We start from the raw sequence: 72,089 nt of genomic DNA on the forward strand, positions 1-72,089 counted from the left end.
TTAGGAATTATATATCAGAGAGTTTAGGAATTCTTTTACTTCCCAGTCTCCTCATCACTCTGTTAAGGCATCCTGACGTAGAGTTTTGACTCTTCTCTTCTCAAATTTCACTAAAAAAAATTTAGGATCAGGCGGGTATCTTGGAATCGTTCCGATGGTTTTATGATGAGAACATTGTCTTGGTGCCTCCTGTCAGGGGTTTTGTGGAAGTGTCCCGGGGAGTTGAGCTCTGAGGTGTTGTCATTATAATTTTATCGTTGCAGTTTTCGAATACCTGAGTTTAGTACGCCGACATCGAAAATCTCTTTTATGCAGTTCGTTGGTGAGATAACCTCGACATCACCCAGTACTGGGGCGGGAGTTCGGGAGTATCGCCATAACTTGTATAACGGATGCTTTTCAAAGGTTGAGGTAGATGGTTTCCGAAGTTTTTCTCGGTTATGTGTTGAAGGATGGATACAGCTGGATGTAGGATTTGCTAGATTTGGGTGAGATATTATTCTTCCCCTATATCCCCAACACCTGATTGCATAAACGGAAAGGTTCGGGAGTTTCATAGGTGGGAATTCTAGTAGCTCTAGTTTTTCTTCCACGGATATTGGTTTGAGATTGGGATTTCTTACCGATTATTCGTTCTTGATCCGTACCTTGTTGATTTATTTCTCTACCTGAATTCTACGTGGCTTCTCAATTTATGGATATATGACCATTTCAAGAGAAATGCATTCGTTCATTTTGTTCGGATGCGAAGACTATATGTTGCAATTTTCATTCCGTTGGATTCAGCTTCAATATTTGTCTATCGATGTGCTAATGGATGTCAACCTCTTCAGGATGGCTCCTCCAACGCGCATGAATCCGAATCCTGATCCGCCACCACCTCCACCTCCTCCGGAGGCATGGCAAGCTGTGATGGCCGCAACCAATGCAAACACACAGTTGATCATGCAAATTCTCCAAGAGCGCAATCAAGGCAACCAAGGGAATCAAGGCAACAATCAGAATCACTTTGCTACACTCAACCAGTTCCTTGCTAATGGGCCAAATACTTTCAGCAATTATGTTGAGGAAACCGATGCTGACGATTGGCTTGTGGATCTGTGCAAGCATTTCGAGTGCAGTAACGTCAGGCCTGAGGATTTCGTCAAGTTCGCTTCCTTCCAACTCAAAGATCAAGCTGCAGAATGGTTCCAGCAGTACAAGGATTCCAGAGGTGGACGTGTGATCACTTGGGATGAATTCCGTCAAGATTTTCGAGCTCATCATATTCCTCAGAGTGTGGTTGAAAGTAAGCGTGAGGAATTCCGCAACCTGAAGCAAGGCTCTTTGTCTGTCTATGACTACAAAAAGTTGTTCCAGAAGCTCGCCCGCTTTGCCAAGCAGGACGTCCCTGATGAGAAGAGCATGATATACCAGTTCAGGGGTGGTCTCAGAGAAGAAATCCAGCTAGCTCTTGTTCTCTTTGAGCCCTTGAGGTACGATGAGTTCTACAACATGGTATTGAAGCAAGAGGCCGCTCAGTTGAGGTGTGATGCTTCCAAGAAGCGAGTCAGATTTATTACTCCTTCTTCCTCTACTCAAGTGGCCAAGCAGCAGAAGTATTGGCTTCCTCCTCCTCCGTTCCGTCAGCCGTATCAGCAGAAGGTGGCAGTGGTTCTTTCCACCCACCCAACCCTGGCTTTCAGAACAAGACTTCGTCTCAAGCTCCAAGATCGAGTGCTCCGTACCACCGTCCTCTTTCAGAGGTCACATGCAACAAGTGCCAACAGAAGGGTCACTATGCCAACAAGTGTTTCAACCAGAGGCGCCTCCCTCCTCCTCCTCCTGTCAGATCGGCAAGTACAGCTATGGTCAAGCATAACCCCAAGCACGCCAAGGTCAACTTGCTGAATGCAGCTCAGGCAGATGACTCGCCAGATGTGATTATGGGTAACCTTCCTGTTAACGATGTTCCTGCAAAAGTTCTTTTTGACACTGGTGCATCGCTTTCTTTTATTTCAACACCATTTGTGGACAAGCATGATTTTGTGACTGAAAGGATTCCTGTTCCGTTGAAGATTGTGTCTCCGGGCAAGCAAATGACTTCTAACAATTGTGTCCCGGATGTCTCTATCACGTTGGGCGATTACAAGTTTCTCTCTTCTTCGGTGGTTCTTGGTAACTCGGATATTGATCTTATTCTCGGGATGGATTGGCTTTCTAAGCACAAGGCTCAGCTTGATTGTGCAGCCAGGCAGATTCAATTGACTCATTCGTCTGAGGATGTAATTGTCTTTGCCGCTCGTGATGATACCATCCGTCTGTTTTCTCTCAATGAGAAGGGTGAACTCGATGCCATCTCGCAAATTCCAGTCGTTTGCGAATATCAAGACGTCTTTCCAGAAGAGCTTCCAGGAATGCCTCCGCACCAGCCAGTTGAATTCGTCATTGATCTTGAGCCCGGTACGGAACCTGTGTGCAAGCGTCCTTACAAGCTCGGACCTGAAGAGTTGAAGGAGCTGAAGAAGCAACTCGATATTCAAGAAAGAATGGGTCTCATCCGGCCTAGTTCTTCTCCGTGGGGTTGTGGTGTTCTTTTTGTGAAGAAGAAGGATGGAACGGACCGACTTTGTGTTGACTACCGTCCATTGAACAAGAAGACCATCAAGAACAAATACCCACTTCCCAATATCAACGAGCTGTTCGAACAACTCAAAGGTGCCCAAGTATTCTCCAAGCTTGATCTCCGTATGGGTTATCATCAGATTCGAATCCGTGAGCAAGATATTCCCAAGACGGCCTTCAGGACAAGCTATGGTTCATATGAGTACACTGTCATGTCTTTTGGCCTCGTCAACGCTTCTCCGACGTTCTCTCGCATGATGAACTTCATCTTCAACGCCTACACCAATGACTTCGTTTTGGTCTATCTCGACGACATTTTGGTTTTCTCGAAGAACAAAGAAGATCATGCCAAGCACTTGCGTTTGGTGCTTGATAAGCTCAAAGAACATCAGTTCTACGCCAAGTTCTCCAAGTGCGAATTTTGGCTCGATGAGGTTCTTTATCTTGGTCATATCATCTCCGCCAAGGGCGTTGCCGTGAATCCTGAGAAGGTGTCTGCAATTGTGAATTGGAAACCTCCTCAGAACGTGAAGCAACTCCGTAGCTTCCTCGGTCTCGCAAGCTACTGCCGAAGATTCGTTGATAACTTTTCTAAGATCGCGAAGCCTCTCTCAAATCTTCTCCAGAAGCACGTCAAGTACGTTTGGTCTCCGGAGTGTGACATTGCTTTCAACACTTTGAAAGAGAAATTGATCACTGCTCCAGTTCTGACTCCGTCTGATGAATCCAAACCATACGAGGTCTTTTGTGATGCCTCTCTCCAAGGTCTTGGCGCAGTGTTGATGCAATAGAATAAAGTTGTTGCTTATACATCTTGCCAGTTGAAGCCCAATGAGAAGAACTACCCCACTCATGATCTCGAGTTGGCGGCAGTTGTGCATGCTCTTTTGACTTGGAGACATCTCTTATTGGGAAGAAAAGTGGAGATTTTCACTGATCACAAGAGTCTCAAGTACATCTTCACTCAGCCTAATCTCAACCTCAGGCAAACTCGATGGGTCGAAATGATTCAAGAGTATAATCCGAGTATCGAGTATACTCCAGGCAAGGCCAATGTGATTGCTGACGCATTGAGCAGGAAGGCTTATTGCAACAGTCTAATTCTCAAGACTTATCAACCCGAGCTTTGTGAAGCTTTCCGCAAACTTAATCTGCAAGTTGTTCCTCAAGGTTTCCTCGCCAACCTTCAAGTCTCTCCTACCTTGGAAGACCAGATTCGCCAAGCCCAGCTTCTTGATGCTATGGTGAAAAAGGTGAAGATTGGGATTGCCAAGAGCCAACCCAAGTACAAGTGCTACCGCCTTGATGACAAGGACATTCTCTTCTTCGAGGATCGTATTGTTGTGCCCAAAGGTGAACTTCGTAAAGTGATCATGAACGAGGCTCACAATTCTCTCCTCTCCATCCATCCTGGGAGCACGAAGATGTATCAGGACCTTAAGCAGGCTTATTGGTGGACTCGAATGAAACGCGAGATTGCTCAATTCGTGAATGAATGTGATGTCTGCAGAAGAGTGAAGGCAGAACACCAAAGGCCAGCTGGTCTCCTCCAACCTCTTGCCATTCCAGAATGGAAGTTTGACCACATTGAGATGGACTTCGTGAGTGGGTTTCCAAAGTCCAAGCGTGGCAATGATGTTATATTCGTTGTCATCGACAAACTCACCAAAGTGGCTCATTTTTCTGCCTATCAAAGAGTCGATCACTGCAGCTCAATTGGCGGAACTCTACACCTCTTGAATTGTCTCTCTGCACGGTATTCCACAAGTGATCTCTTCAGACCGTGGCAGCATCTTTACCTCCAAGTTTTGGGATTCTTTTCAGAAGGCCATGGGCACCAACATCCGTTTCAGCACAGCTTTCCATCCTCAAACTAGCGGTCAAGTCGAGCGTGTCAACCAGATTCTTGACGATATGCTTAGGGCTTGTGTGATCTCCTTCGGCATGAAGTGGGAGGATTGTCTTCCTTATGCTGAATTCTCCTACAACAATAGTTTTCAAGCAAGTTCGGGCAAGGCCCCATTTGAAATTCTGTATGGCAGGAAGTGCCGTACCCCTCTCAACTGGACTGAAACCGGTGAACGTTAGCTTTTGGGTAATGACTTAATCACAGAGGCAGAAGAAATGTGCAAAGTCATTCGAGATAACCTCAAAGCAGCCCAATCCCGTCAGAAGAGCTACTATGATAGTAAGCACCGTGATTTGGCTTTCGAGATCAGAGATCATGTTTACCTCCGCGTCTCTCCTATGAAAGGTACTCGTCGCTTCGGTATCAAAGGGAAGCTTGCCCCCAGATACGTGGGACCTTTCAAGATTGTCAGCAAGAGAGGCGATCTCGCCTATCAACTCGAGCTTCCTTCAAAATTTGCAAATGTCCATGATGTGTTCCATGTCTCTCAGCTCCGAAAGTGCTTCAAGACTCCTGACCGCACCGTCAACTTCGAGGACATTGAGCTCCAAGAAGATCTCTCCTATCGTGAGCACCCCGTTGCTATTCTTGAAGAGACAGAACGCAAGACTCACAACAAGTCAATCAAATTTCTCAAAGTCAAGTGGTCACACCATTCCGACCGTGAAGCTACCTGGGAACGCGAGGATCACCTCCGTTCTGAGTACCCGGCGTTCTTTCAGTCCTAGATCTCGGGACGAGATCCTTTCGTAGTGGTGGAGTGTTGTAACACCCCGGATGTAACTTTCTCAATTTGTACTCCAACTCTTGCCGTTTTCGGCGTTAAGTTATTTTATTTTCTTGGGTTCGGGTCTTTGTCTCCGTGTGTTGTTATCGTTGTCATGCATCTCATATCATGTCATCATGTGCATTGCATTTGCATACTGTTCTTCTCATGCATTCGAGCCTTTTCCCCGTTGTCCGTTTTGCATTCCGGCGCTTCGTTCTTCTTCGGTGGTCATTTCTACCTTTCTTTCATGTGTGGGGATTAAAAATTTCCGGATTGGACCGAGACTTGCCAAGCGGCCTTGGTTTACTACCGGTAGACCGCCTGTCAAGTTTCGTGCCATTTGGACTTCGTTTGATACTCCAACGGTTAACCGAGGGACCGAAAAGGCCTCGTGTGTGTTGCAGCCCAACGCCCCTCCAAGTTGGCCCAAAACCCACCTAAGCCTTCTCTATCATCTAGATCGTTTGATCACGATCGCGTGGCCGAAAACCGCACCTCATTTGGACTCTCCTAACTCCTCCTATGCCTATTCAAAGACCCCTCCGAATCCGGATCTTCTTCTTCCCCCGAAACCCTAAAATTCTACCCGCGCTGGCCGGACACGTCCGCCCCGACCGGACGCATCGCCGCCGCCGCCCGCAGCCAGTGGCGTGGCGCCACGTGGCGCGCCGCCGCCCGCACCCGCACCGGCCCGCTCGGCCCGGGGAGAGCCCCCGCGGGCCCGACGCCGGCCGACGCCTCCTCCGCAACCCCGCCGCCGTCCTCCTCCTGCCCGAGCCGCCGCCCGCCGCCTCGCGCGCCGCCCGCCGCCGCACCGCCTCCCGCGCCCCTCTCCGGCCACCGCGGCCCGCAGCTCCGGCGAGAGCCCCGGCGGTCCTCGATCTGCGTGCCCCGATCCAGATTCGGTGAACAGTAAACCCTAGATCCGGAGGTTGTTTTTCTTCTAAGTCCTAGAAATTCCAGATCCAAGTGCTCTTGTTCATAGCCTCGTAACTTTGCATCCGTAGCTCCGATTCATGCATATAACATATCAAAATGTTCATCTCAGAGAGTACATCATTTCATACCATTGCATCATTTTCATTTGAGGTCATCTTGATGCCCGAAATGCTGTTAGAAGAGGGCTACTTGAGATAATTGTCAGATCTGCTACTCCATTTAGACTTTTGTCATTTTTGCCATGATTATTGTGTGCATGATATGCCCTGATGCTCTACATATGTTTTGTTAAGGGTTTTGCCATCTCTCCAGAGGTGCAACCCATGTATTTTTGTGATGTGTGTGGTGCCTAGTGCAAGCTTGCAAAGTGGTGCACTTCCTAATTTTGTTTTCAGGGAAGCATTTCCACAAAGTCCTTGAGCTGTTTAGTTCATGATGCCATATGTTCATGTTGTTTCCTAGTGATCCGTGCCTCTTTTGAGGATGATCAGTAAGGATGTTTTATTAATCTTGTAGTGCTCTATCCATCCATGTCTTTATTTGCAATTATGGAGCACCCTAGCTTGAGTCAATCGAGCTCTACTTTTGCTACTTTGTGAATCTGGGCAGATTGTCAATTTGTTTGCAATTTTGCCGATGTTGTTGTAGTTGATCTGTGCATGCTATGTTATCGTTCTAGCCATGTCTAGCTTGCATTTTGTGTGTTCTTGATAGATGTATGCTTATCTTGTCATGACTTGCACCGTAGTGAGTGCATCGAGCTCGTAAACATGCCTACTTGAGTTATGTTTCAGCATGTGCCAATTTTCAGTAAGTCTGAAAACTGATTATACTTTTGCTATGTTCACATGCTTGTTAATATATTTTCTGATCCCTTTTGGCTCAAGGTCACTAAGGGACTTTTGTTAAGCTTTTTGAGTAGCTCCATGCCATATTTTACTTTGCCATTTTCAAGTCATGTAGCATGTAGTTTTGTTGCTCCGAAGAGTGCTATTTGCTCTGAAATTTCAGACAAGTGTTAATTTCACTAAGTCTGAGATCTGTTTACCATATGCATTTTTGCCATGCTTGTTTGAACCTGCTAATGGATGAATTGGCCGTAGCTCAGTGCTAGACTTTTGTTAAGCATCTTGAATGCATCCCTGCCATGTATTTTGTTGTCATGTTTGGGTGCTGTAGCATGTTCATCTCATTGCATTTAGATGGCTACTTGCTATAATTCGCAAACCGGTGTCATATTTGAATCGCTTGCCATTTCCAAACCGTAACTCCGATTCCGGCGTTCTTTATATCGTTTTCAAGCGATTTCATTTCATATTTCCAGTGGCATACTTGGATTTCCAAGTTGAGGCCAGGTTCGTGCATTTCCTGTCACATCTTGCATATGCCTCCCGCATTGCATCCCGCATAGCATACCATGTTTGCATCCTCTTGTTTGATCCTTGCACATGGTTGATTGTGTTCTTGTTGCTTGTTTGTCTTGTTTGGGTAGAGCCGGGAGACGAGTTCGCTAACGAGGAGCCCATTGAGTTTGCTTTCGAGGATCCAGTCAACTCTGACAACTTTACAGGCAAGATGATCATACCCTCGAAATCACTACTATCTTTGCTATGCTAGATTGCTCGCTCTTTTGCTATGCCAATGCTACGATGCCTACCACTTGCTTTCAAGCCTCCCAAATTGCCATGTCAAACCTCTAACCCACCATGTCCTAGCAAACCATTGATTGGCTATGTTACTGCTTTGCTCAGCCCCTCTTATAGCGTTGCTAGTTGCAGGTGAAGATTGGAGGCTGTTCCTTGTTGGAACATTTATTTACTTGTTGGGATATCATTATATTGCCATGTTATCTTAAATGCATCTATATACTTGGTAAAGGGTGGAAGGCTCGGCCTCTCGCCTAGTGTTTTGTTCCACTCTTGCCGCCCTAGTTTCCGTCATATCGGCGTTATGTTCCCGGATTTTGCGTTCCTTACGCGGTTGGGTTATAATGGGAACCCCTTGATAGTTCGTCTTGATTAAAGCTTTTCCAGCAATGCCCAACCTTGGTTTTACCATTTGCCACCTAGCCTCTTTTTTCCCTTGGGTTTCCGGAGCCCGAGGGTCATCTTATTTTAAACCCCCCCCCCCGGGCCAGTGCTCCTCTGAGTGTTGGTCCAAACAGAGCCACTTGCAGCGCCACCTCGGGACAACTCGAGGGTTGGTTTTAGTTGTACGTAGTGTTCATCTGAGTGTGCCCTGAGAACGAGCTATGTGAAGCTCCTATCGGGATTTGTCGGCACATTCGGGCGGTGTTGCTGGTCTAGTTTTAACCTGCCGAAATGTCTTGAAGAACCGAGGTACCGAGTCTGATCGGAACGTCTCGGGAGGAGGTATATTCCTTCGTTGACCGTGAGAGCTTGTCATGGGCTAAGTTGGGACTCCCCTGCAGGGATTTGAACTTTCGAAAGCCGTGCCCGCGGTTATGGGCAGATGGGAATTTGTTAATGTCCGGTTGTAAATAACTTGAACCTTAACTTAATTAAAATGAATCAACGGTGTGAGTTACCGTGATGGCCTCTTCTCGACGGAGTCCGGGAAGTGGACACGGTGTTGGAGTAATGTTTGCCACAGGATTGCCCTCTTTAGTTATGCGTTTGCGCTTTGCCTTCTCTTCTCGCTCTCTTTTGCGAATAGGATAGCCACCATATATGCTAGTCGCTTTCTGCAGCTCCACATATTTACCTTGCCATTCCTATTAAGCTTAAATAGTCTTGATCGCGAGGGTGCAAGGTTGCTGAGTCCCTGTGGCTCACAGATTACTATTACACCAGATGCAGGGCCTGATGATTCCGCTCCAGGTGACGCGCTCGAGCTCAAGTGGGAGTTCGACGAGGACTCTCAGCGTTACTATGTTTCCTTTCCTGATGATCAGTAGTGGTGCCCTGTTGGGGGTGTTCGGGACCGTGTCGCATGCTGGGTTATCTTTTATTTTGGCGCCGTAGTCGGGCCATGAGTGTTTGGATGATGTAATGTTATTTATGTACTTGATTGATGTGGCGAGTGTAAGCCAATTATGTTATCCCTTTTTATTATCTATATTACATGGGATGTTTGTGATGATTGCCTGACTTGCGACATATGCCTTCAATGCGATTATGCCTCTAAGTCGTGCCTCGACACGTGGGAGATATAGTTGCATCAGGGTGTTATAGAAGGCAAGGAGGGCAGATGTCGCTTCAATGCGGAGAGAAGGCGCATGCAGCGGCGACGATGTCGGTCGGCGCGCCGCTTCACTGCCGGCTCCAGAGAGGTTGCGTCCGCTTTGGGCAGGCATGAATGCGGCGCCGTCTGCGACGGGTGAGAAAGCGCGCGGCGAGGGAGAGTGTTTTGGGTGGGCCAATTTGTCAGAGGCGTGGATGGTAGCAGTCCGGACTCCCTCAAACCCCTCTCCCCCTCGGATTTGCGAAAAAAATGACGTCCGCACTGGCCAACGGACGGATATATGACCCCGTTGGACGACAAAACATGATTCGACCGCATGGTTCAGACGTGTGCGGTCTGAGGGTCTGTGTTGGAGATGTCCTAATGTTGCATATTTGCAAGTGTGTTTGTCGTCATTTTTATGATCTCCGTTGCTTTTTACTGTGATTTTTCTTTTCTTTTTTTGCAGGAGATTTTTACTATGATAAGTAGAGCCTACTTCTAGCAGTAGGCAGCAAGGAAGAAAGCTAGAAGGTAAATATGTGATGTTCATTGAGACGTAGCCAGAGAGCTACAAGGATATCATATTTTGACACATGTATTCACAAACACAATGAATCGTTGACAGATGTTGCTATCCATCGGGTTGAGTGGAGCTGAATCACCGTCTAGTTCATTTCACTACAGTAGCAAAATCTCTAATATTTTGATTTCCCTTTTAAGATAAAATGATCTACTCTTGTATCTGAAAATGTTGTTGGCTCACGCGTCCCCTCCCCCTCCCCCTACCTCCCCCGCGCCACCTCTTCTGAGGCGACTCGGGGGCAAACCCTAATCGCCCCGACCCTCTCCTCCCTGCGCGTCCCCCCTCTCCGCTGCCGCCCGAGGTACTCACCGGCGCCGCCGTGTGGTACTGGTGAAGGTGGCGGCGGGATCCAGGTGTCTCCTCCTCGGCGGGGAGCCTCGGATCCATGGCGGCGGCCCTGGCTGGTGGCACACGGCGCAGCTTGGCGATGGGCGGCGCCGGCGTGGACAGGTGGGCCACTTCCCTGGCCATGTGGATGGCGGGGAGGTGGTGGGCTTCTGCTGCTGCGGCGGTTCCTTGCTGGATGTTGGTGGCCATGGTGATATCCGGTGGCTGGAAGGGTTCCGGGGGAATCTCTTGGCCGGCGTGGCGGCCACTCCGATGGCAGTGCCTTTGGGTGTTGCTTCCCTCGTTGGAGGCTTCGGAGAGGACCTCCTTCCTTCCACCCCTCCCAGGAGCTCAGGTGAAAACCTCAGACCCCCTGTTCCAAGCGACGACGACACCACGGTGGCGTGCTCCTTCCTGAAGGCGTTGCTCGGGGGCTGTTCAAGCGACGGTGGAAGTGGTGGCGGTTTGGTGTCGACACATGCATTCTGGTCAGCTTCATCTTGGAGGCTACGGCGACGTAGGCGACGCTCGTCTGGTGGAGCTACTGCCGATGGTCGAGGCATCGTCGGCAGTCTGCGCCATCAGGCTCGGGGTGCTCAGGAGGAAACCCCAGATCTGGGTCTTCCATATCGGATGATGATGGCGTTCTATCGCTTTCCCTTATGGGGGCATCGTTTTGGAGCAAGTGCTGGCTGGAGGGATGGTGGAGCGGTGCTTCATCTCACACATTGATGGCGGCGAAGATCGATGGCATGGCGCTGTGGAGACTCGGCGTCCGATGCGCGGAGATGGGCTCGCGCAGGAGGAGGTTGCTGTCAGGCATCATGGTGACGTCGATGGCAGAGTGGCCAGACAAGGTAGAAGCCTCAATATGATCTGAAGACTTGTGGAAGATGGCGGCGACGACACACGAGTGCGTCTGACCGGATTGTGCCCCAGACCCGGTATGTAGCTCGGCTGGGGCTTCCGAATGAGTTTCGGCTTCCGGCTTTTGATGTTAGGCTTAGGTGAGTGGTTTGGGTAGTGGCCCAGCTAGCACGTCTTCATCATATTGGATAGGAGTAGCGGCATATGTTGCCAAGATGGTGAATTCAGGCATATTGTTGTAATACTTTATACGGTCCTCGAGAATAATCAATAAAGTCGCCGTATGCATTTCCCAGATGCAGAGGCCGGGGGTCATCCTCCTTTTTTAAAAAAAAATCTAAAAATGTTGTCATAATTTGTGTCATGATTTTCAATGTTGGCGCAAAAAACTTAACAGCTAATTAGTGTTAATATATTATTTAAAATATTTTTGACTTTCCTAATTCTTCTCACACCAACAATCTTATGGTGTCTATGTTTTCATCAGGATGTTCTTGAAATTATCACCATTTTCTCTTTGTTCGTTGTTAGCCATAGTCACTGGCAATTAGTGCGTAAGGTGGCAACGTCCTTACACAACAGTGAGCACGGTTAACCACCTAAGGTTAGTACTGTGTCTATGTTCAACATTTTTAAACACGGCAATTAGTTATTGATCTGCTAATTCTGTTTGCTCAACTCATCACGCTAAAACAATCTACAATTTTTTCGCTGGAAGAAATAATGTACTATCTATGCTAAAAAACAATTTATACTTTTGAAACAAATGCACACGTTGTGTTCCTACAATAAAGCAGTTACCATATTGCCGTACTTTTTTTTGGCGGTTTGTTGTACTTTTTTTCCGTGACATACTTGGTGGCAAATAGCATGAAAACTCTCAAGGCCCCTAGATACGGTGGTGTGCATGATCGGTATTGCACCGTTGTTAAATCATTATATATTGGTTTCCTCGTCTACATATAAACATTGATACATCCGTATTTAGACAAATCTAAAACAAAAATTTTGGGATGGAGGGAGTATTCTTTGCCCAGTCACCATGCGAAAAGAAATTAGTTTCTAACAAGAATGGAGGCACTATGCTGAAACGTCGTCAATTCCCTCAAAAACTGATCTGAGTCCTGTATATATACATCTTCTAGAACTCGAAATATATATAAGAAAATGCTTAGGCAATCCTGTATAAATACATCTTCTAGCATTCGAAATATATATTTAAGAAAAAAAAGCTTAGGCACTCCATGACGGAGTGCTATTTAGCAGGTCAAGCAGTTTTGTGCGATCAGGGTTGATGAGGCCCGAGAGCAGCTGGGCTGCCTAAACCTATTCTATCGGGCTCATCATACCCTGAGAACTGCCAGCAAGCTTACAGATACGCCAATTATCCATGATGCTTTTTTAATAGCTTACCAGGCTTGCTGCCTGGTGAACACCAAGTCACGAGCTGTGCATATAAACACCTTCCGTCAGCTCTCGCTAAGCGATGTGGCACTAAACCACGTCTTTCTCACCAGTCGGCTCTTATTAACCAATGATGATGTATCTTCAGGGTAGATTGATTCTTCTTCTGGTGTTAATTTTCTGTTGTGTTTGTTACATATGTGTGTGAGTGCTAAAACACAAAGAGATGGATTTACTTATGTTGTGTCCCTTCTCACTGCAATGAAATTAACATAATGTTTCCTTAAATATTTTTGTACCGGGGATTTCAGTTAGGACATAAAAGGCAGAAAACCTTGAGAGAAAAATTGTGACTACCTGCAACTGAATAAGATGTGCGAGCATGTTTATCATCAGGTGACCAACTTGGATTGGCACTGCTGTTGCACATGTATAATTTTATTCTCTTACTATCTGCTAGCCTGCGATTATTCGATATGCGCATGTGTCACCGTTGGTTCATGTGGTACTTTGTGACCTACTTGCTTTTCCTTTTGTATGCACATATTATTTATCTGCTTGAGTTACACTTTTTGGGATGATCTGGGATTAATCCATGTTCAACTGAGAAAGTACGTCATGTGTCTCTCTATATGATTATTCAATATCAAGAAAAATTAAGAGTATATATGTGTTGGTACTTAGTTTGTGCAAAAGTAGCTAGATAAGGCTATTTGTTGTAATGGCATCAAGATTGACTTCGTGGTAAAAAATGCCTTATTTTATATGGATAAGATTCAGTACTTAGATATATGGACCAAATGTTTATGCTCATGTGTGCAATCTGATAGGGAGACTAAAAACTTAAGTATATGTGAGTCCTGAGGGTCTTTCTTTTTGTTCAGCTAAAATTATTTGGCAGCTATATCTTCCCACATTCTTTGCTTTTATTGTAGATCCATTGGATTTTGCACAAAACCTTTGTTATGCTAGATGCTACTAATAAATAAGCTCTGGCTGATTCGCAGAGAGGTGCACACCATTGAGACTTCTGGGAAACACTGCTCTAACCGTCCGGAGGTGTCGCCATCGATGGAAGGGCGCCGTGGAGAGGAGAGCTGGCACCACTTCCTCATCCACCGCGACATTTGATGGCAGTTGTTGCCTCCCCATAGCTCAGTAGGAGGAACACGAGCAGCGCTGGAAGGAGGACCATGCAGTCTTGGACCAGGTCGCGGCACCAGATGCGGACAATGAAGGCCTCTGCCAGGTGCTCTTGTGATATAAGCATAGTTAAAATTCGTCACATACTAGAATTTTCTGATCTACCAAATCCAAAACTGCACTTCGTACCTCAAGAATGACCGTCACTTTTCACCATACATGTTACACTACCAGTAGAATTTTACTGTTTTGCTCTTATTGTATTGAGGGAAATATATCCTTTAAGTCTTGGGACCGTCGGTTTATTTATTTTGATATGCATTACTGTGAGCTACTCTGCATGAAGGTTCTTGGTGACATATATTGATACAGGTCGTAAAAAAAGTACACGGCCTTAGATGTGTGGTTTGTTAAGGTGATCCCATTTTTTTGAGACTTGAGTTAATATTTGATATCATGTGGGATGTTACTTCGGCAATTGCATGAGCACGACGGATTTATAAGTTTCTCACCTGCTTGCTCATCTTTGTTGTTTACCTAATTACCAGATTTGGTCTGGGGTGATGAAGGCACTGGTTATCGTTGTCCATCCTATAGGCTAATAAGAGGAGAGGCAGATCACTCTCACACTGTCATCTATGCTAGATCCAACTGGTGGCCTACTTGGTTATTGATTTTTTCTCATTCGTTTTGATACCTACTTCCTGTGTACAGGCAAACTCAAAGGTTGTGTGATACTGTCGTTGGCACTAGCTGAGTATCTTGCTTACATTGTTCTCTCTAGCAAAATTGGAAGAGGCTGTTTCTTGTTTCCTTAGTTGTTTTTGTGTTTGATTTGTTATCTCCTGGTGCTCACCTAGGTCCTGTGTTGCTCGTTGCTTTTCTAGGGTTAGGGTTTGTTGTTCAATTGGTGACTACCGCGCGCTGGTGCTCTGTCAGGTTGCCATGATATGCTGTCCCTGTTGATTGAGGTTACTTTGTGTGTTCCATTAGGTTCACTCTCTTGCCCCAAGTTTGACCACACACCCATGTTTTGCTCGCTGAGATTTAGGCATTATCCCGTTTAGTTAAATGTATACTGGATAGTTATATGACCTTTTTGCTGAACTTGCTTTCTTCAAGTAAGGCCTTATATTTTAAATGACAAACCCATAACAGACTGACTCGAGATCTATTATTCTGTTATTCTCTATTTAATCTGCAGCAGATGCTTGATAATTTTGTCTTAAGCCGTACCAAGCCTTATATTTTATTTTTTTATTTGTCTGAGAAACAGGCCTTCTATTTTAGATGACACCAGACGTACGTAATTGATGCACATGGGCTCAGATTCTCTATATTGATATGAAGGCTGGGAACGTATTTCTTTTGTACAATGAAAAGCCCGTTTCTTTGTCCACTACCTTATAAAGGACGACCAGTGCTGACCTAATATTTCTGGTTCCCTTCTACTGTGTGTACAACAGAACCTGGTGGCGCAAGAGAAGATGCCTTCTAGCACGAGGCACCGGTCAGAGATAACCTTGCCAGGAAAGGTACTTGCTTTTCCGTTCTTGTCACCTGCGACCTTTGGAGCTTCACTTTATTTTCAGTTTTCTCACCTCCAATCTTTAAATGTCATCATGTTTCTTCTACAGCAAATTTCCCAGCCGCTATTGGTGAGGACGAGGTCTTCGACCGAGCCTCACTTGGATCTACATCATCGGTAAACAACATAATCCATCCAGATATCCTGGTTAGTCAAACTTCACCACCCTCTTTGCCGATAGCTTTACTCTCTGCAGATGTCGTGTTCATCCAAAATAAATAAATTAAACAGATATATAAGATGGTTCTAAACTGTCTTTGTTAAAAAGACCTACACTGTATCTGCATATGTGTGTCTACGTTTTTATTCTGGGCGTACTACTCTGATTCCAAAGCATGTAGTGAGATAGATCCTGAGGTGAGTAGTACCACTCACCGGCTCTTCAACTTATGATCCTGAGGTGAGTTCTCATGGTCAAGTGTTGTAATCTTCGTATCGATGAACTCACGACAGGTTCATTCTAAGATATACCATTTTTCCTTTGTCACTAGATTCCCACCAACGAGAGGATAAATGTGTGACCAAGAGGAATGGAGTGTATGGAGCAACGCTTGATGAGGCTGATACGGTTGTCCTCCTTGAAATGAACAACAATGGTCAGCTGATTCAGGTATATTTCGATATGACAGACACAATTAGCATTCAACAAAACAAGCTCAACAAGATTTATGGCATTAAGCCCACGAAGTGTCACTGAAATGCTTCTACAAATGACACATTATACAGACTGCTAACTTACAAGTGTTTGTTACATATAGATGCATGTTCCTTGATGTCAACTGAGTGCTGGGTACTCTCCCGCAAAAAATAAATATATAACAAGTGAGTGCTGCGCTACTGCATATAATTGTGTTCTTATTTCAGTTTCATGTAATATTGTTTGGTTTGGGTACCGTCACTGTGAAATTGTCAATTCTAAACTTGTATTTATTCCTCTACTGTAGGAGATTTATACTGTCATTTGATTAGCCCCTGGTGTGGAATCAGAAGGTCACACATTTTTTTTGAGTTGAATGGCTGCCCGGCTGTGTACATATGCACCAGAACAGAGCATGGAATGAAGGGGACAGCCAGGGAGTTATCATGGTGAGTTATATGTGCTTTAACATCCCTTCTTGTTACTTGATTCTTTGATAAACTCTAATATTTAGTGTTCTGCATTAGTCATATGAACCTCTCCTTATAGTATTCCGTTGAGGCCTTTCCGAGAGATTGGACAGGTTTAAGGGTTTAAATTTTAAACCTGGTCTGCACACCAATGAAGGCCAATGTTTATGCATATGTTTGAATAGATTACTGTCCAGTAGATGAATCAGTGAAGTGAGAGCATGTAGTAATGGTAGGGTAGGTATGATTTTATTTCAAGTTTTGTGCGGAACATCCTAGCAATTACTTATGTGGTTATATAATGATATATTTAGGATGGGCCTTCAGGTGTTGAGACCAGAAAAATAGAAAACTGAAATTTTAATTGTATTAATTCCCTTGTTTCCATTTTTTGGAATTTCTTGCTTTTCTAATAGGTGTTATGCTTTCAAGGTCCCAAATCCTTGTGATGTTTTCTTCTATTGATTTACAGGTCCTTGCGGTTGTCATTCCCATGACTGTGCCATTCGCGTTTGTACAGGGTGAGCTCTGTTATGTTCGTCTATTTACTCGGTGGTTACTAGAGACTATATTTCATGTGCCCTGTCTTGGTTGATAGTGTATCTTACTCTTGCTTTCTTACCGTCGAGGAGATGGATAGATTCTAGGCATGTCCTTGGTCCTTGCAAAAGAGTTTTTTGCTGCCTTCATTGCTTTGTTTGGTACCTTGCTCTTTTCCACTGTCGATCAGAAGACAAATTTGGCATCAACACCTGTCCTTGCTCTTTGCAGAGGAGGATTTTGTTCTTTTCTTCGATGGATGTACATTTTGCTCATCTGCTGACCATTATGTCTTCCCAACCTGCAGTATTTCTCGGTTCGCTATACAGAGATGGAGCTTGCAGAACACATTAATTTACCGGTCGATGGCATGTGGGCTGAACTCGTGTGTGGATGCGCAACGGGGCAAGTCCGTATGATGAAAGGTGTGGAGGGAAGAGCGACAATAACTACGGGGTTGGTCAAAGATTGAAGAAGCCTTGTATTCCCTCAAAATGGAGGGAGTATTCTTTGCCCAGTCACCATGCGAGAAAAAATTAGTTTCTAACAAGAATGGAGGCACTATGCTGAAACGTCGTCAATTCCCTCAAAAACTGATCTGAGTCCTGTATATATACATCTTCTAGAACTCGAAATATATATAAGAAAATGCTTAGGCAATCCTGTATAAATACATCTTCTAGCATTCGAAATATATATTTAAGAAAAAAAAAGCTTAGGCACTCCATGACGGAGTGCTATTTAGCAGGTCAAGCAGTTTTGTGCGATCAGGGTTGATGAGGCCCGAGAGCAGCTGGGCTGCCTAAACCTATTCTATCGGGCTCATCATACCCTGAGAACTGCCAGCAAGCTTACAGATACGCCAATTATCCATGATGCTTTTTTAATAGCTTACCAGGCTTGCTGCCTGGTGAACACCAAGTCACGAGCTGTGCATATAAACACCTTCCGTCAGCTCTCGCTAAGCGATGTGGCACTAAACCACGTCTTTCTCACCAGTCGGCTCTTATTAACCAATGATGATGTATCTTCAGGGTAGATTGATTCTTCTTCTGGTGTTAATTTTCTGTTGTGTTTGTTACATATGTGTGTGAGTGCTAAAACACAAAGAGATGGATTTACTTATGTTGTGTCCCTTCTCACTGCAATGAAATTAACATAATGTTTCCTTAAATATTTTTGTACCGGGGATTTCAGTTAGGACATAAAAGGCAGAAAACCTTGAGAGAAAAATTGTGACTACCTGCAACTGAATAAGATGTGCGAGCATGTTTATCATCAGGTGACCAACTTGGATTGGCACTGCTGTTGCACATGTATAATTTTATTCTCTTACTATCTGCTAGCCTGCGATTATTCGATATGCGCATGTGTCACCGTTGGTTCATGTGGTACTTTGTGACCTACTTGCTTTTCCTTTTGTATGCACATATTATTTATCTGCTTGAGTTACACTTTTTGGGATGATCTGGGATTAATCCATGTTCAACTGAGAAAGTACGTCATGTGTCTCTCTATATGATTATTCAATATCAAGAAAAATTAAGAGTATATATGTGTTGGTACTTAGTTTGTGCAAAAGTAGCTAGATAAGGCTATTTGTTGTAATGGCATCAAGATTGACTTCGTGGTAAAAAATGCCTTATTTTATATGGATAAGATTCAGTACTTAGATATATGGACCAAATGTTTATGCTCATGTGTGCAATCTGATAGGGAGACTAAAAACTTAAGTATATGTGAGTCCTGAGGGTCTTTCTTTTTGTTCAGCTAAAATTATTTGGCAGCTATATCTTCCCACATTCTTTGCTTTTATTGTAGATCCATTGGATTTTGCACAAAACCTTTGTTATGCTAGATGCTACTAATAAATAAGCTCTGGCTGATTCGCAGAGAGGTGCACACCATTGAGACTTCTGGGAAACACTGCTCTAACCGTCCGGAGGTGTCGCCATCGATGGAAGGGCGCCGTGGAGAGGAGAGCTGGCACCACTTCCTCATCCACCGCGACATTTGATGGCAGTTGTTGCCTCCCCATAGCTCAGTAGGAGGAACACGAGCAGCGCTGGAAGGAGGACCATGCAGTCTTGGACCAGGTCGCGGCACCAGATGCGGACAATGAAGGCCTCTGCCAGGTGCTCTTGTGATATAAGCATAGTTAAAATTCGTCACATACTAGAATTTTCTGATCTACCAAATCCAAAACTGCACTTCGTACCTCAAGAATGACCGTCACTTTTCACCATACATGTTACACTACCAGTAGAATTTTACTGTTTTGCTCTTATTGTATTGAGGGAAATATATCCTTTAAGTCTTGGGACCGTCGAAATATATATTTAAGAAAAAAAAAGCTTAGGCACTCCATGACGGAGTGCTATTTAGCAGGTCAAGCAGTTTTGTGCGATCAGGGTTGATGAGGCCCGAGAGCAGCTGGGCTGCCTAAACCTATTCTATCGGGCTCATCATACCCTGAGAACTGCCAGCAAGCTTACAGATACGCCAATTATCCATGATGCTTTTTTAATAGCTTACCAGGCTTGCTGCCTGGTGAACACCTAGTCACCAGCCGTGCATATAAACACCTTCCGTCAGCTCTCGCTAAGCGATGTGGCACTAAACCACGTCTTTCCTTTTTGAACGGTGGCACTAACAAAGTACTAAAACTTTAGTACTACGTTTTTTTTTGTTACCGACAACTTCATCGACCAAAAGTGTGCACCTCTTTTATGGCCCAAACGAAAAGCCCAACACTGGGACGTCTGAATTGAGCTCGATGAGAGGCGAACCCTATTTTTCGTCTGAACTCGGCTCGGCCCATTTCGGTCGCGTATTCATCAGAGCGCAAAAAATCAGCGAGAGTTGAGAATCGAAACAGGGATTTCTTGGTTCACAGCGCACTCTGGCAACCACGCCGCCATGGGAAATTGTTGCGATAAACTCAATCACCTTTGTACCTTATCATCTCTTCTTTCATTTTTTCTGTTTTTTGTTTTCCATTTATTTCTGTTTTCGTTTTTTTGTTTTATTTTTCCTTATTCCTCGTCCCATGATTTTTTTTTCAAATACATCCACGTTTTTTTAAAATTAACGAGCTTTTTCCTAATTCAACGATTTTTTTTCACATTTGATAAACTTTTTTCCAATTCGATGAGCTTTTTCCAAATCCGATGGACTTTTTTAAAATTCGATGAACTTTTTTCCAAGAATGATGAATTTTCCCTTTAAATTTGTGAACTTTTTTCCAAATTGATGAACTATTTTTTCAAACTCGATGAACTTTTTGTCAAAAACGATATTTTTTTTCAAAACCAATGAACTTTTAAAAAAATGATGAACTGTTTTTTCAAAATGATGAACTTTTAAACTTTTTTCATATTTTTTCCAAAATCGGTGAACTTTTCTTCAAAAATGATGAACTATTTCTCAAACTCGATGATCTTTTTTTAAGTTTGTGAATTTTTGTCTCAAAATCGATGAAATTTTTAAAATTCATGATTTTAAAAAAGTAAATAAAATAAATGATAAATAAATAGTGTGGCCATACTACTTCATGCATAGTTAGCGCAATTAAAATCACAGGTGTCCAATCCCTGTGGTAGTCGGCTAAGCTTGAAGAAGCCTTGCCTTCGCGAGCGATGCGAGTTCGATTCCTAAAGCAGCCACGTTTTTTTAAGGTGAACCACGGATTTTTTTCAACGTTCAGTGTCGAAGCAATACAAGCAATGTCTGGAAGAATCCCTAGCCACAACCGGCGACCGGGAGGGAAAGCTGAAGCTGCCTTTGCAATGGCGTGAGCTTCTAGGTTTGCTTCCCTACGCTCGTAGTGAAAGCTAATTTTTACAAAATCATTCATCGATGCCTTAACTTCATCTATGACTAGTGCATAAGATGAAAATGTCCTCCCGTTGATGTTGGACACCACCTGCATGCAATCAGATGCTATTATCGCGTGTGAGATATGAAGATCCCTTGCCAGAGCAAGTGCCTCGCTGCACGCATGGGCTTCAAGACTTGCCGCATCCACTAGGCCATCAAAAGTAACTGCTGATGCCCCCATGTAGTTGTCGTGCTTGTCTCTGCATATAGCAGCCGTTGCCCCCGCCTTACCAGATCTTGAGACTGCACCATCCACATTTATCTTCACTGCATCTTCTCCCGGAGCAATCTAGCGATGAACACGCTACTGAGGGGGTTTTGCATTGAACGTTGCCCTCCTAGCAGTAGCTATGTCCAGGTCCTCCAGGGTAACGGTTGATGAAGCACATAGTAGATAGAGGACTCTGGAATTCATTATCATGTATAGCCCTTCTTCTTGCCCACCAAATAGCCCACATTGTAATAAGCACTCTCGCTAAATCATGTCGATTCATATACTCAAAAAGCCAAAACAGCCACGTTTTCGCGCCTTTTCTGGCGATTTCTTGTTCGCTGCCTTTCTTGTCGTGGACTAGCCCAACAAGGCGCTGCAGCGGGCGCCAGGAACCTGTTCGGGCGCTTAAGGCACCAAACAGGAGCTCCCATATTTCGTGCGCGTGCTTTTGGCCGGCCCATAAGGGCGCGGTGCCCCTGTTTTCTTTTTGTTAATTTTTCTATTTTCTGTTTTTTCTTCTATATAAAATTGTTTGAGGTTTAAAAACAGTTCTGCACTTCAAATATGGTTGGGATTTAATAAATAAATAAATAATGTGAATGAGTTTGAAAAATTGTTCTTGAATTAAAAAATCGTATAATTTACAAAAGAGCATGAATTTGATAAAAAATCGCAAATTTAATATATGTTAACAATTTTAGAATTTTTTCACGAATTTGTATAAAATTCCTCGAATTTGAAAGATGTTCACGGGTACATAAAAATGTTCATTAATTTGAAAAGTTAATTATTTTGAAAACTGTTCACAAAATTTGGAAAAATATGTTTGAAAAAACGGAAACTAAAAAAGAAAAAAAGAAAGGACTGAACGAAAATGAAAAAAGTGAAAATAAAAAAACACAAAAAAGAGAAAACACGGTATGGGAAGGTTCTAGAACCTTCCCAAGAACCAGGAAAAAGCTAATTGGGCTGGCTCAAAAATGTACGCGCGGGGAGCTAGGGGTGCGCGTGTGGTCGCTAACCAGTGACCCGTGCGCCAAATAGCATTGGTCCAAGCATGACAACAGAGCAGTAAACGGAGCACAGACCTCTCAAAACAAAAAAAATATTGATAAGATACAATTGTTCATGCCAATTCAGCAATAAAGCGGGGGATTGGTTAAGCCAACATGCGGTGCTATCCCCACGACAACCATAATCCACTAAGAAGCGTGCAACTCCATTTTGTTCACGAGAAATCTTAAAAGGATTAAATACCCTATTCTCCAGCGGCCCTTCATCTCAGCAATAACTAGATGATACTCCGTGTGTTGCTGCAGGAAATATTGCCTAAAATTGGTATTTTACTCATCAATTAACTCTCCTAAGAGGATCGATAAAACGAAGAATAAATGATTCTTATTTGAGCATACTTTAGGATGATACATAGGTAACTAAGATCAAACCTCCAACTTATATCATTGAAAGCTTGGACGGGGGAGGCTAGTATATGATCTCACATTAGGTGAGATCAATTACAAAAATTTATATTTAGACATTTCAAGAAGTTCTGAAATTATTTGACAACATATCTACGGGGTGTGTCTATAACCCCGGAAAGAAACAGCTCAAAAATTGATGTACAGTTAGAGAATTAAAAAAGAAAAATTCTAATGTGAATAGTGGAGCTTTGGGTGAACAGTATTTTGACATTATTCACATCCGATTTCTCTTTTTTGTTTCTATTAGTGTAGGTCAAATTAGGAGCTAAAACTTTTTTTAGATTGTACATCAAACATTGATGTGTGTCTATAATTCATAAGCCCAGATGCCGCAAGTGCGTACCGCAGCTGCCGCGGCCTCTTCCATGTGTGGGGGCGCTTCGCTGACCTCATCGCGTGCAGCCATGACAGTTGTGCCCTCTTCCTCGCATTCATTTACCAAAGATCAGTCACATCGTAGTGAAAAGCTTGTCGTTATGTATGGTCCACTATTTGAAGAAGAACACCAATCTGAACTACATCTACAACAACAACGATGTAGAGGTTGTGAACATGCTTCGAATGTGAAGAGCATCATTTTCCATGCTTGTGAATACCTTTAGGAGCAAGGGGCTACTTGAAGATAGCATCCACACCACTGTGGATGAGCAAGTTGCCATGTTCCTTCACGTCATTGGTCATAATCAGAGGTTCATGATTATTCACAACACATACAAGAGATCTAGTGAAACAATTTCCCGACATTTCAAGCAAGTCTTGTATGATATTACGGAGGTCAGAGGAGAGATAATCAAGGCACCAATCCGGAAAACTTCGCACAAGATTCACACTAGCCCAAGATGGTATCAGTATTTTAAGGTGAGCATTACTCGTATTTCATGCCATAACATGCTTGCAATGTTGTCATCAACCATAATAAGGGTCTCTTTGATTCAAAGGATTTTCATAGGATCTTTGAAGGATTAGAATCCTTAGGAATTTTTCCTATATTGATCGTTTGATCCGTAGGATTGAATCCTGTAGGATTTTTTCCTAAGGATTCATTTGTACTATATTTCACAGGAATTCTAGCATCCACTCAAACCTCTTGGAAGAAATCCTTTGTTTTTCCCTTGACACAATCAAACAAACTTAAATCCTATAGGGATCCAATGGACATGCCATTTCAATCCTGTGTTTTTCCTATTCCTGTGTTTTTGCAATCCTATGAAACAAAGAGGCCCTAATACGTCTTCATGCCATCATAGGATTGTATTGGCACCATATATAGATGGTACTCACATCACTGATAGAGTGCCGAGGACACAAGCTGCAGCATACATGGGTAGAAAGCATTACAGAAGCCAGGCTTGTTGCTCTTGACTTCGATCTAAAGTTCACATATGTGTTGACTGGTTGGGAAGGATGAGTTCGTGATGCTAACATTCTTGCTAACAGCATGGCAATGCCTGATGGCATCAGTATCCCCGATTGCAAGTTATACATAGGAGATGTTGACTATGCATGTCGGCCTGGTGTTCTTCCACCCTTCATGAAAACCAGGTATCATCTGAAAGAGTTCTCTTTCTAGGAACTATCCTAGGACTGCGCAAGAATTGTTCAATCTCAGACACTCCAGCCTTAGAGTCATGGTTGGGAGGGCATTTGGAGCTCTGAAGAACTGATTTAAGATCCTAGATCAGAAGCCATTCCACCCTTACCCCACTAAAGTTAGGCTTGTTCTAGCATGTTGCATTCCGCATAAGTGGATCCTTCAATGGGGTTATGATGAGTTGGTGCCGGAGGAGGAAGATTTGACGGCCAATGATGATGACTCCGGTCATGGTGTGGAGGCACATGACAATGAAGCTTGGAAGAGCAAAAGGTTGGAATGTATCGATGCAATGTGAGCAAAACAGAGGAACCACAAGATCTAAACAAAGGAACCACAAGGATCTAAACAACAACGACGACGGCAACGACAACGACGTCAGGAGAGGAAGAAGCAGCAGCAGCAGAAGAAGATGATGATGATGATGATGATGAAGCAACAACAACAACAACAACAACAACAACAACAACAACAACAACAACAACAACAACAACAACAACATCAAAAGAGTACGAAGAAGCAATAACAGAGGATGGACTCGAGTGGGGCGTTTCGGTGACCAGGCTCATCTGCACCCGGTTAGAAAAAAATTCGTAAAAAATTCAAATCAAATTCAAAAAGTTCCAATTTTTTTGTGCGGTAGACAATTTGATGCCTGAGGCCCGCTCCAAATTTGAACCCATTTGGACATATGAGCAACTCTCAGCAAAAAAAAGACAAATCGGGCCAAAATAGTACATGAACAGCAAACATTTTTACATACCCCCAATTTGTCTTTTTTGCTGAGAGCTCGTCAGATATCCAAATGGCTTGAAAATTGGAGCGGACCTCACGCATCAAATTTCTACCTTGCAAAAAATAGAATTTTTTGAATTTTTCTAGTATTTGTTTTGATTTTTTTCGTCGGCATGGGTGCAGATGAGCTCAGGTGCAGAAATGGATTTTCGGATAGACTCCCCCTATTTCGGCATTGACGAACTTTCTCCTGTTGAGCCATATGACTCTTAATCTATAATGCTATTTGTCCGTATCTAGGTTGAACTACCATTTGATTGCAAGCATGTTTAATTCGTACTACATATGTGGTGCGATGTTCTATAGTGCAGTGCGTAGTGTGTGGTAAGGTCACCAAATAGTGCAATGTGTAGTGAGAAGAGGTCAGCACATCACAGCGGTGCACAACCAAATGCCATGTTTTGCACGCTCACAACCTTAGACCCGAACTGCATGGTAACCAAACGACAGGCATGAAAGTGCTCGCTGGTGCAATGCATGGTACCCAACGATATGCGGAACATGGTTTTTCCCCTACATTAGCTTAGTCTGTCCCAAGTTGGCCACAAACGCAAAATAACGAAAAATCCATGAAAGTAACCAAACACATCCGTGGTGATACTGTTTTTGACACCATATGCATCAATACCAGATGAAGCATCTCCGTCGTAACTGTCCTGCTCAGTTGGCTGACGATAACACTAAGAGATGTGCATGTAGTCACATCTAGCTCTTGAGACAATACATCGAACATGTGGTAAGCAACTTGAGGTTGTGCAAGCACTCAAAATTCGAGCTAACCAGAGTCCAGTATTACGGGATCTCGGTCGTGAATCAATCAAATCGACAAACAACTGAGTTCACCAACCTTCCTGTGGGATTTTACGGCCCAACTCAAGAGAATATAGTCACGCCGTGATGTCTAGTCATGCCCTATCACCCTGAGTTCACCAACTGAGTTCACCCCCCTGCCACGCCGGCATGTCTAGTCAACAAAAGCATACACATCTGTATGTGATTTGAACCATACCGCCAAATTTTAGAACCAATTTGGTGTATTTTTTAAGTTCAGGCATCAAAGTGAACACCCGTGGCAAGTTTAAGCACCACCGGGTGTTATTACCTTGAAACTATATATCCAACCAATTTCACGGGAACGCGCGGGGTATTGTCTAGTTGTTATGATCACATAATATTTGTGTCGTTTCGTGACATTTCCTAGGAAAAAAACGTCGCAATAAATTTCAAAGGAGGCCAAGATATATCTGCTGAATTAAGGAAATCACAGTTCAAATTTACATTGGTTTTGGTAAATAAATCGGATTTGCGCCGTGGTGGACTCGTTTTCTGTTTCCTTTCCGAGGGGAGCAAACCGTGGTGGACTCGTGGTCTCACGCCTCCACCGAATCGAACACACACCGCGCCACAGAGTGGCCATATAGCCCGATCCTTGCTTGCAGAGAAAGTCGATTGAAGCCAGACAGACAGGGAAGTATAGGGTCCGATCCGGCACAAGGAACTCCTCCGCGCCGCATCCAAACAGATCCACACCCGAAATCCCCGAAACCCTCGCCGGCGACCATGGGGCAGGGCACGCCGGGCGGCATGGGCAAGCAGGGCGGCGCGCCGGGCGACCGCGGCAAGCCGGGCGGCGACGGCGACAAGAAGGACAAGAAGTTCGAGCCGCCCGCCGCGCCGTCCCGGGTCGGCCGCAAGCAGCGCCGCCAGAAGGGGCCCGAGGCGGCCGCCCGCCTCCCCGGCGTCGCGCCGCTCTCCAAGTGCCGCCTCCGCCTCCTCAAGCTCGACCGCGTCAAGGACTACCTCCTCATGGAGGAGGAGTTCGTCGCCGCGCAGGAGCGCCTCCGCCCCACCGAGGAGAAGACGGAGGAGGACCGCTCCAAGGTCGACGACCTCCGCGGCACCCCCATGAGCGTCGGCTCCCTCGAGGAGATCATCGACGAGAGCCACGCCATCGTCTCCTCCTCCGTCGGCCCCGAGTACTACGTCAGCATACTCTCCTTCGTCGACAAGGACCAGCTCGAGCCAGGATGCTCCATCCTCATGCACAACAAGGTACGCTGCCGCTCCCCGTGGCTCGGATCCGTCCCCGTTTGAGTTTGCTCTCTCGATCTGCGTACCTGGTGAGGCTAGGGTTCGGATCTTAGGGGGGAATTCGTTAACCATAACAAGTCAATTCAAGCCTGTTCAGTCTAGGATCTTATAGGCCCCTCAGTGAATTCAGGATCTGCGTGTAGTCTGAAGTCGCAGAGAGATTAGAATTGAAGGAATCTGGTGAAATTTTCATTCTAATCTGAATTGCTCAAATATGTGCGCAAGTGAACTGAATGAACCTTAAAACGAGAGTCTCATAAAGGATTGGTACGATGCTGAGGATTGCCTAGTTTGCGTTGTGAAGCTTTTCTTATGTAGTAGAGCACTGCAGTCAGCGGGTTTCTGCAATTCATTAGACTTATTATTTAAAGGTCCACTCCTGAAATTTAGACAACTAGCTGTATCGTGTAGTTTTGCAAGCCTTTAATTCACCTTTTATGTTTGATGAATTCCAAAGCTAGTTTGCTTTGGTTTGGATCTTAGGGGTAACTCATCAGCCATAACAAGTCAAAATCCTAGGGGAAACTCATCATAACAAGTGACCACTAACAATGGCCATGTGATGTGTAGTTCTGAAACTCATTTTTGTCAATGCATGTGCAGGTGCACAATAATTTTGGTAGACATAAAAGCATTACAATCCTTATATTATGTAATTACTATGTTACTGATATATTCAGTAGAAGGAAAGGCTGGGCACCAATGGTCCTCAGGATAGCTGGTCGGCAGTCTATAAAATAGATGTTGCGTTCAAGAGATTATGACTCTGTTTTGTGTTCTCTGGTTTTGTTTTAGCTGTGTTTTCAGCTTTGAGGAGAGTTTTTTCTGTTGTTAGGAGGATGTTCTTGGTTCTGTGTTGTGTTGTTGGGGCTTTTGCTTCAACGGATTACTTGTATTAACCTGTATTATCAGCTTCCAGCAATGAAAGCTGGGGTTACCCCTTAATTCAAAAAATAAATAAATGTTACTTTAGTTCTTATCTCTTAGGCTCGATATTGTGTTCAATATCTGAGTAGCCATGAAACAGGTGTAGTATTTGTTTATTTTCATCACAAAACATAAAACTGTTGTGATTTCCTTCATAGGGGCTCAGGGAACTTTCCTACTCTTTCCATAGATACTGTCCATTGCACATAACTTTCATGCAGCCTGTAAATAGATGTTATGATGGCTCACAAGATACAATTTTCCAGGTTCTTTCTGTGGTTGGAATTCTGCAAGACGAAGTTGACCCTATGGTATCTGTGATGAAAGTTGAGAAAGCTCCACTAGAATCATATGCAGACATTGGAGGGTTAGATGCTCAGATTCAAGAAATAAAGGAGGCGGTTGAGCTTCCGCTGACCCACCCTGAGCTATATGAAGACATTGGAATAAGGCCACCCAAGGGGGTCATATTATATGGAGAACCTGGAACAGGGAAAACTCTACTTGCCAAGGTCAGTCTTGGCCTTCGCTCTGGACATCTATTGCTTATATTTCTTTGAGGAGAATTTCAGGCTTCAGTCCTCCTTAATTCATTCCAGGCTTTAATATTTGTCTGAATTTTCACTTTATTTTGCATTATATACCTTTTCAAATAACATATACTTGAGTGCTGATGTATGACCTGTGGTTACTTGAAATTGTTATTGCAGGCTGTTGCTAACTCCACATCTGCAACTTTCTTACGTGTCGTTGGAAGTGAACTTATTCAGAAGTACCTTGGCGATGGTCCAAAACTAGTTAGAGAACTATTTAGAGTGGCGGATGAGCTTTCCCCCTCGATAGTCTTCATCGACGAGATCGATGCAGTTGGAACAAAGAGGTATGACGCTCATTCAGGAGGGGAGCGTGAGATTCAGAGAACTATGTTGGAGCTGCTGAACCAGCTAGATGGTTTTGATTCGCGTGGAGATGTTAAAGTTATTCTAGCTACAAATCGCATTGAAAGTCTTGATCCAGCCTTGCTTCGCCCTGGCCGAATAGACCGAAAGATAGAATTCCCTCTTCCAGACATTAAGACTAGGCGGCGCATCTTCCAGGTACCTTTTTAATCAGTCTATGTTGATCTTAACATTACAGAATGCATTCTTGTTTGGTTCTTATGAACATCACAAATCTTGCAGATACACACGGCGAAGATGACATTGTCAGATGATGTGAACCTGGAAGAGTTTGTCATGACTAAGGATGAGTTTTCTGGTGCTGACATCAAAGCAATATGCACCGAATCTGGCTTGCTTGCTTTGAGAGAGCGTAGGATGAAGGTAATGATGGACTTTATATCGCTAGTTCAAATAGTTTACATTGTTTGGGGAGTTCACTGAAGTATACCTCTATTTCTAGCTAGTTTCATTTGGTAAACTGGCATCTTTACCACGGAATTATGGTTTTGCATGTGGATGATAGATAAGCATATAGTTTTTGTTGCACGAGCAATATCACTTTTTGTTATGCATGTACTCCTATAAACTGGCAGTTAGGCAGTAGAACTTCAGATTATTGGCTATACTATTGGAGGAAGCCAATCAGCACCATTTATTTAGCAACCAACTTGTTTTCCACAATTCATTGCTCAGAACATTTCTGTTCTATGTACTAATGTCTGTCCGGTACCAGTCTATCATGTTCAGGGGTATTAAGTTTTGGTATACGTCTTGTGCCATTTATACGTCGAAATTAATGCTGGAACATGCTATATGTCCATGTACTTGATCTGCTGTTTCCTGATTTTCCTAGGTGACGCACGCCGACTTCAAGAAGGCAAAGGAGAAGGTCATGTTCAAGAAGAAGGAAGGCGTGCCGGAGGGGCTTTACATGTGATGAATTGTGCACCGGTCTTCACTACCAGAATGATATTGTGTAGTGATAATATATTTGGTATCGTGGGATATGTTTCCCTGGTTTGGAGAATATAGGCGCAAATTTGTTTGTAACATTTTCTTCGCCTGAATGGTTGGATAATTGAATAGTTTGTTGTACTACGATCTGTTGACTCCTTTCTTCCGAAGTATTGAATCATAAGCTTAAATCGCAATGGCCAGTCATTAAAACCGTGGCATTATGGTGCTTCTCTCAAATTCATTCCAGGTAGCATTGATGTTTGAGCAAATATAAGCTGCAACCGAGTAGCTATGTTATGTTGCGCCATGGTTATTGCTGGATAATCGAACTTGGATTGCATACAAATAAAGTATAGGAAATCTCATATGGGTAACTAATTTTATATGTCCTTTGGAAAAATCATTTCAAACTACATATGCAAGGACTATACAGTATGCCTCTTCAACTTGAGCATGAAATATCTTTGCAAGAAGGTTTTCGTGATGAAACGAGATGACTATGTTTACTAACCCTCTCTCTTCTTTAATTGTGTGTCACATAAGCATATTTGCTAGTCCCAAGTGCATGTTTCCGATTATGTTACCCCTACTATGGCCAGCCTAAAACGCATATTCAGACATACCATTATGTGTTAGTAAAACCGAGGTATGCACACTGTACCTATCTCGTAGAGGCACAGGACATCCCGAATGGGTCTTGTTCCGCTACTCTTCCCTGGCCCCACCCAAATTGCAAGGTCTTGGCCGTGGTCTATGTTTTGTCGCTGCAAGTCTATCTTGTGCCCGCCATTGGAAATTGAACTCAACCGCGCGCAGGCACTGTTTCGCCAGTTGCACGAGGGAAACCACTTGCACGCGTGGATTAGAGCAACTCCAACAGGTCGACCCAAACGAATGACGTTTTTGTCCGCTTTTTGTCCGATTGAATCGGCCGTCCGTCCTCTTTTAGTTTTGGGTTGGCAGTGCGCCCAACGGGCCGACCCATTTCATGACCGCGCGCGTTTTAGATCATGGCGTCGCCCTGGTTTTGGTGCACCAGCGCGCAGGGGAAAGCGGCCTAGCACGCGCTGGTTTTGGCGCTCGAGCGCGCGGGAAAGGTTTGCGCGCGCGCCGCGGCCGGCGCTCGTTATAAAGAAGGCGCTCCCTCCATACTCTGTCCGCCGCCCACTCTCGCCGCCTCTGCTCGCCGCCCACTCTCGCCGCCTCTGCTCGCCGCCCACTCTCACCGCCTCTGCGCCACCATGTCGATCCGCCGCCTGGGCGCTTCCGATTTTCGCGGAGTCCTCAAGCGCCGCTCCGGCGCCTTCTCCTCCGAGATCTGGTTTCGCGAGAAACGTCTCATCCTCGGCACCTTCGACACCGCAGAGGAGGCGGCCCGCGCGCACGACGCGGCGGCATGGTGCCTCCTGAGGCCTCGTCGGGATATGAATTTTTCCAACGTGTCGAGCCAGCGAGCGCAGGATCTGGCGCATCTCTCGCGGCTTTTCACCGACGAGGATCATCGTGTCCACCGGAGGCGGCAGCGTCGCCTCGCCATCGCGGAGAAGGACGTGGAAGCCTTGATGGTGTGGCGCGGAGGCTTCCCGCAGGACATCGTCGACGAGCGCCAGTTCTACAAGCAAAAAAGGTTGGAGAGGGACGCGAGGAGGAGGGAGCGAGCCGCCTATCGAGAGGACAAGCGTTCGCGGAAGCAGGCAGCTCAATTGAAACTGAAACTACGAGAAACGGCGGGTTGGGACTTTGAAGACAAGGCGTATGCTGATGCCTACATTCAGACGTCAGAGGAGGACATTACCGAGTCGGAGTCAGAATCGACGAGTAGTGGTCTTTTCTTTTTATCTGTGTACGCTAGAATTATCTATGTATCCATTTTTATCTGAAAAAATGACCGGCGGCGTCGGCGATGTAGCAGACGGGCAAGGGTGTGAATCCAATGTGCCACCGACCAGCGGGCCCGGTGAGGAAAAAGGGCGAGCGCGCGCGCGTCCGTGTTGTGTCCGCGCCGACGTAAATCAGGCTCAAAAATGAGCCGGGAATAGCTCGGCAGGTGGACAAAAGCGGACGTGTGTCCGTTTGGGTCGGCCTGTTGGGCCGCCCTTTTTATCCGCGCCGACCCAAACAGACGGCCGCGGACGAAATGGGTCACCCCATTGGAGTTGCTCTTATGGCCAGGTGGGAACAAGGAACGATGCCCACGTACCGGACGTACCCCCTCCCTCCGGAAATACTTGTTATAAAAAATGAATAAAAGAGAATGCATCTAGACGTATGTTAATTTTAGATACATCATTTTTATCTATTTTGATGACAACTATTTTGGAACGGAAGGAGTACTATGCTGCAAGCATATCTCATTCGCACCAATCAGCAAACAAATCATGCGGAAGAAAAATCAATTCTAATGAACAGCAACACTAAACTACACATGCATGGAGCAAAATCGTTATTTATTTATAGAGCGCACCGCTATTCCATCTTCGTACCAAAGCCCACTACAACAACCGAATGCAACACCACACGCACGCCTGCAAGGACATCCCCGCTTTACCACCTGGTCGCCTCACACCACACTTCTTCGCACGGCAATGCTAAAAGAGGAACGAGTGATTTTTTATTTGGTAATAAGAATAATGCGTGGAATGCTCCAAGGAGGGAACCAAAGCTTGTACAACCAGACGATGTAGTGCCCCTTCCTTCATCATCAAACGTCGTGGAAGTGTCTGGTGCACCAATTCACTGGGTGCATAGGATACATTCTCAGAGGGAGCCATCGCCCCCAGCCCCAAAAAATAAAATTTTAATTACTACTCCATCCGTTTCTAAATATTTGTTTTTCTAGACATTTCAACAAGTGACTACATACAAGGCAAAATGAGTGAATCTACACTCAAAAATATGTCTACATACATCCGTATGTTGTAACCATTTGAAATGTCTAGAAAGACAAATATTTAGGAACGGAGGGAGTAGTTACTACTGGGTACATAATATCATATCCGGCCTTTCTAGTGTCATCTTCAAACAATATGGTAGCAATGCTTTCGAGTTCCTCTCTTCTTCTCAGGATATACTAAAACATCCTAAAACATTCTTTACATATCAAGATACTGCAATGGGAAATGCAGCTAGAGAAGTGTTTCGAGAAACATGGCATGGATTATGCACTTTTCATATTATGCAAAATGCTATCAAACATCTACATGAGGAGAAGAACGAGGAGAACAATGATGAGAAGATTGAAGGGGAGAATGAAGATAATAATGAAGGTCAGAAACAAAAGAAGAATGAAGGGAAGAAAACAAGAAGAATGAAGGAAAGAAAACAGAGAAGAATGAAGAGCCAAGTATTCTATCAGATTTTAGCACGTGCATGTTTGAGTATGAAGACGTGATCTAGTTTGAACAAAAATTTGACCTCATGAGAGAAAAGGTGAGCAAACAAACTTGGTTGGATAGTATATACAAGGTGAAAGAAAAATGGGCTGAGTGTTATACTCCCTCCATTCCTTTATGTAAGGTGTATTATTTCCGGCACGGTGACCAAGGCACAAACTATACACATGTTAGGACGAAATTAACCTTGGCAAATCATTGATTAGCGGCAACTAAATCATTAGGCAAGGAAAGTAAGAGATAAACACAATCAGAAGAGAGATACTTTTCTTTTTCCTCTTTACAAGAAGAGATGCATGCAATCAGGGGAGAGATACTCTCCTTTTTTTTTGAAGGGCTAACAACGGAATTGCGAGGAATTAGAAGAAATGTACCTTATATTGTGAAATTTTATCAAAAACAAATACACCTTACATAAAGGAATGGAGGGAGTATGAAGGATGTCTTCACATTAGGAATGAGAAGTACACAATTGAGTGAGAGTATGAACAATGACTTGAAAATCCATTTCAAATCTGATTTTGATATCATACTTTCTTTAAGCATTTTGAAAGGGTGGTGCAAGGAAAAAGGAATAATGAGCTGAACTCAGAATTTGATTCTAGGAAGAAGTTGCCTAAACTATGTATGAGGAGACCACCACCAATGTTAGTGCAAGCTAGCAAGCTATATACACATGTTATATTTGAAGCTTTTCAAGGTGAATTTGAAAGATCATTGGCAGATTGCACAAAGGCTTTGGATGGTAATAATGAATATCTAGTAGGAGATTTCACCTACGAGGAGGAGTATAAAGTTACTGGTGATCCTTTGAAGGAAACAGTTGTGTGTAGCTGCCGGCAATTTGATAGAATTGGGATATTGTGTGCCCATGCTCTTAAGGTTCTTGATTTGATGAATATCAAGTCACTACCACCACAATATGTGCTAAAGCGATGGATGCGGGAAGCAAGGAGTGGAACTATAAAAGATAACATGGGAAGAAATGTAATGGAAAATCCAAATATGGCTGCAATGCTTAGCTACAGATTTGTGTCTCACAAATTCCACAATTTAGCACATCGAGCGACTAACTTTCCAGAAGTAATCATGTTAGTAGACAACACACTTGACATCCTTGGTAAGCAAGTTAAAGACATAATCAATGGATGCACAAACACTTCTAGGGATGCATGTATAGTCTCTGCAGATGCTAGTCCACCAAATCCAAATGACTTGTTGAGTACGGCGTGCCTAAAGAAAAAGGAGGTTCAAACAAAAACTTCAAAACGCAAAAGAAATTGGTTGGATAAGAAGCACAAGGCTAGGAAAAAGAGACAAAACAAAGCTACATCACATGTTGGGGAAGAGGCATGTAATGATGGTGCACATGTTCAATCAACACATATTTCAGTGGTATGTAGCTAAATAACAATTGCGTTTCCAATGGTATAATTGTTTCCATTATTTATGAGAACTCACCGGATTTCTTTTCCTACAAGATGCAAAAGGTTGGTGAAGGGGCATGTAGTGCTGGTGCACAAGTACAAGCACATATCATAGATGATAGTGTTTCTGAGGACAAAGGGGCATGTAGTGCTGATTACAATGCCAATTTTAGCTACACTCAATTGTTGATGGTAATATTCCTCATATATATAGTTTCTTTACAATCGGGATATGGTAATGTGAAAAAGAACTTATATTTTTACTTAATTTACAGGGACCAATCACAGATGATGTTTTTACTAGGTTATGGTGACGTACTTTGTTCTTGGAATTGGAAGCCATGCATGTGCTCTAACTTGAGTAATCCTAAAGAAGCAATCAACTGGAACAATTTCCATCATGGAATGTCAAGTGTTTAGTTTGGGTCGTAGTTCACTTTAGTCAAGTTTAGTTGATCTCTTTTGTCTGATGCATCATAATTTTTTAACGAAATGTAGCAACACTGCTTTCACTCATTAAGAACAGGAAACCCTAGAGTCAAGAAATTATAGAGGAAAACAAGGGTGGTAAGAAATAGATCACATCAGATAACACGAACGAGAGGTTGCATGAGGAAGACCACCATTGTAGAGGAAGAGTTCCAATCAACCAAGACCATTCATGATGCTTCAATGCTATTGGAGCAGTCGAAGGGCAACGAGTAACCGATTCCACACCCGGACGAAGAGCCACACACATCCGAGGCTACATGACAACAATGAGACACATCCAAGGCTACATCACAACAACCAAAGGACATCAAGGAGCCGAGTCCACACCCAGATAGCTTCACAATGTACACCCACCATGGTGATAGCAGAAGAAAAGCTCCGATTAGAAGACGACCCAAACAGAGAAGATGGAGCATCTCCAATAATGATGTAAAATACATCACCAAATTGTGCTTCGAGTAAAATTCACATCACGAAAGTGAATGTTTACATCATCAAAAACCTTTAACTCGAAGAGATGATGTAAAATAGGGCACACGTGCTCCAATAGGTGATGTAAAGTAGGGCAACCACACAACAACCGCTCCACAATTTCATACACTGAACCAAATAACATCAAAATCATCTCAATAAATCCTAAATCATCATCAATAGTCGAAGGTGGTAGGTTACGTAGGCGAATTTGAAGGTATAAAGAACGCCTTGCGATGTACTAGTACAGTGGAGGTGTTGTGACTAGTGTGTGCAGAGTTCTTTTGGTAGATCTTGAGTTCAAATCTTGGCATAACCATTTATTTGTTTATTTTTTCAATTAAAAAGAATGTTTTTTTCCAATTAATATTGGATATGGATTATTGTTAAAAATATATGTAGGATGTTATTACAAATAATATATGAGTACACATTGGTTGAAATAACATCTTATATTATAGGATGGAGGGAGTACATAACTATTTTTAACAATTCCTAGAAAGATATATATGATGCCTAGGGTAAAATGTGTTAGTAGATATTGGAGAGCACACAACTTGACAAAACTTCAGCATATCAATGTTGTTCTTTACATATTTCAGTAGAACAATAATAGTGCAGGTTTCAGAAAAATTGAAGCATACGGTCATGTCTAGAAGATAACAAGTGGATCATCTTACATGGGTAGATGGCTGCATTTTCTAATTGGATAAGAATATCTCTTGTAATCTGAAATACTAAGTAGATATGCTAAACACGAATCATGCACATCGTATTACTTTGAGCCCCTTCCCTCTTTCAAATTAAGGTCCATTTCTGATTCTCTTTTTTTTGTTTGTATTTATGGGTTCTTCCACTATCTACAGACTGAATTGTGGAACTACTGAGAAGGGGAGCTTCTAACTTTGTTGCTTTCAAAAGCGCCTTTTGCATGCATATTTTGGTTGTAAATTTATCCAATATAACATATTTTATCTTTTATATTTTAAAATATGTTTTAGTTAATGCATAAATAAAATGAGATTGTTTAACAAGCTAGCACCGGAATGCTTCAATAGTAGTGTACACGGCAAGGTGTATGCTTTATCTGATTGTGTTCACTCCAATATCTGTTACCCCCTCCGTTCCAACCAAAGTATACACGGGGGTACCTCATTTTACCCTAGGGCATCATACATGTTTATACCAAAATATACATGGGTTAAATATACATGAGAGTACCTCATTTTACCCTAGGCATCATATATGTTTATATATTTCTAGGAATTTTAAAAAATAGTTATAGATAAGTAAAAGAATGTTTTTTAAACAATAATCTGCATCCAATATTAATTAGACAAAATGTCTTTTTAGTTGAGCAAAAACAAAAGAAAAAAAACAACAATTGCTTGACCTACCTGAAGAACATTGGACACGCTAGCTACTACACACCTCCACAATGGTTCAATCATACGTAGCAAGGCGTACGCTTTATATCATTCCAGATTTTTTTAAGTAGTTATAGATAAGCAAGCAGAATGTTTTTTAACAATAACCCAAATCAAATATTAATTAGATAAAATGTTTTTTTAGTTGGGCAAAAACAAAAGAAAGAAAGAAAGAAAGAAAGAAATTACTCGACCTACCTAAAGAACACTAGCCACCACACCTCCACAATGGTTCAATCATACTACATAGCAAGACGTATGCTTTATATCTCAGAATTCGCCTAGGTGACCTGCCGCCAACGGCTGTGGCGGTAGCCCGGGTCTCATTTCGACGACGGAGTATGGATCAGGAGCCTACCGCCGTCGACCATGGCGGTAGCCCATTATAACCCACCTTTAACGTGTATGGCGGTAGAAAAAAAAGTCAAATCCAAATTTATTTTCAAAGATGAGTCAAAATCGCGCTAAATTTTGAGGCCAAAACCGTCATTTTGGCCTTGGTTTAGAATCATAGGCAAAAAAATGATGGTGGAGCACGGGGAAGCATCGATGGAATGCAGCAGCGAGAATCAAACAGTGACGCGACGGGCGCCTGCCGAATCCCACTAGTACAAATCTAGTGGCGACAAGGAATCCCACACCCACACAGTGCCTGTCTGATCTGAGATGAAAAAGCAGAAATTCTCCCGAATAAAGCGCACTCCCCTCCACCTGCACGCTCGGCCCAACCTCTCTCCTCGTCCCCTAGCATCCGGGCTCGGAATATGACCCGTCATCCCCGACGCCGCGGTGCGGCCGTGCGGGCAGCGTCACCTGCTCTGCTCCACTCGGATATGGCTGACAATGGCGAAAATACAGTCCATGACGAGCGGGCATCGCATTCGCATCCCGTCGGCTTCTTCTGTGCGCGCAGGTGTGCACCGGTGATCGGATTCCAGTTCTCCGGTTCACCGTCGCCGCCTTGAGATCGCCGGGGAACGGCGCACCACGCGCCAATCAGAGACTCTCCTAGTACCACCTTCTCCCACCCCATGTCGCGCATCTTCTTGCTCCTGCTCCTGCACCTCCTCCTCCTCCTCCTCATCTTACCACCCGCCACCTCCGCCACGCCGCCGTCGCCGACGGCCGTCCTCCTCTCCTTCCTCGCCTCCCTGCCCGAGGCCTCCCAGCGGATCCTCCTGCCGTCCTGGCAGAGCAGCACCAACACCAGCTCGGCGGCCACCCAGCACTGCGCGTTCCGTGGCGTCACGTGCACCGCCGCGGGGGCCGTCGCCGCGCTGAACCTCTCCGGGCTGGGCCTGGCGGGCGCGCTGTCCGCGTCCGCGCCGCGCCTCTGCGCGCTCCCGACGGCCCTCTCCTCGCTCGACCTCAGCGGGAACGGCTTCGCCGGCCCCGTCCCGGCCGCGCTCGCCGCGTGTTCCGGCGTGGCCACCCTCCTCCTGGCACGCAACCGCCTCACGGGGCCCGTGCCTCCGGAGCTGCTCTCCTCGCGCCAGCTCCGGAAGGTCGACCTCGGCGGCAACGCGCTCGCCGGGGAGATCCCGGCTGTGCCTGCCGCCGGCGCCGGCGCGTCCGTCCTCGAGCACCTTGACCTCAGCAACAACTCCCTCGCGGGCGCCATCCCGCCGGAGCTGCTGGCTTCTCTCCCGGGGATCCGGGTGCTGAACCTGAGCACCAACGGCCTCACCGGGCCGTTGCCCGAGTTCCCGGCCCACTGCCGGCTCACCTACCTCGCCGTCGACAGCAACGGCGGCATCACCGGTGAGCTCCCCGGAAGCCTCGCCAACTGCGGCAACCTCACCGACATAATCCTATCCTACAACAAGATCGGCGGCACGGTGCCGGATTTCTTCGCGTCCCTGCCAAGGCTGCAGCAGCTGTTCCTCGACGACAACAGCTTCGTCGGGGAGCTGCCGGCGAGCATCGGCGAGCTCGCCGACCTGGAAAGCCTGGCGGTCACCAAAAACGGGATGACCGGACCTGTTCCGGAGGCAATCGGGAGATGCAAGTCCTTGACGATGCTGTATCTGAACGGCAACTGGTTCAACGGCTCGATCCCGCGGTTCGTCGGTAACCTGAGCCGGCTACAGAGGTTCTCCATGGCCGACAACGGCATGGCCGGAACAATCCCGCGAGAAATCGGGAAGTGCCGGGAGCTGGTGGAGCTCCAGCTGCAGAACAACAGCCTCTCCGGGACGATCCCGCCGGATTTCAGCGAGCTCGGCCGTCTGCGGAAGCTGGCCCTGTTCAAGAACACGCTCCATGGGACGGTGCCTCCGGCGCTGTGGCAAATGCCGGACATGGAGGAGCTGCAGCTCTACAACAACAGCCTGAGCGGAGAGGTTCCTGCCGGGATCACGCAGTCGAGGAAGCTCAGAGAGCTCATCCTGGCGTTCAACAACTTCACCGGCGAGGTCCCGGGAGCGCTGGGGCTGAACACGACCCATGGGCTCGTTCGTGTCGACCTGACCGGCAACCGCTTCCGCGGCGCGATCCCGGCCGGTCTCTGCACCGGCGGCCGGCTCGCCGTGCTTGTCGTCGGACACAACCAGTTCAGTGGGGGCATTCCCGGGGAGATAGCGAAATGTCAGTCTCTCTGGAGGGTCAGATTCAACGACAACAAGTTGAGTGGGAGCTTGCAAGATTTGGGCACGAACACCGGGTGGTCATTTGTGGACCTGAGTGGCAACCGGTTTGATGGGAGGATACCAAGTGTGCTCGGCTCATGGCGCAACCTCACCATGCTTGATCTGTCCGGCAACAACTTCGCCGGCCCGATACCGCACGAGCTCGGAGCTCTAAGCATGATCGGGACTCTGCGATTGTCGTTGAACCGGCTCACCGGACCGATACCGCCAGAGCTTAAGAACTGCAAGAGGCTCTTCTATTTGGACCTTGGAGGTAACCATCTGAATGGAAGCATACCAGCAGAGGTTGCAACACTCGATAGCCTGCAATATCTTCTGCTCGGTGGCAACAAGCTCACCGGAACAATCCCCGACTCCTTCACTGCAACACAGGGCCTTCTTGAGCTGGACCTTGGTGGCAACTCTTTGGAAGGAACCATCCCTGTTAGCTTAGGCAACCTTCAGTACATCTCAAGAAATCTGGACCTTAGCAACAACAGACTAAGGGGCCAGATTCCAAGTAGCCTCGGCAACCTTCGGAGCTTGGAGGTGCTCGACTTGTCGGCAAACTCGTTATCCGGTCCGATTCCATCACAGCTTTCCAACATGATCTCACTCTCTGCGGTGAATGTTTCGTTCAATGAGCTCTCTGGCCAGCTCCCTGCTGGCAACTGGGCTAAGCTCGCCGACGAGTCCCCCGACGCTTTTCGCGGGAACGCTCAGTTGTGCACACATCCTGGCAATGCACCTTGCTCAAGAGACCAGTCTCGCAAAACCCGAAGGAGGAACACACAAGTTATTGTGGCATTGTTACTGTCAACATTCACAGTCATGGTTGCAGCATTGTGTGCTATCCATTTCATTGTGAAGAGGTCGAAGCGTCTATCAGCGAAAAATGGCTCGGTGCGCAACCTCGACTCAACAGAGGAGCTGCCAGAGGATCTGACCTATGAAGACATCCTCCGGGCCACCGACAACTTGAGCGAGAAGTACGTCATCGGCAAAGGCCGGCACGGCACGGTATACAAGACGCAGTTTGCCGTCGGGAAGCAGTGGGCGGTCAAGACGGTTGATCTGTCACGGTGCGGATTCCCCATTGAGATGAAGATACTCAACACGGTGAGGCACCGGAACATCGTCAGGATGGCCGGGTACTGCATTCGAAGAAATGTTGGCATGATCCTCTACGAGTACATGCCGGAGGGGACTCTGTTCGAGCTGCTGCATGAGAGGACGCCCCAGGTGGCTCTAGACTGGACGGCCAGGCATATCATCGCCCTCGGTGCCGCGGAAGGCCTCTCATATCTTCACCATGACTGTGTGCCCATGATTGTCCACAGGGATGTCAAGTCGAGTAATATTTTGATGGATGCTGAGTTGGTGCCGAAGATTACAGACTTTGGCATGGGGAAAATCGTTGGCGATGAGGATGCGGACGCGACGGTGTCGGTCGTCGTTGGCACCCTCGGCTACATTGCTCCAGGTAAATTTGACAAATATTCTGCATACACATTTGTTGACAATGAAGCATTTTATGTTTCTGTGAAATGTTTATGTAAAACTTCAGAGTTAACAACATGTGTTGCCATTTGTGTTCAGAGCAAGGCTACTCGACGAGGCTGACCGAGAAGAGCGATGTGTACAGCTACGGGGTGGTGCTCCTCGAGCTCCTGACCAGGAAGATGCCCGTTGATCCCGCGTTCGGGGACGGCGTCGACATCGTGACCTGGATGAGGTCCAACCTGACGGTGCAGGCGGACTATGGGAGCATCATGAGCTGCCTGGACGAGGAGATCATGTACTGGCCTGAACATGAGCAGGCGAAGGCGCTGGACCTGTTGGATCTGGCCGTCTCGTGCACGCAGACGGCTTGCCAGTCCAGGCCGTCGATGCGGGAGGTGGTGAGCATCTTGATGAGGATAGACGAGAGCATCATCATTTCAGAGCATCATCACAAGTGAGACAGTGAACCGTTGTAGCATTCCGCGGAGCTGCAAACCGGACCTAAGTGCAAGTACTCCCAATGGAGTGTGGAACTGCCAATGTGCGACGCCTATGTGGTTTTGCTCTGTACTTCTGTTCACCACTGACCAGCAGAGAGGAGAAACCCGTGGTGGAGCGTCGTCGCCCTACGATGATTTACTGAGCTTTCTTTTGGTGGTGATTACGAGCACTGATGTTTGATAACTCGATCAATTATAAGAAACTGCATTTTGACAGGAAAGAAGATACGAAGATCAAGGAGTGATCAGAAGAACTAAATATCAGAGTTTCTAATTGAATCATGGCGTATATATGAGCGCATGAGTGTTTTAAAAAATAAATCACGGTAATTATATTTGCCAGTTTTGCTAATGGTCAGGTGCCTGAAAAAACTGTTTTGTTTCAGTCGATTTTTCCCCCTCAAGGCAGCAGCAGCTGACTCGGTTTTGTTCCGGTTGTTCTTTCTCTTTTCTCTCTCTTGTCTGGAACAACCCTATCGGCTGGCTGGAGCAGCCCACAGTCCACACACAAAGGCTTGGTCTGATCAATTATTTACTCCCTCCATTCTAAAATAATTTAAGTTCTAGGATTTTTCTAAGTCATATTTTAAATATCAAGCAATTTCCTAGAATAACCTGCAGATATCTACGATATCAAATATATATAATATGAAAATATATGTCGTAATGAATCTAATGAGATAAATATGGTTTTATATATGTTGATATATTTCTATATATACTTAATGAAGTTTGACATTCAATTATTTTGGAACGAAGGGCGTATTAAGAATCTGTGTGTGTTTGAGTGTGCAAGGACATGTGTGTTTGCATGCATCCGTTGGTATGTGTCTCTCCACACGCGTGCATGTGTGTTTGTTAGTGTGTGCACGATACGTGCGTGTGTTGATCAGAGAAAGATAGGAAAGGCGGCATCATTGATATGAGATGTAAACTAATTTTAACGGTCAAGAGATGATTAATCGCTACATGTTATATTATATATGAAGGCTATCTTTGTTATGAAATGAAGCATATGTATGTATCATTGGATTTTGGGACATGTGAGACACATTTCATCCAGAAAGGATAATTCAACATGCTAATGATTTGGTGGCAAGCTCCTTGTAAATAATTATATGCTCTAGAATTTTCTTATTTATATAAACTATAAACCAATATCAAGATAGACCATGTGCTTCAGAGATCTCTACCAGGATACTTGAAGATGCATAAATAGATATATACACTATGTCCATGTAAGTATAAGAAATAAATCTGCAAAAAAATATATTTGTGTGTTTATATTTTTCTCACATTTATGAAGATTAATTTTAAATATCTTTTAGGGCTTAATGTAGCGAAAGAAAACAAAAATAACGTAACTTCCATTACAAACACATTTCAAATTTAGCACACAACATCTTTGTTAAACAAGACCATTATTAATATTTAGCATAATTAACATCTAGTTAATATCACAAATTACCTACAAAAGTATATCAACTATGATTATGATATTATAAAAATGAGTTATAAGTAAGTATAAAAGTTTATTATAAATAATGGGAGTGTCTATTTCATATCTAAGTCGTAAGAGTCAATTGACATTAATTCAAATTTTTATTTAATACTAAGATATTAAATGTATGGATATAACCTTGTATGTATGAGTGATGTGTTGGATTGGCTGAGTTGGGAGCCAACGGTCATGTTGAGGGCCTTGCGAAATGTGAAAAGCAAAAATAAGAAGGCGCAGAGTAAACTTGATGTTATTGAATGCCTAACAGGGTCTGAAGTAATTGCCATTTGCCACCATGATGATATTTATTTCAGTGTAGCATTACACAAGCTATCTGCAGGAAAACTGAGATTGATATTTATTTCAGTATATGCATCTTATAAATTTATTAGATGTGCATGGAGTATCACTACCATGTTCATTTATTAAGCATATGGTACTATCTTTTTATTGATCGATTTGCTTGGTATGCTTGTTGCAACTTATCAAGTCACTATTTTATATGAATATCACTTCTGTTTATGTCTACAATTTTGCATACCCGTATAGTATTTTCATGTATTACCATGAATGTTTTTTGGAGGTGCAAAAGTGCAAGTCCCAAGTGTCATTCAACGCATGTGTTAAAGCATGTGTTGGCGCTTGTAAAGTAGATTTCCAATGTCGTTGGTCACTTGTATTTCAAATGAAATTTTTATAACAACTCTTCCACCTCGCAGGCGGATCCCCGCCAAAGCGCACGAGGAAGGGCCGTTGCACGCGCGCGCGTCGTCACCTGGAGACAGGCCGGCCGAATTAATTGGTGCGGGCCCTCACGTGTACGCCTGTCAGGCCCCAGTCCGATATCCCCGCACGATCCGCCTGCAGGGTGTGGAGTTCGTTCGTGCAGGCGTGATTACCGACGCCATGCTTGCATGTAGGTTTCCCACGTCGGCCCTGCCTCCTCTCCAAAGCCCGACCCATCCAAGGAATTCAGCGCGGGCTAGCCCACGTCGCGGCGATCTCGTGCCAGGATCACGTCTTAACATTTTAGTCCCACCTCGGCCCCCGAGCAAGCCTGCACCTGCTTAAATACCTTCATCTATTTGATTATACAAGCGTGGGTCTTCCTTGCACTCTACGTGGAGGATATACAGGATGAGTATGATTCATCATCTGTATTCTTCAATTGGAGAGCATGTATGACTGATGTATTTTTTCGGATTTATCAGCCTATATTTTGTCTTCGGGAGCGAAATATAATTCCTCCAGTACATCTATTTCCAAATTTTTTCGTGCAAAATAAACAAGCTACACGCTAGCCATGAAGAAACCATGATTCTTGAGGTTGCACATCAAAAAGTCACATAGAAGATGCAAACCAAATATCCCAAACTCACATAGAAAATGCAAACCAAATATCCCAAACTCATACTGTTACAAGGGAGTGGACCACCAAATAGCTGAGTCATACATACAAATAGTTATGATGAAATCACTGACTAACTGACAGAATGAAGTGTATTTTAGAGACAAGGTCACACGGTACTATACATAGCAACAATGCACATGCCAACATCAGGTTGATCGTCGACGTACTTGTTGTTTGATCGTGCGCACAATGTTGTAGCCATCTGGGGAAAGTATCTAGTGCTCCCAGGCCTAGGGTGCTCCTGGTGCTTCGATGCGAAAAACATTTTTTAAAATGTTCAAAAAATTCTGAAAAAATGCAGCACATCGACGGAACATCGATGTCTCTTGTCACAAAATTTCAAATCAAAATTCGAAACATTGCTCGAGATACAAAAATGACAAATTTGACATCAATGTGATAATGGGCCAAAACTAAAGTCCAACTTATGTTATGTACAAAAATTTGTCATTTTTGTATCTCGAGCAATGTTTCGAATTTTGATTTGAAATTTTGTGACAAGAGACATCGATGTTCCTTCGATGTGCTGCATTTTTATTCAGAATTTTTTAAACATTTTAAAAATGTTTTTCGGACATTTGGAGCACCGGGAGCACCCCAAGCGTGGGAGCACTAGATACTTTCCCATAGTTCTGCTTCGAGATCCTACACAGAAGGATATAATTAATGCCATGGAATATATTTGGACACATGCAAACAATAAATTACGACATATTAGGTACCTCTAACAATTTGGTGCGAGTCCGTCGATTGTGACCATCTGCCACATGACAATAGCCACATCTACCATGTGATCTTGTCTTCTTCATCTTTGCCTGTAGCCTTTTCTTCAGAGCACCTCGGCCTAGCACATGCACGGGATCCAGAACCTTATCGAAACCTTCACCATCAACGTTAGCCGATTGTGGCATCAACGGGCCAAACCTAATGCTGTTATACCCTGAGCAGCTTATTCAATTGTTGATCCCTTGCAAACATCTTGTCCTTCCAAAACCCTTTTTAGATGTTGAAATGCCTCATCAGAGTGGCATGCCTTGAAACATGTTGCGTGGCTAAAATTCCTTAACTTACAGTACCTTTGCAGGGTTGTAGAGTATTCATACATCTCGCTCTTTCTGGTCGGTGCGAATGCACATTTTGCACTCATTGTCCACCTAGTGGGAACACAACACTTGAGCAGTGTTTCTTCTTGTAAAATTACTAATATGTAAAATATGTGGGAACATGGTGTGCCTGCGCATTCCAATTTGCGGCAAGAACAACTGATCCTGCAAAGAAGACCTTCCTTCGACTCCATGCGCACTTTGATATTTTTATCCATTTTTTCCTTTTTAGACACAACGTATGTGGTAACTTATACTTCATCAAGTACCTCTCTGATCTCACATTTTCTTACAACATTTATGCTCCATAAGACCAACTTAAACACAGCAGGAGTGTAAACTTTTGCGGCATGTTTCTCAAGACTTGAAGCATTTTCCTCTGTGAACGGAATGGACTGCAAGGCCTCAATGTCTTGGAGAGCCTCGTTCAAGCGTTGCGACGCAAGGCAACGCTCATAGTGCTCTAGCATTTGAAACAACATCATCTTAGCCTCAAGATGCGTATGTAGCACTGAGTTTAAACTCTCACTCTGCTGATTGCTGCTCAATCCTAGGAAACAACGCCCCTCAAGATATGGAGCACACCACAATTTTCTCGTCTTATACATCTGATGCAGTCAGGAGTCCTCATTTGTTACTTTATTCCGTTGTAAGAATTGTAACCATTTTCTCTCATGCTCTTCAATGGAAGATGTATTATATATGAAGGATCTGAATTCCTCCTTTACCGCGTCATCACGCAGATGGCATACAACGCTCTGCTGAATGTGCCATATACAGAGCCTATGGTTTGATTCAGGCCACACCATCCTGATTGCTAGCTCTCTGCACTGCAAGGTCCCCATCTGTGATCACAGATATAGGATACTTCTGTCCCATAACATCAGAAAAGGTCCATAACGTCCACTCGTATGCCTGGCTTGTTTTATGTGAAATGATACCACATGCAAAAATAACAGTGCTGCGGTGATGATTCAACCCGACAAACGACACAAATGGCAGATTGTACTTATTGGTTCTGTGTGTGCTATAGGAAATAATAACGTCTCCGAAAACCTCATAGTCAAGTCGGGATTGACTATCACACAAGAACAGTCCCTTCAGATGGCCAGCTCCATCAACCAAGTACCTGAAGAAAAAAAAATCTGAATCTAGCGCTCGCCTCGCCACCATGTGATTGATCACCGTTTGAGCCTCTCCGGAAGCAATTGATTCCTGCTTGTTAGCATGGCAGAAATTGTAAATGTCCCTCTTCGTGCATCCAACCTCATCATATCCACCATATTGCATGCACAAAATGTCCATAATATGGTGTTTCCTAGTCCCTGATTTTTCCATGTCTGCAATGTCCGCTTTCTGCTCATCGCTAATTCTTCCGTGTGGACGCAAAAGACACGACAGATCCTGTGGGGCTAGAGGATGGTCGTGTTCATCGATGAAATCCTTCACAAACCACTGACATGTTTCCTCCTGTCTTGCAATCACCAATTTAGCTTTACACCCTACACGAGTTATACTCCATGGCCTCCTCTTTCTATCTTCCATCTTCCTCTTCATGTCCTTCTCTTCACGAACCCCTTCACGACTACACACAAATTTCCTTAAAATTATATGGCAGTTGGATCCATCCCACTTGACATAGCTTCTCCGGACACTAAAACCTTTCTCAAGACCATATTTGTTATAGAATTTATAACCTTCATCCTCACTATTAAACATCTTGTTGGCAATATGATAGTACTCCAACATTGACTCATGACTTACATCCGCCATGTTTTCCTGCATCGCCATTCAGATGAATAAAAATCTGAAACGACAAACAAAAATCCATGCAAAACCTAGTATGAATTATTGCGTGGAATTTTAAACTTTGCTCCTTGTACATGTTATGGCAAGCGATCATCAACGTCCATAAACTGGGTCCCCCATAAACTAGTGAAGTGACCATGGATGATGAAAAATTCTAAATTGAATTGCATGCACTAGGGAAACCTAAATCGATGATGACTAAACAAATATGAGTAGGAAGTGCAGGCTACGAATCAAAGTAAGTTGAGATTCGGGTGATTCATACATTAGGATGCAAGTCCGGAAGCGATGGGATCGGTGGTGGTGGTGGTGGTGGTGGGGGGGGGGGTTCCTATAGCGCCGCCACCGACACTGCTGCCACAGATGTCATGCCTTATTCTTCTTCTTTCCGCCGGGCACGTCTTTTATAGTGAAGGGGACGAGGAGGGGGACGAGGCCGACGCCGACGATGGTGAATTGGTTCCTCTCGCCGGGCTCGTCCGACAGAAGGAAGGGGACGAGAACGAGGACTTGACCTCCTGGATCGACTAGACGTGGTTCTGGTCGTGGACGTGATCGGTTGAAACTACAATATTTTACCCTAGACCATTATGCCCTTCTCGGATTAAACTAATTAGATTTATTCATTTTTAATCCCCCACCAGATCGGATGGCTAATAAAAATCAGAGGGGCAAGTACTCCTAGTATTACGCCAATCACCGTAAAAGACCTCAATGTTCAGGGAAATCTTTAACGAGCAGAGCATAAGAGAGATAATCTCACTTGCTTTTTCATAAGTTTTTTGTAATTAACCTTAACTAGAGTTGTACTTTTATTGTGCTTCTTTGATCATCAAAGATAATAGAGTTGAAGGAAACTCCTCGTTGGTAATAAGCTTTCTGATTAAGGATCACATTTCATTGCTCAAACTTACATAAAGTCGGAAAGAAACACTGGGATATATACTCTCATTTATGCTACTTCCGATAAGTAGATGCCACTATTTTGTCTATTGAACAACCATCCTATCCTATGCCAAATTTATTGCATCAAATGTGTTAGTAGTTGACCAAAAGTCACAAATGAATCAGGAGATACTGTACAAATCAAGAGGTAATCACAAAAGGAGCTCTCAAGTGGAAATAAACAATTGGCTCAAAAACAAAAGTGGAAATAAACAAGAATGAACGGTGGGACTGACAAGTCTAGCACAATTAATCAAGGAGTATTATAAAAATCCCTATGGAATATTACCGAGACAAGATCGTAACAAAATTAATTTGGCACCATATGTTGGGGATATAACTATTTGTGTAAGCCGCCCAGGAGGGGCCGGGTTACGCAAAGAGGGACTCATCAGAAGAAGAAGCCCAAGACCAAGCATGAAGATGGTGGTTCAATAAAGGGTCTAAGGCCCATGGTGGTAAACCGCCATGATAGCATGACTTGTATCATAAGGTAGAATTAACTAGTCACCGAGCCGGACACTGTCTATGAGCCGGCCGGGACTCTGTAGGCCGCAGGGCGTCAACCTGTGTATATAAGAGGACGACCTGCCGGCGGCTTAGGGCAAGAAACAACTCATCGAGAACCGGGCATAGCATATCTTGCTCCCTGGTCATCGAAACCTCAAGCAATACCAACCCAACTAGACGTAGGCCTTACCTTCACCGTAAGGGGCCGAACTAGTATAAATCTCCTGTGTCCCTTGTCCCGATTAACCCCTTTAAGCTTTCTAGTTGCGATGGCTCCACGACTAAGTCCTTGCAAGAGGACATCTGCCGTGACAATTCCACGACAGTTGGCGCCCACCGTGGGGCCAGCGCACGGTGGATTTGAGTTCTTGAAGGGCAACTTTGAAGGGCTCAAGGGATACACTGTGGGCCGGATGACCAAGAGTCGTCGCGGCAAGATCTACATTGACGACGAAGGCTGGGGCCCCGACGCCGGCTCAATTGAGTACGGGTACCGGGTCCCCTTTGACGGAGTCCACGTCTTCATCGGCCGGATTGGTGAGTCGGGCCCTGAGCCGGACAATTGCACCGACTTCATCGAGACGGCTCAGCGCGCGAGACCCGCCCGGGCTCAACCCGTCGTGAAGCGCGCCTTCGTGGGTTGCATCCACGGAGGGGAACTTTATGAAGGATCTATAGATGGTGGTGAGACGGCCGTCCTCTCCGATGGTGATTCGTCCGCCGGTTCGACAGATTCGTTGTACCCATTGCAAGACGGCGGGCTTAGGGGCTGTTCCGATGGTAGCAGTATATCGGACCCCTCCGAGTCGCCAAACTGGGCAGGAGTCTTCATGGCTGGTACTCAACCCGGCCAAAATTCTACAGCCACAGCAGCAATAACATCCGGGTTAGGAGCAGCCGGGGCAGGAGGCCCCGTGCGCCCGCCGGCTCAGGTGCTGATGGATCTCATGGATAAGCTTACGACCCTGTTAACCGCCATAGTTATCCCTGCGAATCAAGATGAGCAAAATACAGAGGTGGCACAGGTTCGTGAGGAGATAGCTCGGGCCAAGGAGGCCTTAGCAGCTGAGGACACCAGATTGGCCACAGAACGGGCGGCTTTGGATGCACGGGCGCAGCAGCTCCAGTCAGAGGCTTTCCAGCTTATGATGAGCCTGAACGCATCTAATGAGGTGATGAGAAGGAGGCACCAGAAAACTCAATCCCGTTTGCCCACGGTTTATGACCCTCGGAACCTTTTTGCTACACCCGGTGCCGGCCCTAGTAACCCGCCTGAAGCAAATCAGTTCATGACAGCCGGAGCGGGAGGACCGGCTCAGCCTCGGGAGATGGCACCTCCTCATGGGAATATGGCCCCGCCCTGCTATGTACCAATACCACCGGGTCACTTTTCGAACCCCATGGAGAACTTAATCGCAGCATCGGCGCATTTGGCGGCTCTCCCAGTGGACGGTGATGATTCGACGGCGGTGGAGACCCGGAGGATCAGAGAACTTGTCCAGACGGCTCTGGCTCAGCAAGAGACCTATTCCTACAGCCGGGACAGGATTCATTCAACTCATCCGCCCTGGTTAGCTCCGTCTCATCCAAACCGGAGCCCGAGTTACAGCAGGCACATGGAGTCAGAAGCTTTGTCAGGCAACGCTCAGCGCCGTAACCAGCCCGGCGGTTATAACCCGGTGCAGGACCGGATACGTCAGGAGGATGAGCGGGCGGCTCAGCTAGCGACTCAGCCAGCGGCTCATCAGGCCTTTCCGGATTATCCGACGACTTCTTTTGAGACGGGAGTAGCTACCAGAATCGGCGGTGTTCCATGTCTGGTGCTGGCTTTACGCAATGTGCGTTTACCCAAGGACTTCAAAGGGCCTCGAAAGGTGCCAAATTATACGGCCGACTTACAGCCTGGAACATGGATTGAAAGCTATGAGATGGCCATGGAGCTATTGGAAGTCAGTGATGCAGCAATGGCTAAATACTTCACCATGATGTTGGATGGAATGGCCCGGACGTGGCTGAAAGGTTTACCACCCAATTCTATTAGCTCATGGGCGGAGTTAAAGGCCCGGTTCATTCAGAATTTCAAGGATACTTGCAAGCAATCTATGTCAATTGTGGACTTAACTAATTGTAAGCAAGAGGAGGGCGAGTCTACCACTCATTGGGTGCGCCGGGTCAAGGAGATAATACATTCATCTGATAAGATGGATGCCGGCTCTGCAGTCCTCATGCTGGAGAAGAATTGCCGATTTGAACCATTAAGGCAGAAGCTGGAACGGCTCAAGCGTGATTGTAATGATATGGGTCAGCTGATGGCGGCTCTAGTCAAGTATGCCGATTCTGATAGTACCAAGGATCCCGCGTCTGATGAGGAAAAGACGGGGAAGGGAAAGAAGAACGGCAATGGAAAGGGTCAGCAGCATAATCCTGCAAATCAAGGAGGCAATAAGCGTAAGGCTGATGGCAACCCAGAGTTTGTGGCTAATGCTAATGCATAGGGTAACAATCAGAGACGCAAGGGGAGGCCGCCTCCTCGGTCTGGCGGGTCAGGTCCATCTCTTGAGCAGTTACTCAATGAGCCCTGTCCGAGACACGGCACCCGGGAACGACCAGCCACCCATTTATGGAAGGATTGCGCAATCATGAAGGCCTTCAAGAATTCCAACATGTTTGATGGCAATCATGGGTCGGGCGGCGGCTCAGGAGCCGGCGGTTTTTATGGCCCGGGTGGCGGTTCAAATTCTGGCTTTCAGGGAAATCAAGGTGGATATAATCAGCAGCAGTCTGGTCAGGGAGGTCAGCAGCAGCAGCAGTCAGGTTACCAGAGCCATCCGAAGCAGCTGAACAGTGGAAAGTATCACGTGTTCACTACTAGCTTATGCAAACGTGACCAGAAGATTCATAAAAGGGCCATGAACTCTGTTGAGCTGGCGGTTCCCCGTTATTTGAGGTGGTCAGAGCAGCCTATTGTGTGGAGTAGAGAGAATCACCCTCCCCGGGTTGATAATCCGGGTCAGTTAGCCTTGGTAGTGGCACCTCAGGTCGGTGGATATAAATTCACTAAAGTACTCATGGATGGAGGCAGCAACATCAACATCCTCTATTACAAGACCTTTCGGCGTATGGGTTTGACTGACAAAAATTTAAAGACATCCAACACCGTTTTCCATGGAGTGGTGCCTGGTAAGTCGGCATACCCTGTCGGTAAGATTGAACTGGAGGTGGCCTTTGGAGATGAGTACGATTCTAGGGCTGAGAAGTTAACTTTTGAGGTGGTCAAAATCAAGAGTCCATATCATGCTCTATTTGGGCGGCCGGCTTATGCCAAGTTCATGGCGCGGCCGTGTTACGTTTATTTGCAGCTCAAGATGCTGGGTCACAAGGGCACCATCACTGTGCATGGGAGTCGAAAGGTAGCCCTGGAATGCGAAGAAGGCGACGCGGCTTATGCCGAGTCTGTCTGTGCAGCAGAGGAACTGAAATTTTATCAAGATAACGTTAACCCGGCGGATATGACCTCCCTCAAGAAGCCAACCACGGAACATGACCCGGCGATGAAGTTTAAGTCAGCTGCTGAGACCAAGCTTATTGATTTTACTCCAGGCGACTCATCTAAGCAGTTTAGCATTAGTGCCAATTTGGATCCTAAATAGGAAAGCGCGCTCATCGAGTTCATCTGTGAGAACCGGGACATCTTTGCATGGAAACCTTCTGACATGCCGGGTGTACCGAGAGAACTCGCTGAGCACACTCTCAATATTGATCCGAAGTATAAGCCGGTCAGGCAGTTTCTTCGGTGTTTCAACGAGGAGAGACGGAAAGCAATTGGAGAGGAGGTCGCCCGACTCTTAGCGGCTGGGTTCATTGTTAAAGTTTTTCACCCGGAGTGGTTGGCTAACCCGGTGCTCGTGCTCAAGAAGAACAACACCTGGCGGATGTGTGTGGATTACACGGACTTAAATAAGGCTTGTCCGGCTAATCCCTTTGCTCTCCCCCGTATTGATCAAATCATTGATGCTACGGCGGGTTGCGAGCGTTTGAGCTTTTTTGATGCTTACTCTGGTTATCATCAGATCAAGATGGCAGTTAAGGACCAGGAGAAGACGGCTTTCATCACTCCGTTTGGAGCCTTCTGCTATGTATCTATGCCATTTGGGCTCAAGAGTGCCCAGGCAACTTACCAGCGGTGTGTACAGAACTGTCTCCATGATCAGATTGGGCGCAATGTTCATGCTTATGTGGATGACATAGTGGTGAAATCCAGAGAGAAGGAAACCTTGATATCTGATTTGAAAGAAACCTTTGACAATCTCTGGGTTTATAAGATGATGCTTAACCCGGCCAAGTGTGTATTTGGTGTACCTGCAGGCAAGCTTTTGGGATTTCTGGTCTCAAACAGGGGCATTGAAGCTAATCCGGAGAAGATCAAGGCAATCACCTCTTTGGCCAAGCTGGCATGCATCAATGAAGTTCAGCGACTGGCGGGTCGTGTTGCCGCTTTAAGCCGGTTCATAAGCCGGTTAGGTGAGAAGGCCCTACCGCTATATCAGATGATGAAGAAGACAGACACTTTTGTCTGGAGTGACGCTGCTAATACTGCCTTTGAGGATTTAAAGAGGCAGTTATCTGAGCCGCCGGTCCTTGCGGCTCCCATTGATAGAGAGCCATTGCTGTTATATGTGGCTGCTAACTTACAAGCCGTCAGTGTTGCGATCGTGGTGGAGCGCAAGGAGGCTGGCAAGGAGCATCCGGTTCAACGGCCGGTTTACTACATCAGTGAGGTGCTCATCGAGTCTAAACAAAGGTATCCGCATTGGCAGAAGCTTGTTTACGGGGTGTTTATGGCAAGCCGGAAGCTGAAGCAATACTTCCAAGGTCACCCTATCACTGTGGTAAGTTCTGCTCCCTTGGGAGACATCATCCAGAACAAAGAGGCCACAGGACGAGTCGCCAAGTGGTCCATTGAGCTTGGGCCTCATGGTTTGAAGTACATGCCACAGACTGCTATTAAGTCTCAAGCCTTGGTGGATTTTATCAATGATTGGACAGAGTTGCAGGCACCTGAGGAGAAGCCAGATAACACATATTGGACTATTCACTTTGATGGGTCCAGCCAGCTAGAAGGCTCGGGGGCTGGAGTTGTTTTAACTTCCCCTCGAGGTGACAAATTTTGTTATGTGCTCCGGCTTATGTTTCCTTGTACTAACAATGCAGCTGAGTACGAGGCCTTACTCCATGGTCTCCGGATGGCCAAAGAGATGAATTTAAGTCGGGTAAGGTGCTTGGGGGACTCAGACCTTGTGGCTCAACAGGTGTCAGGCAAGTGGGACTCCAAGGATCCCCTTTTGGCGGCTTACCGTCGTGAAGTTGATGCTGTGGCTAGGCACTTCAAAGGTTATCAAGTGGAGCACATTGATCGAAGGAAGAATGAGGCGGCTGATGCCTTAAGCCGGCTAGGATCTCAGCGTAAGCCGGTGCCGCCTAACACCTTTCTTGATGTTTTGCATAATCCTTCTGTCAAATTACCCACAGAGGAAGACCTAGCGGTGCCAGACCCGGAGGCAAAGCTGGTGGCGGCTCTTCACGTCATCCCGGATTGGACAGTGCCATATTTGGCCTATATGACCCGGGGAGAGTTACCTGAGGATGAGACCTTGGCAAGACAAATCACCCGGCGGTCCAAGTCCATGACAATTTTTCATGGTGAGTTACATCATGGCAGCGTCACTGGGGCATTTCAACGTTGTGTGTCGCCTGCGGAGGGTCAGGAGATACTTCGTGAAATCCATTAAGGGGATTGCGGTCATCATGCCGGTTCAAAATCTCTCGTGTCCAAGGCTTTCCGTCATGGTTTCTATTGGCTGACGGCTCATGCTGATGCGGAGGATCTAGTCAGTAAATGTGACGGATGTCAGAAATTCTCACGACGAGCTCATGTGCCGGCTCAAGAGCTGAGGATGATTCCAATTACTTGGTCGTTCGCAGTCTGGGGGCTTGATATGGTCGGGCCTTTCAAAAGGTCTAAGGATAAAAAGACACACCTTCTGGTGGCAGTAGACAAGTTTACAAAGTGGGTTGAGGCAGAGCCGGTAAGTAAGTGTGATGCAGCCATGGCGGTTCAGTTCATGAAAAAGGTGATCTTTCGTTTTGGTTTTCCACACATCATCATAACTGATAATGGCACTAATCTCTCCAAAGGTGCCATGGAAGAGTTCTGTCACCGAGAACATATCCGGCTTGACGTTTCGGCTGTTGCTCATCCTCAATCCAATGGTCAAGCAGAAAGAGCTAATCATGAGATCTTAAAGGGTATCAAACCCCGGCTCTTGGTCCCCTTACAGCGGACGCCGGGTTGTTGGGTGGAGGAGTTACCTTATGTACTTTGGAGCATCAATACTACGCCTAACAGATCTACGGGTTACACACCTTTCTTCATGGTGTACGGAGCTGAGGCGGTCCTGCCAAGTGACATCCGGCATGACTCACCCCGCGTTGCGGCTTACGTTGAGGCTGATAATGAAAAAGCTCGTCAGGATGCACTTGACTTATTGGATGAGGAGCGAGACTTGGCAATAGCCCGCTCGGCGATTTACCAGCAAGACCTGCGCCGCTATCACAGCCGCCGGGTTAGAAGCAGAACCTTTCAGGAAGGCGACTTAGTGCTCCGGCTCATCCAGGATCAATCTGATATGCACAAGCTGTCCCCTCCTTGGGAAGAACCCTTTGTGGTCAGCAAGAATCTGAACAATGGGTCATACTACCTTATCGATGTTCAAGAGCACAAAGACTCACGTAAGTCGGAGGAGGAGACCCGCCGACCGTGGAATATCGCTCATCTTCGGCCTTACTATACTTGAGCCACCGGCTCTCAAGATGTATATATATTTTGACGATGTATATATTATATAAAGCAATAAAGCAGGACCTCTGTCCTTTTCACCCTCAAAGTTTACATGTCTTCCTTATTATGTGGTGGAAACAACCAACAGGGAGCGGATCATATCTGAATCTGGCTTTCCCTTTGGTCCGGCTTATGATCATATCTAAATCTAGCCATGATCACTTGGGGGCTTCCTGTTCAAACATAGGTCGTATTCGAACCGAAGAGAACATAGCTGTCGATACCCTCTTGATCGGCATACTGCCAAACCCACTTGGGGGCTTCATGATCATATCTGAATCATAGCTTAACCCCTTTGGGTCTGACGTGGATTGTATTCGAATCAACGTCATTAAACAACTCTTATGGTCACTTGGGGGCTTCCTGTTCAAACATAGGTCGTATTCGAACCAAAGAGAACATAGCTGCCAATACCCACTTGATCGGCATCGCCAAAGCCACTGGGGGCTATATGATCGTATCCGAATCTTAGCTTAACCCCTTTGGAACGGTTCACTGATCGGATTCGAATCAGAAACCTTTAAATTTTGTCTATTATTCATCATACTTTGTCAGTGTAACTATTTGACTATCTTGAGGCCCTCTTAAAAGTACTATGGAGTGGATTTTGTTCCACCGGTTTAATATTGGTTGCCTCAGGTTGTTATGTGCCAGGGGAACATTATATGTGCTAACTTTCAGGAGTTAAAATTTACCCTCATGGGTTGGGTCATATAAGCCGGAGAGATCACCACAAGAATCACAGGTATGCTGTTGTGATTACGTTTAACAGATGTAGTCATAACCCGGCCTTTGTATGATGTTTTGGTTCACACTCTGGGTTATCAGTACCTTATGTGACCCCCGATGCGATAAGTCGCCAAGGGAATTCTATTTTGTTTTTATATGCAGGACAAGGCAAGCAATTTTTTTGTTTAACATAAAGGAAATAGAAGATCAATATAAGCTGGAAGTGTATAGCGATGGCGGCTTAAGAAAGTATTGAGCGCCATAAACATGCGCGAAGGCATGGCAAAAGTCGAGAGGTTTTTCTACCCTATTACAAGACTCCCCGAGTCTGAATAATGAAGCATTGTTTTCACAAAGACATAAACATATGGCGCCTGGCGGTTCACTCCTTTGGTTGGCTTGAAGATTCCGGGTTATCCTTCTCCGCCTCTCCGTCGACTGCCCTGTCCTGGAAGGTGGACGATGCCCAGTCAATGCCATTCAAAGCTTCAAACTCAGCTTCGTCATCTATTGAACCGGCTGGGTCGACTTCAGGGGCAAAGCTATGCTTACGGATTGGAGGGATCAGGCTGACTCGTTATAGAGAGGTGTTGGGATTCTCCGATTCTCGCTGTCATAACCCGGCTGATACTTGGTAAGATCAGTATCATTCCCGATAAGAGTAGCCACAGGGCGTATATCTTTGACACATGCGGTGAAATCTTGTTCAGCAAACAAGGTTCCATCCTCCTTCAGACTCGCGTATCCAAGAGCGAGGTCGGCCGGGTCTAGTTCGGGAATCCATGCTTTAGCTCGGCTCAACGCGGCTATGGCCCCGACTCTTGTGGAAGCCCGCCTTAGTTCTTGGACGCGCTGAGGTAACACAGCAAGCTGCTTTAGTACGTCTTGCAGGAGGTGAGGAACGTCATTTGATAAAGCTACAACGGCCAAAGCACGTTGTGACCCGGTGTAGAGCTGTTCCACCAGAGTATAAACCGCCTTCAGCTTGACCAACATGTTCTGCTTGAGGTTTGTGCTCTTGGGGCCTGCATTATTAAACATAAGGTGAGCCGGAGGTAATAATTGAAGTGATCATTGAAAGAAGGTTTGCAATATTTAAAGTTTGTATGAGTAAACTTACCAAAGATTGCTGAGACCATTTGAGAGATTTGGCATTTTAAGCCGGACAGCTCGGCCGTTGCTTCTGCAAGCGATGCCTCTGCTGTCTCGACCCGGGTCACCAGAGAAGCCTTTTCATCAGCCCAGGTTTTCTTCTCCGACTCAAAGTTCTTCTTCAACTTCTCTTGTTCAGAGACGCTGAATTCAACTTGGAGTTGGCCTTTTGAATTTCAAGTTCTTGAGCTGCCAGGCGGCTCTTCAGGTCAGCAATCTCCGACTGCATTGATGCCGGGTTATAGTCAGAATCATTGTAAGATAACATTAAGTCCCAAGCACTTTACAAGCAAAGGTACTTGACACTTGGGGGATAATGTGTGCTGAAGAATTCTAACTTACTATGCCGGGTCATGGAAATTAAGTCCCAAGCACTTTTGCAAGCAAAAATACTTGACACTTGGGGGCTAATGTGTATCGCAAGTTCAAGGTATCCTACTACAGCCGGGTTAAATATCTTCTTTCTAAGCCGGACAAGCAGTGCTAGGCAGTTTTCTAAAGTCTATAGCATATTTTACTTATAAGCAATAGACTTGGGGGCTGGTACAGTAAGTATGATTAAGGAAAAGTCATACCTCAGATTTTTGGTGTATCTGCTTCACCATGTAAATTTTCAAGTCACGGCTGCTATGTACTTGACTGATGTAACCAGAGACGATCTCCCCAATACTCAAGTGAGTGTAGTCAGTCATGTCTAACTTTGCCTTTCGGCGCTCCAAAAGCTCCTCCTTGGCAGAGCACTTGGCAAGAACAGTGGGCTGACCCGGCCAAACTGAGTCTTGAGAATTTCAACGTCCGGATCAATTGTCTTGGCCGGGTCAGGAATTTCCGGTTTATCAAAACCGCCGAGAGTTTCTTCAGTGGGCGGATCAGTGGTCGGCGCTGGAATGTCATAAACTGGTTCAGGCGGCGGCTGATGAGTGGAAGTGTCAGGAGCAGCTGTGCCAAGCTCCGGTTCAGTCACGACAGGGTCTTGGGCCGGCTTATCCTTCTTCGCTTTCTTTCTGGGCTTCACTTGCACGCTGTGGGCAACGTAGAAGAGTAAGTACAAAAGCATGAGTAAGGTAAAGCATAAGACAAGTAAATTTACATTACCCGGGGGAGGTTTTGAAAGCCGGCATGTTGGATTGCATAGACTCACCGGAGGAAGGAGAGGTATCCTGATAATTGGGGTCAGAGGAATTGAGAGGTTGACGAATAAACCCGCCAAAGGTAAAACAGAACGTAAATCGGAGATAACCTCATTCCGACGCTTCCTGGTTGTGTCAGGTAAGCCGGAGGAGAGCTCTGCATCCTTGCTGGTCCGGGTCTGCCTCCGGCTTTCATATAGCTGTTGCTTCAAAAAAAATTGAGGATCTTGGTAAGCCAAAGGATGTGAAAATCTTACTTTCCGGGTCACTCTTCGAATTTTCTGCCGTGGCAAGGGCTCGGAGTCGGAGGAGATTATAGTTACCTCTTCCTCGACGACTTGGCTGTTTCCCGTGTCTTCCTGAAAGGAGTTAATGTCAGTGAAGTGATGATAAAAGAGTCAAGGGGTTAAAAGTTACCTCTTCTTCATCGTCATCAGAATCTTCAAGTCTTAACATATTTGAAGCACTCGGCTTCCTCTTCCTTGATGTTCCTGTTTTGGCGGCTTTTCTTTCGGCTCTCTTGGCCGCTCTGGCTTGTTGGGCCGCCTCATGGTCATACTTGACCTTCTAGAAGTTGTCATTGGCCTGTGAAAAATGATAAAGGGTTATGAGTAAAAGCAAGGTATACCACAGTAAAGAGTATTTACTGAGGTTGATGACTCACTGCAGGGGCCGGGTTCTTCTTGCAGAAGGGAAGTAAGCCAAAGGCATTACTAGTCACCGTGCCCTCTTTCAACAAAGTCTGGGTCATAACTTCAACCATATCATCTGGTAAGTCATCCAAACTATGGCGCAGCGGGTCATCCTTCTCGCCAGAGTAAGAGCACATTAAGCCTGGGCGGCGGCTTAACGGGATCACCCGCCAGGAGATCCAGACTCGCACCAAATCAATGCCGCTCAAGCCATTGCCTAAGAGGGCTTTGATCTTCTTGATGGTAGGGGCAAGTGATAGACATTCAACATCGGTTAATTTATCCGGCAGCGGGTGATTGGATTCAAGGCGCATTGCGCGGAAGCCGGGCAGAGGGTTCTCATCAGCTGGAGAAGTGTCCTGGCAATAAAACCACGCCTAGTTCCAGTCCTTTGGGTGGCTGGGCAGTTCGGCATAAGGAAAGAGGCAGTCTCTCCGTCGCTGAATTGAGATACCGTCGAGTTCCAGACTGGGCCCATTGGCACGTTCGTTCTGCCGGTTCAAATAGAACAACCCTCTGAACAAAAGCAGGTTGGGCTCTTCTCCCAGGTACACTTCGCAGAAAACTTGGAAGTTGCAAATATTTGACACAGAGTTGGGTCCAATGTCTTGAGGTCTGAGGTCAAAGAAATGCAAAACATCCCTGTAGAATTTTGAACCGGGTGGAGCAAGCCCCCGGCTCATATGATCCGTAAAAACAATCACCTCCCCCTCTTTGGGTTGAGGTTTCTCCTCGGACGGGTCAGGAGCACGATAAAACATGACCTCCTTCTTGGGCAGGTGGCCAGACTTCACAAATTCAGACAGTTTGCTTTCTGTGACAATGGATTGGACCCAATTATAGGTCACAAGAGCCTTGGGAGCCTTAGGTGCCATGGCGTAAGTGGAAACCTATGACAAATAAGAAGCTCCGGTTCAATTTTAACCCAGAAGGAAAGTATTTTTAAGTCTATTCAAAATAGCGGCTTAAGATGGGGCCTAATGACATATGGCTAATGCTATTTTTTTACATTTAAGCCGCAACGGATCTCAGAAGCGGTCAAATTATGTAAAGTTGCCAGAAACAAACAAGACTGACAACCGGGTTGTCTTAAACCGGCTACATAGTCTACCGTGGCTAAACAGACGGAACAGATGCAGTTTTTGACTAAGTATAGGACAAAAAGGTTTCACAAGTTGCGACTATTATTTTGGATCAAATGGTCGTTCTAAAAAGAAAATTTCTAGCCCTAGATCTAGCACAGATAAAGTTCATAGGCTCAAGTGAAGCTTCTGAGCAACGGAAAGGGATCTATTTGCATTTGGAAACGGGTGCGAAATAGCCATCGCAGTAGTTCTATAATGTCTGAAGATCAAAGAGGGCATTGGAGGTGGAAACTATCAAGGGTTTGGCTCAGTCGGAGACGAACGCCGATGAACTTGAAGAAACCTCGATGCAGATCTAAAACAGAGAATAAAGGGAACTCACAGATGCAGACTGGCTGCGGAGGTCCGTCGTCGTGTTTCTGGTCGGGCTCAGGTTGATGCAGCGGCCGGAGTTGGTGAAGACGAGAAGCTCGGCGGCGGTGGCGGCGGAGCTCGAGCAACAGGGAAACAGCGAGCGGAGGAAGACGACCAAGAGGGGGGAATGAAGAAGACCCAAGTCGAGCCTATTTATAAGGAAGGGCCGACTGAGACGGTGCGAGAAACGAGGAGACCAAGACATCATTATCCAGCGGCCCCGACGCCTCGGTTTTCGGAGGGGTCAGTAAAGGCAAAGATCCGTTGGAGGATATGATGGAATAAAATATGAATTTAATTGAAGATGATGTCACGGCGGGTTAACGCAAATCCAGAAGATGACGTCATGGCAGGTTAAAACCTTTGCACAGGCAGAAGACTGAAGACTTATTTCTTAAAATATTTTAAGATTGACATGAACCGGTTCAAATCAATCTGGGACCTAATGTTGGGGATATAACTATTTGTGTAAGCCGCCCAGGAGGGGCCGGGTTACGCAAAGAGGGACTCATCAGAAGAAGCCCAAGACCAAGCATGAGGATGACGGTTCAATAAAGGGTCTAAGGCCCATAGGCGACTTAAGGCCCATGGTGGTAAACCGCCATGATAGCATGACTTGTATCATAAGGTAGAATTAACTAGTCATCGAGCCGGACACTGTCTATGAGCCGGCCGGGACTCTGTAGGCCGCAGGGCGTCAACTCGTGTATATAAGGGGACGACCCACCGGCGGCTTAGGGCAAGAAACAACTCATCGAGAACCGGGCATAGCATATCTTGCTCCCTGGTCATCGAAACCTCAAGCAATACCAACCCAACTAGACGTAGGCTTTACCTTCACCGTAAGGGGCCGAACTAGTATAATCTCCTGTGTCCCTTGTCCCGATTAACCCCTTTAAGCTTTCTAGTTGCGATGGTTCCATGACTAAGTCCTTGCAAGAGGACATCTGCCGTGACAATTCCACGACACCATAGGACATCATTTTGCCTTGCCAAGTTCCTACCGAACCTTCTACTTTATTCCAATCATCATTTCTTAATTTAGCTTAATGAGGGAACGCCATGGTTCACAGGAAGAACTCTAACAACCATGTTAAATTGTGTCTATATAAACGTCTAAATCAGATCCAACTTCTCCAAAGCATCACATTCACTTTTATTAAAATTAATCTTTAGAGAAGGCAAATTCTCTAATAAATAGAGGATATCTTTTAAATTGTTTGCACTTTATGAATTGAATCCGCTTCCATTCAAAAGACTGTGTTATGAACATATTGGAGCATGCTAAGCCCTACATCCATGGCACTTACACCACTAATTAAACCACTATCATTTGGTCTATGAACTAGCTTCTGTAACAGACGTCTACAACTATGTTTTACCTATTAGGTGAGAAGGCGTCCCCCTACCTCAATCATGTCTGTGTTTTAAAATAGGGCCTTGATTGACCATTGACCATGATTGTTACATTACCACCCTGGACATTATGCTTAATCCATTGGACATAATGTTCAGGGAAATCTTTCATGAGCAGAACATAAGAGAGATAAGCTTACTTGATTTCGTCATAAGTTTTTTGAAATTAACCTTAACTAGAGTTGAATCTTTACTTTAATAGTGCTTCTCTGATCGTCAAAGATACTAGAGTTGAAGGAAACTCCTCGTTGCATTGGTAATAAGCTGTCTGATTAAGGATCACATTTCATTGCTCAAACTTACATAAAGTCAGAAAGAATCACTGGGATATATATATATACTCTCATTTATGCTATTTCCGATAAAGGATCACATGCCGAGAAAAGCTAATCTCCCATGCACGGGAGGTACCGTGCATGCATGCGCCGTTGATTTTTGCTTGGAGATCCGACACAATGCATTTATACTGCTCGCAGTTTGTTCGATCTTTCTCTCACCACATGCAAGCACTCTGTTCCACCCATGCTTGTTCATTTTATTCACAAGTTTAAATCTATTTTATCTTTTGAACCAAAAGAACAATTTATGATCCGTTTTCATATTTGTGTTTTTGACGACGAGACCTTTCAAACGAGACCACTTTTGAATATATTTCAATAAATTTTAAAATTAAAATTCTGAAACATGGTGAAACACTATAAAAGTACACATAACTATGCTATGTTTTTTAAAACTCTAGATAAGTTCAAAGTTTTTTTGCAATAAAATCTATTAATATTTACTAACTTTTAGATTACTAAGAATCAGTTTGATACACACGAGCACACAATGTAACATTATGAAATGCAACGGAACATGGGGAGCCATAGTAAAACAATTAGATTTATTTTTGCAAAACACAATGAAGCATTATTATTTTTTCACATGGAATTAATAAATTTGTATGGAAAAAGTTTGAAGCATTGTGATTTAGTTGTCAAAAAAATAATTTCTGAAAATATATTAAATATTGGTCCTGTTTTAAAGACCTTGTCAGAAAAAACACAATTATGGAAAAAAATGTAAATCAAACTTTTATTTCGACATGCATTAGGCATCTCTTTATTTGAATAAAACTTAGTCAGTACATAATAGCATGTGAATGTACTATGTTGGGTGAGAAAAAACACTATAGAAAAGGTCCCACACAATAATAAATAATGCGATGGATGCATGCACGGAAGGTCCCGTGCATGGTAGAAAATCCTCTCTCATCACATGCCACTGTTTTGTCTATTGAACAACCATCCTATGCCAAATTTATTGCATCAAATGTGTTAGCAGTTGACCAAAAGTCACAAATGAATCAGGAGCTCTCAAGTGGAAATAAACAATAGGCTCAAAAGCAAAAGTGGAAATAAACAAGAATGAACGGTGGGACTGACAGGTATAGCACAATTAATCAAGGAGTATTAAATTAAGCTCCAAGGAAGGACTTGACAGCCGCCGCTTCTTGAACGGCAAGGGGCTCTGCACCTCTTCCTCCTCTCCCCACCTTCGCATGCCGGCGGCGGCCTTCTCCGGCACCGGCGTCAGGTTGAGGTCGAAATCCCTCGCGGATGACCCGGAACCCGACGCCGACGCCGTCAGCGACACCGACAGCCCGTCCCAGTAGTGGCACCGCTTGTGCCCGCCGAGCGCCTGCCCCGTCGCAAAGCTCCGGTGGCACACGGAGCACCTGTGCCCGCCGACGCCAGATGACGTCGACGATGCCACCGTCTCCTCCGCCGGCGACACGCTTTGTAGCGGCAGCACGAGCGCCGCCCGTTTCCTGTGGCTGGCCTTGTGCCCGCCGAGCGCCTGGTGGGACGGGAACACCTTGCCGCAGACGGAGCACCGGAACCGGAGCTCGCAGGCCGCTGCTGTTGTCGCCGGTAGAGTCTGTAACCATTGCCCCTTCGCTGCTTCCGCTTGGCCGCCGCCGGTCGCCACGGAGGCGAGCGCCATGAGGCAGAGGTGGACGTAGTCGTCGTGCGTCATCTTCATCATGGCCGTGGCGTGCGTGCAAGCTGAGGCTAACGCTAGCTGATTGATGTAGTGGATTAGGAATCTGGTTTACTGAGTCCTGATGGAGCTCTGCGTGTTATATATATGCTCCTGGGTGCGTGCAAGTGTGCGTTCTATATGCATATTCGAAGGATCTAAGAAGGTGATGATAGAGGAGTTTGGTTGGTTCAAAGGAGCACGAGGGCGGGCGGAAGGGTACGTGCATGCATGAGGAGTGGTTTCCAGTTTTCCGCACGTGCGCGCGCGCGTGCGTGAAAGGATATCAGTATTTTATTATCTTCATTCACGAGTGGATGGAATCTACTGTGCAATTCAATTCATGAACCGTTGAATTTCAGGGTTTCAAACTCATTTACGGGCGGAGGAAGGCCAATGTTGCGTCTCTCCAATGTGCTGAAAATAAAAATGCCTTTGCTTTAGCTGTTGATTCATGCACCTATGACCTATGATGTACTACCTCTGTCCTAAAATATAAGAACATTTTTGATACTATGCTAATGTAAAAAACGTTCTTATATTTTGGGACGGAGGGAGTAGTATCCATGATGAATTTCTGATTGTCGCCGCGAATAGGTTGGACGTGTTCCTCTTGAATAAAGAGAAGTTCAGATGGGCAGTTCTGTAAAAAAAAAGAAGTCTGTGTTGTCCCCAACCAAACGAACCGTCAATTTGAGAGCTAAAAATGTCTTTCTTGTTTTCCTCCTTGATTTAGATTGGATTGACCAGGATTTTGAAAATAAAAGCAAAAGTTTGTAGGCATCAATCAACAACAAAAACAAGTGAATTTTGTTGTCCTTCTGTCTCGAGAATCAATATTTGCAGAAAAAGAGGAGGAATGCTCACTGTGATGATTGGTACCGTTATAACTAATTACTGGTCATGTACGAACAAATAAATAATCTTTGACCAGTAAGGACTTTCCGTGTGTGCATAATCACTTTCTACATACATTTGTCTTCCATTGTGATTGATTCGCTGTGATTATTCCATTCGCGTCAAAATCATCTCTTCTTGCAGATCGGTAGTGTGCATTCGAGTCAAAATTATCTCTTGCAGAACAATAATGTGCATTCATATCCCTTTTGGCTTAATGTATGCATAAATGGGCTAGGTCATGCGAACCAACCTGCAGTTGGATGGTTAGAGGGACCGTGGTATTCCCAGATCCCAGCCCACCCGTGTTCGAATCCTGGTGCTCGCATTTATTCCTGGATTAATGACTTCGTAAATTTCAAGATGTTATGTCGGCTCAGTCTTTCAGAGATGTCCCTAGGGGTAGGGTGTGCGTGTGCGCGTTCATAGGGGTGAGTGTATGCGCGTGTATATGAGCCCTTGCATCTGTACTGTGTTAAAAAGGGCTAGGTCATGTTTATTCAAGGATAATGGGAACAATTGATTATTTAATAAACCAAAAAAATGCCAACAATAAATACTTGATAATGAAAATGTAGACAAATTGCAAAAATGAAATAGATTTTCTTTTGGGGTCAGAAAGATGAAATGGATGGACCGAGTGAGTGAGTGAGTCTACGGGTAGGTTCTACTTAAATGAAAAAGATGGGCCGACTGTGTGCAAGTGGCCTGGCTAGGCCTGCTGCTGTGTGCAGAGGAGATCTGCCCAGACTTGGGCCATCCAGCCAAGCAGGACCAAGAACCAACCCGGATTTAGGCATGTTGCCTGAAAATCTGCCCAGATTAAAGTTAAAAATGGCTTCACTTGTCATTTTCTCAAAAAATCTTTAATCTGCCCTGCATGGGGCGGGATTTAGGCGGTTTCTCTCATTTGAGGCAAGGTTTAAGACGACTATCTGGCTGTTTCTGGGATCGCTCTTCACCTTCTTGTGCTCAGCTTCCTCGGTAAGGATGCATGCACTACTTGCAGATAGCTAGCAAGTGCGCGCGTGCTAGTTTGTGTGCACCTGCGACGTACGTACGTGTCAAACCGGCCGGAAAGACGTCCAACATAATTGGAACGCAATAAGCATAAATCGCGTCCGTTAGGTTAATCTAGCACATCTTTTTAATAAGGATTAAAAAATTAAGCTTTTGGCTCTCCCGTAGTCGTCTGTCCTCCTTCCGAAGCTTCTAGGATCCCTTCTGATCCAGAAAAAATCACGGTAAAGTTTTATCGTGTTTAGACTTCGTTTGGTATAATTTTTCTATAAAATCAAAAACATGCAAGAAACAAGAACTGACATTGGGCACTGAGTTAATAGGTTAGAGTTGCTCGTCCATGCCATATACCAATAGCGTGCAAATTAATCATTTTAATATGTGTGTGGCTAGTTTAATTAGGTTGCTAGTGCCTCTCCAATGAATTCCCTACATGTTATATTATACTAGAAGATACCCCGCGCGTTGTAGCGGGACGTTTGAGCAAACAATTATCAAGACAAAAAAATCAGTGCATCAAATGGTGTTTCTAATATTGACAATATTTTTCCGTTTCATAAAAAATAAATGACTAACAAAAAATAAACTTCCATGTCCATACTTAAGTTATGGTAAAACATCCAACTACATTACATCATCTCGTCGATTTAGATGTTCGCAGAAGCTGCTACGATATATTATCAAACTTAGATACAATACATTCACATATTTCTTGTATTGCATGAGTATGTCGGGTTTGTTGATATTCTGCACATGCACAACTGATTTTGGCCTTCACTAAATAATCTTCCTGAAGTAAAGTTAGAAGCTTGCAAACTTGAACGGCAGGTGCACCCGAAGCCCTCAAATAACAAACATTACTTAGTGCATCAAGTTTGTTCTCCCTCTCATATCTAGTCTAAATGTTGCTGGAAATATAGATGGATGGCATTTGAAACAAATATAATACAAAAGGCTATATGTAAGTACAGGAGAAATGGGATCACCAGCTGAAATCAAACTTCCTTTGGCCACATGCCTCTTTTTATTTTTGTTTATTGTTTCTCCTTATATATGCTATAAGATAATAACACTACAAGTCTACAACTGGTATACTCGAGTTACTGTTAGTAAAAAAGAGGCATTTCATAGATCTGCTTGAACCAGTGCATATGATCTAGTTGATTGAATGAGATAAAGGGAATAAACTTGCCAATCAAGTAAAAATAGGTACAGCAAGTTGACAAATATTTTGTGTCCTACAAAAGAGAGAACATCCTTTACCTTCTTCAGAATTCCAAATTTGTTGAAAACAAACATCTCACAACAGTTTTCGAAGAGAGATGTATGGAATAGGACATCAATTACTAAATTCTTGAGAACAAAAATGGGAATACATTCATGTCAGGCCGGTGCCCCTGTCCAAGTACCGCCCTTGTGTAGCATTAGCAGGTAACAAAAATAAGTTACATATTAGAAAGTATTCAGAGTAAACACCTGTTGTTGGATCAGGCGCACCATTGAACCCATGCTTTAAGGAGAAAAGGTAGCAATTGTTGGAAATATGCCCTAGAGGCAATAATAAAAGGATTATTATTATATTTCCTTGTTCATGATAATTGTCTTATATTCATGCTATAATTGTGTTATCCGGAAATCGTAATACATGTGTGAATACATAGACACCAACACGTCCCTAGTAAGCCTCTAGTTGACTAGCTCGTTGATCAACAGATAGTCATGGTTTCCTGACTATGGACATTGGATGTCATTGGTAACGAGATCACATCATTAGGAGAATGATGTGATGGACAAGACCCAATCCTAAGCATAGCACAAGATCGTATAGTTCGTTTGCTAGAGCTTTTCCAATGTCAAGTATCTTTTCCTTAGACCATGAGATCGTGTAACTCCCGGAGACCGTAGGAGTGCTTTGGGTATACCAAACGTCACAACGTAACTGGGTGGCTATAAAGGTATACTACGGGTATCTCCGAAAGTGTCTGTTGGGTTGACACGGATCGAGACTGGGATTTGTCACTCCGTATGACGGAGAGGTATCACCGGGCCCACTCAGTAACGCATCATCATAATGAGCTCAATGTGATCAAAGTGTTTGATCACGGGATCATGCATTACGGTACGAGTAAAGTGACTTGCCGATAACGAGATTGAACGAGGTATTGGGATACTGACGATCGAATCTCGGGTAAGTAAAATACCGATTGACAAAGGGAATTGTATACGGGGTTTGATTGAATCCTCGACATCGTGGTTCATCCGATGAGATCATCGAGGAGTATGTGGGAGCCAACATGGGTATCCAGATCCCACTGTTGGTTATTGGCCGGAGAGGCGTCTCGGTCATGTCTGCATGTCTCCCGAACCCGTAGGGTCTACACACTTAAGGTTCGGTGACGCTAGGGTTGTAGAGATATGAGTATGCAGTAATCCGAAAGTTGTTCGGAGTCCCGGATGAGATCTCGGACGTAACGAGGAGTTCCGGAATAGTCCAGAGGTAAAGAATTATATATAGGAAGTGCAGTTTCGGCCATCGGGAGAGATTCGGGGGTCACCGGTATTGTACCGGGACCACCGGATGGGTCCCGGGGGTCCACCGGGTGGGGCCACCCATCCCGAAGGGCCCCATGGGCTGAAGTGGGGAGGGGAACCAGCCCATAGTGGGCTGGTGCGCCCCCCTTGGCCCACCCCCTGCGCCTAGGGTTGAAACCCTAGGGTGGGGGGGGGGCGCCCCACTTGCCTTGGGGGGTACTCCACCCCCCTGGCCGCCGCCCCCCTTGGGAGATCAGATCTCCAAGGGCCGGCGCCCCCCCAGGAGCCTATATAAAGGGGGGGAGGGAGGGGCAGCCGCACCCTTAAGCCTTGGCGCCTCCCTCTCCCCTGCTACACCTCTCCCTCTCGCAGAAGCTCGGCGAAGCCCTGCTGCGGTGACTGCTGCATCCACCACCACGCCGTCGTGCTGCTGGATCTTCATCAACCTCTCCTTCCCCCTTGCTGGATCAAGAAGGAGGAGACGTCACGCTGACCGTACGTGTGTTGAACGCGGAGGTGCCGTCCGTTTGGCGCTAGGATCTCCGGTGATTTGGATCACGACGAGTACGACTCCCTCATCCCCGTTCTTTGAACGCTTCCGCTCGTGATCTACAGAGGTATGTAGATGCACTCCGATCACTCGTTGCTAGATGAACTCATAGATGGATCTTGGTGAAACCGTAGGAAAACTTTTGTTTTCTGCAACGTTCCCCAACAGCAATTGCAAGTGGTCTGTGGTGCCACAAACAGATGCAGTGTTGTTATCACTGACACAAAGACTGGTGGGAAGAGTTCAAATCAACTCTTGATTATAGGCTTGGAAACAAATACCAATCAAGACATGGATCTGGCGGCGCCGGGCAGACCCCACACTATTTTGCTCGTGGGATATTTGAAGGTCTTGAACTATATTATAGCTGAAATGAAACTACAGGATAGTTCAAAAGGTAATACCTTCAGAGTATATAGAGAGCCACATTGGTAGTTGCTATTGATTCAACACCGAAAATAACTGAAATGTTGTGTAGATGTCCTGATGAAAAAGAGATGTTCAATTATCGTATTTGACAATCCTGAGAAAAAGGAACATTCAGATTAAACACGAGATAAAGATGTCCATCAAAAACCCAATATATTTTATTCTGATGAAATATCCAACAACAATGGTGATCTCTAAACAGGTGCCCCCAAAGACATGGTACACACAGTTCTTACGTACCTTTTAGCAAACACATGACAGACTTGTAGAATATCACACATCCATGTCAACCAACCCCTCCATGCAACTTGACTTCAATTGAAGGACAACACGAACACCTAGTTGTAAATCAAAGAGAAATGTAAGAAAACAGGGAGTGACATTCATGGTGACCGGTGGGGGCAGCAACCGCAGGGATAGACGATCTAGATGGAGCAACACTTGCCTATGGAGGCATGAATAGGCGATCTGGAGATTTAGTTCATGGTGTTTTTGTTGTGGTTCTGCCCACTGAACATCCAAGGAAGGGGGAGATGAAGGAAGATGAATGCTTCCGTCTCATGGGCATTTGTAGCCATCAGTAGTGGATACAGAAGAGAAAGCGGTAGTGGTAATAGTCCCACTGGGAAGACGAACTGTTAGAGACCTGGTGGAGTATTTAAATGAGATATTATCTCTTTTGTTAAGAGCCAGTCATTCAATTACAGGTAAGACCCATGGGCTTCCAACGTCCAAATGAGCCAGCTATAGAACCAGTTTAATAATGAGTTGCATGTGGATGGAGTAATGGGCTGCATGTCAGCATGCGAAGGAAACTGAAGGCAAGGAAATTGTAATGGACTGCTCTGAACATGTCAGCTTTTTGTTGACAGCCGCTGATGTGGCAGATTACTTGGAAATTGAATGCTTATGTGGCATCATGCTGACTTGGATAGTGTGCATGTTGAGAGAATTGCTAGTAGTGGGGATCAACTTCTTAAGAATGTAAGATATGAAGGCTATCCTTGTTATGAAATAAAGCATATATATATGTATCATTGGATTCTTGAACCGGATGTACATGTGAGACATATTTCATCTAGAAAGGATAATTCAACATGCTAATGATTTGGTGGCAAGCTCCTTGTAAATAATTATATGCTCTAGAATTTTCTTATTTATATAAACTATAAACATATATCAAGATATTTTTTAGACCAAGCATTTCAGAGATCTCTACCAGTATACTTGAAGATACATAAATAGATATATACACTAGGTGCATGTAAGTATAAAAAATAAATCTGCAAAAGAATATAATTGTGTGTTTATTATTTTTCTCACATTTATGGAGATTAATTTTAAATGTCTTTTAGGGCTTAATGTAGTGAAAGAAAACAAAAATAATGTAACTTCCATTGCAAACACATTTCAAATTTAGCACACAACATCTTTGTTAAACAAGACAGTTATTAATATTTAGCATAATTGTCATCTAGTTAATATCACAAATTACGTACAAAAGTACATTAACTATGATTAGGATATTATAGAAATGAGTTATAATTAAGTATACAAGTTTATTATAAATAACGGGAGTGTCTATTTCACATCTAACTAAAATTCAATTGATATTCATTCAAATTTTGTATATCTAATATTAAAATGTCAATTTTGTGGATGTAACCTTGTATGTATAAGTTGTGTATTTATAACTAAAAGCTAACAAAAAGACAACCAGGTCTCTCAGTAAACCAACTTTAATCTGCTAAAAGAAAGTGCCAGAAAAACCAAGTGGCTACGTGTATCAAAGACCCAGCTTCACGAAACCAAAAAAACAGAAACTCGTATAAAAACCTTACACCAAAGCTCTTTAAAAGAAAACAATGTTTTCCGGAATCGACACTTTGTTTCACTCTTTTCATTTATACTCTAAGCGCGATTGTTGTAATATATAATTCCTTTAAAAAAATAAAAAAAGATCGATCTTAAGAAGATCATTTTGTACTCCTAAGTAGCCCAGATAAATTTGGTGACTATTGCTATGTTTAGTCGGGGGGCGGCCATTAAGTCACCGATTTTGAGTTATGAACGCACAAGCAATGCCAAAACGTGTGTGCAAGATATAGTAAAGACGGTCGTGTTTTATTTTATTTTAATTTGTAAATTTACTTATTAATGAAG

General features: G+C 45.0%; 3 protein-coding genes and 2 pseudogenes across 3 annotated transcripts; 3 read left to right on the plus strand and 2 right to left on the minus strand.

The window, feature by feature from the left end:
• The first annotated feature begins 26,362 nt into the window (after window positions 1-26,362).
• Window positions 26,363-30,036, plus strand: LOC125535510 (26S proteasome regulatory subunit 4 homolog). The gene is made up of 5 exons (XM_048698576.2): window positions 26,363-26,978; window positions 28,211-28,456; window positions 28,655-29,041; window positions 29,126-29,266; window positions 29,739-30,036. The coding sequence occupies exons 1-5, from the start codon at window positions 26,487-26,489 to the stop codon at window positions 29,820-29,822; spliced, it is 1,350 nt and encodes a 449-aa protein (XP_048554533.1). The 5' UTR covers window positions 26,363-26,486; the 3' UTR covers window positions 29,823-30,036.
• Window positions 30,037-31,083: 1,047 nt separating this feature from the next.
• LOC147983675 (uncharacterized) lies at window positions 31,084-31,722 on the plus strand. The gene has a single exon (XM_087540827.1). The coding sequence runs from the start codon at window positions 31,084-31,086 to the stop codon at window positions 31,720-31,722; it is 639 nt and encodes a 212-aa protein (XP_087396953.1).
• A 6,014-nt stretch (window positions 31,723-37,736) lies between these two features.
• On the plus strand, window positions 37,737-41,865 carry LOC125535511 (uncharacterized). Its single transcript, XM_048698577.2, has 2 exons — window positions 37,737-41,161; window positions 41,278-41,865. Exons 1-2 carry the CDS (start codon window positions 38,083-38,085, stop codon window positions 41,637-41,639), a joined length of 3,441 nt encoding a protein of 1,146 aa, XP_048554534.2. The 5' UTR covers window positions 37,737-38,082; the 3' UTR covers window positions 41,640-41,865.
• Window positions 41,866-45,947: 4,082 nt separating this feature from the next.
• LOC147983676 (protein FAR1-RELATED SEQUENCE 5-like) lies at window positions 45,948-47,469 on the minus strand (annotated as a pseudogene).
• A 16,275-nt stretch (window positions 47,470-63,744) lies between these two features.
• LOC125540919 (zinc finger protein 36 pseudogene) lies at window positions 63,745-64,584 on the minus strand (annotated as a pseudogene).
• Window positions 64,585-72,089: the final 7,505 nt, after the last annotated feature.

Source organism: Triticum urartu, chromosome 2A (assembly GCF_056163025.1).
Source record: "Triticum urartu cultivar PI428250 chromosome 2A, HENAU_Tu73, whole genome shotgun sequence".
NCBI classification, from domain to species: Eukaryota; Viridiplantae; Streptophyta; class Magnoliopsida; order Poales; family Poaceae; genus Triticum; species Triticum urartu.

Coding starts and splice junctions, on each gene's coding strand:
- LOC125535510 (XM_048698576.2), top strand. CDS start 26,487: ATGGGGCAGGGCACGCCGGGCGGCATGGGCAAGCAGGGCGGCGCGCCG. Junction 26,979..28,210: donor CCATCCTCATGCACAACAAG/GTACGCTGCCGC, acceptor ACAATTTTCCAG/GTTCTTTCTGTGGTTGGAAT. Junction 28,457..28,654: donor GGAAAACTCTACTTGCCAAG/GTCAGTCTTGGC, acceptor TTGTTATTGCAG/GCTGTTGCTAACTCCACATC.
- LOC147983675 (XM_087540827.1), top strand. CDS start 31,084: ATGTCGATCCGCCGCCTGGGCGCTTCCGATTTTCGCGGAGTCCTCAAG.
- LOC125535511 (XM_048698577.2), top strand. CDS start 38,083: ATGTCGCGCATCTTCTTGCTCCTGCTCCTGCACCTCCTCCTCCTCCTC. Junction 41,162..41,277: donor CCTCGGCTACATTGCTCCAG/GTAAATTTGACA, acceptor ATTTGTGTTCAG/AGCAAGGCTACTCGACGAGG.